Source organism: Lagenorhynchus albirostris, chromosome 19 (genome assembly GCF_949774975.1).
Source record: "Lagenorhynchus albirostris chromosome 19, mLagAlb1.1, whole genome shotgun sequence".
Lineage (NCBI taxonomy): Eukaryota > Metazoa > Chordata > Mammalia > Artiodactyla > Delphinidae > Lagenorhynchus > Lagenorhynchus albirostris.
In genome coordinates, this window is record NC_083113.1 from 19,609,112 (window position 1) to 19,681,200 (window position 72,089).

Sequence of the window (72,089 nt, forward strand, 5' to 3'; positions counted from 1 at the left end):
ATAAAACTCCATGAGATAGATGCTATTTTTTTAAACTTTTTATGTTATATTGGAGTATAGGTGATTAACAACGTTATGTTAGTTTCAGGTGTATGGTAAAGTGATTCAGTTATACATATACACGTATCTATTTTTTTTCGAATTCTTTTCCCATTTAAGTTGTTATATAATATTGAACAGAGTTCCCTGTGCTATGCAGTAAGTCCTTGTTGGTTATCCATTTAAAATATAGCAGGGTGTACATGTCAATCCCAAAGTCCCTAACTAATCATTTTTTAGCATACCTATGTCTCAAATATAATGCTAATATACACACTAATATACTATAGACATACTAATACTAACAATTATTTTCTTAGTGTATTATTTTAGTATTTAGTATATAGTGGAACTTTTTTAGCATAAGTATGTCTCATGCATATTTGAGACATTGATACTAAAAATTTATTTGTTGTTTACCTGAAATTCAAATTTCCCCAGCTTCCTGAATTTTTACTTGGGAAACCTGGCAGTGCTGACCCCGAGACTCTGCGTGCTTGAGACACCATGACCCTGCACCTCACGGCTGCTTGGACAGGGAGGAACTCTTGACCTTTTTGGCATAGCTTATGGCTGTCTGTTTAGACGCAGGATGGAGGTTATGCTGAAATTCTGTTGTCTCTCCAGGAATGCTTAAACTAGTCCATGTTGCCAATCAAAGCTCACATTGGGTTTTTGTGAGCTGGGTGGATTTCTGCTGCGTTAATTCCTATTTCTGTAGGATACGGGAAGGGGCCTGCAGAATGCCACCTGTAGCCCTGTGCCCCCAGCACCCACAGAGATCCCACAGAATCAAATGTGCTCACCTGGTACCCAGGGAGAGCTCTGTCCAGGTTGTTGAAGTCTGTGCTGGTCCCCACAGGGCTTGCCTGGCAAGGGAAGGTGGTGGCAAAGCCTCCTAGCAGGTAGCAGATTAGCAGGTGAGGGGCCTTCCTCTGTATTCCCTCCACCTCCCCCATACCCAGCACCATAGCCCCACTCACCCGCTTTCAGCACAGGCCAAGGCGTAGGGAAAAGTCCTGAGGGGTACGGGGTACACACCAGCCTTTTTTTTTTTTTTTGCGGTACGCGGGCCTCTCACTGTTGTGGCCTTTCCCGTTGCGGAGCACAGGCTCCGGACGCGCAGGCTCGCCGGCCATGGCTCACGGGCCCAGCCACTCCACGGCATGTGGGATCTTCCCAGACCGGGGCACGAACCCGCGTCCCCTGCATCGGCAGGCGGACTCTCAACCACCGCGCCACCAGGGAAGCCCCACACCAGCCTTTTAACCCATGACTGTCCCTTGTGAGTGGGATTGAGGGTGAGTGGAGAAACATCTACCTTTATTATTGGGTTGGCCAAGAGTTTCGTTCGGGTTTTTCCATAATATCTTATGGAAAAACCCGAACGAATTTTTGGCCAACCCAATATTTTGTTTCCTTCCATATGGTTTGAATTTGTTGCAAAAAGCATGTGTTATTTTTAGAATATAAACACCATTGATGATCAAGAAACGCTTTTGCCCAATGGCCAAGGGAACACTCTCCTGACACTCCAAATACATCTTCAGACATTTACCCACTCCTGGTTGGGGATGGTGGTGCAATCACGGCATAAAAACCAAATCATGACGATAAATGTGCACTCAATTCGTCTTTGCGAGGATTTGAACTCCTTCCATTGGGGTTGGAAGGAACAGAAAACGCAGCTCGGGGCGGTCCATCCACAGTGAAATGCCAGGAGAGGCTGTGGGTACATGTCTCACTCTTGTGTGCCCTTTTCTCGCACAGAACCCCTTCTTGGCAAGGGTGTCTTGGTGCCCACCAGGGATGGGCAGTGCCACATCCAGTGGGACTCCGACCCAAGTTGTGACGGCAGGTTATATACTGCTGTGTCAACAAACAGCCCTTTCCCCTCGGGGTCAGCGTGGGAAATGCTCCCTGCCCAACCCACCACAGATGGCCCAGGGCGCAAGCGCGGTCAAGGTCGGAGGTCCCCTGTCCCCTCCAGCGTCTGCCCGGCCACTGCCAGCTTTTCCCAGGCCGAGAAGGAGAGGCCATTTTGAGAACACACATCATCTTTTTGACGTAGGGCTCCAATCACAAAAAGCAGCGATGGCTACTGCAAATGTATCGATTTGTTTTTTTCTCCATAGACCCGTGTGCTGTTTGTAGGTGGAGGGGGAGAAAGCCTGCGAACAGAGTGAAATCTACTTCTTAGAAGCCTGGGTTATCAAACTCATTAATCTACATGTCAAGAGGCTAGGAATGAATAATTGTGTGTAGAATTTATCTGCCAACATGATAGCTACTTTTCAGCATTCTCCTAGGAGCTCCTCCATTGCGCCCCCTGATTATACGCTTTGTCTGGTCTGCCCGAGTCTGCCGGGTGGCGGGGATGCTGGGGGAGCCCTCACCCCCTCTGAGGACGGGGACAGGCTCTGACCAACACCATGCCAGTTGGTCTCGCTGCTCCCCCGGCCCACGCAGAGGGGCGCGGACTCATGGGTGCGCCGCAGTGGCCCTCATGGCAGAGTGGTGGCTAATTAGATGCAGATGCCAGGTCTGTCTTGCAGGGGGCCTCTCTGTCTGATTTAGTGGAAAGCTATTGCTGGAGTAGGCCTGGCTGGTGGGGGGTTCTCAGCACCATCACTGGCCTTTGCCCCTGTTAGAACTGAGTGGTTTGGGTAGAAGGTGGTCCAGGTGGGCTTCCTAGATCCTTGGGCTCTGGGGTGGAGGCTTAACCCACGGTGGATAAGTAAGGGTCAGGTACAACAGCAAAAGAGGGTCAAGGTACTCTCAGAGCTGAGTGGACAGGAGAGAACACAGCTGGCCTTAGGTTTCTTTTGGTTTTTGCTTTTTTAAATTGAACAAACTATGGTTACCAAAAGTGAAAGGGAGAAGGGGGAGGGACAGAGTAGGAGTATGGGAATAACAGATAAAAATGACTGTATGTAAAACAGATAAGTAGCAAGGACTTACTGTATAGCACGGGGATTTATACCCAATGTCTTGTAACAACCTATAATGGAATATAATCTGCAAAAAACACTCCAAAACAAAAAACCCGCCTTAAGTTTTAAGACTATATGACTGAGGCACCTGAATGTTCAAAGGGCTGGTGAGAACCAGGTATCATCCCACCCGGTGCCCCTGTCCAGCCAGCGGGCAACAGGACGCTGCAGAGGGACATCGCAGAGAAGTGCTCTCACCTCTCCCTGTCGTGGGGGGCATCAAGTCACCACTTTCCACACTGACCCCCTTGCCAGGAGCCTCCCCAGGTAACCTCTGCCTTGTCAGCTACATTTACGACGTGCTCATAATTAAATGTCCACGAAGCTCATGGCGTGCTGACCACAGAGGGGCCATAAGCAGTAAGATAAATGAGACCGAGAGATGTAATATTGCTTCACTTGTGGGCTTTGGCTGATGTTAAAGATTGTCAGGGATAATTATTAATATGTGACCTGGTTGAGTCTTTACGTGGGCAATCACAGTTTTAATAAAGTGGTAAACCCCATGGTCGCACATCCCGCATCTGACACCCTCACTTTTCACTTGAGAATTTTAGAAGAGCCCTCCTTCCCTCTGGTTCGCAGGTGATAGAATTACCCATGAATCGAAGTTTCTGCCCAAATGCAGTTGATGCAAAGCCTGGCAGTGATGGTAAGTCCACGTGTGACCTCTTCAGCGCCTCCACTTCTGATAGGAGAGGCGACAGAGAGTGAGGAGGGCGGGGTGAGGGGTCGCCTGCAGAAAGTACAGCTGGTTCATTCTCCCAAGGGACCGCTGCTCCCACCTGCTGTCTGCACCGAAGTGTTGGTGTGGCAGACACCATTGGTGCTCTGTCCAGACCCCTCTTCTCTTTTTAGCAGCTTCTGTGTGTTTTGCTGTTAGCTTCCCTGTTCACCATCACCCCTTTCAGTGCCTTTTTGGCACTGAAGTCTCCTGGCCTGTAAGGAGAGTTGGAACTGCCTGAGGGAATTCTGTCATCTCCCAGCACCTGGTGTGGCCCATAGCCACGGATGGTCAGTGTAGGAGGAAAAAGGCCCAGGTCTTTGCCTGGAAGAGGCAGAACAAACTTTAAGGCATAATTTATGTTTAGGAAGTATTGGTCTAAATAATTGAGACGTTGTTTGAAAAACTAAATTTAATGTAAAAAACTAAATGCCCATTAACAGATGAATGGATAAAGAAGATGTGATATACACGTGCGCGCGCACACACACACACACACACACACACACACACACAGGAATATTACTCAGCCATATAAAAGAAAATTTTTTCATTTGTGGCAACATAGATGGAGCTGGAGGGTATTATGCTTAGTGAAGTAAGTCAGACAGAGAAAGACGAATACTGTTGTTTTCACTTATATGTGGAATTTGAAAAATAAAACAAATGAACAAATATAGCAAAACAGAAAAAGACTAACAGGTACAGAGAACAGACTGGTGGTTGCCAGAGGGGACAGAGTTGGGGGGGATGGGCAAAATGGGTGAGGGGGATTAAGAGCTACAAACTACAAAGTAGAAAAGTAGAAAAGTTACAAGGATGTACTGTACAGCGTAGGCAATATAGCCAATATTTTATACTGACTTTACATGGAGTATAAGCTATAAAAATATTGAATTACTATGTTGTACACCTGAAGCTAATATAATATTGTAAGCCAAGTATACTTCAATTAAAAAACAAAACCCCAGGTCTTCCCTGGTGGCGCAGTGGTTGAGAGTTCGCCTGCCGATGCGGTGGACACGGGTTCGTGCCCTGGTCCGGGAAGATCCCACATGCCGCGGAGCGACTGGGCCCGTGAGCCATGGCTGCTGAGCCTGTGCGTCCGGAGCCTGTGCTTCGTAACGGGAGAGGCCACAACAGTGAGAGGCCCACGTACCGAAAAAAAGAAAGAAAGAAAAAAAAAGTATACAGCTGCATGAGCTGCTTGTAAATCTTGGAGATTAATCCTTTGTCAGTTGCTTCATTTGCAAATATTTTCTCCCATTCTGAGGATTATCTTTTGGTCTTGTTTATGGTTTCCTTTGCTGTGCAAAAGCTTTTAAGTTTCATTAGGTCCCATTTGTTTATTTTTTGTTTTTATTTCCATTTCTCTAGGAGGTGGGTCAAAAAGGATCTTGCTGTGATTTATGTCACAGCAAGATCCTTTTGTAGAGTGTTCTGCCTATGTTTTCCTCTAAGAGTTTGATAGTGTCTGGCCTTACATTTAGGTCTTTAACCCATTTTGAGTTTATTTTTGTGTATGGTGTTAGGGAGTGTTCTAATTTCATACTTTTACATGTACCTGTCCAGTTTTCCCAGCACCACTTATTGAAGAGGCTGTCTTTTCTCCACTGTATATTCTTGCCTCCTTTATCAAAGAGAAGGTGACCATATGTGCGTGGGTCTATCTCTGGGCTTTCTGTCCTGTTCCATTGATCTATCTTTCTGTTTTTGTGCCAGTACCATGCTGTCTTGATCCAAAAATGGGCAGAAGACCTAGATAGACATGTCTCCAAAGAAGATATACAGACTGCCAACAAACACATGAAAGGATGCTCAACATCACTAATCATCAGAGAAATGCAAATCAAAACTACAATGAGGTATCACCTCACACCAGTCAGAATGGCCATCATCAAAAAATCTACAAACAATAAATGCTGGAGAGGGTGTGGAGAAAAGGGAACACTCTTGCACTGCTGGTGGGAATGTGAATTGGTACAGCCACTATGGAGAACAGTATGGAGGTTCCTTAAAAAACTACGAATAGAATTACCATATGACCCAGCAATCCCACGACTGGGCATATACCCTGAGAAAACCATAATTCAAAAAGAGTCATGCACTGCAGTGTTCATTGCAGCTCTATTTACAATAGCCAGGACATGGAAGCAACCTAAGTGTCCATCGACAGATGAATGGATAAAGAAGATGTGACACGTATATACAATGGAATATTACTCAGCCATAAAAAGAAATGAAATTGAGTTATTTGTAGTGAGGTGGATGGACATAGAGTCTGTCATACAGAGGGAAGTAAGTCAGAAAGAGAAAGACAAATACCGTATGCTAACACATATATATGGAATCTAAGAAAAAAAAAAAGGTCATGAAGAACCTAGGGGTAAGACAGGAATAAAGACACAGACCTACTAGAGCATAGACTTGAGTATATGGGGAGGGGGAAGGGTAAGCTGTGACAAAGTGAGAGAGTGGCATGGACATATATACACTACCAAACGTAAAATAGATAGCTAGTGGGAAGCAGCTGCATAGCACAGGGAGATCAGCTCGGTGGTTTGTGACCACCTAGAGGGGTGGGATAGGGAGGGTGGGAGGGAGGGAGATGCAAGAGAGAAGAGATATGAGGATATATGTATATGTATAGCTGATTCACTTTGTTATAAAGCAGAAACTAACACACCATTGTAAAGCAATTATACTCCAATAAAGATGTTAAAAAAATTAAACATAAAAAAGTATACAGATATCATATTTTACAAAAAAGTCATTAAAATATTAATTACCAATTTAAAAATACTTATTAAAGCCTCTCTGAAATAACTCTTAGGCTAATGAAGAAATCAAAGCTATACTTAGGGACCAATTAGAAAATAATGGCAATGAGAATTCCATATATCAAAACTTATGATGTTTGGTCAAAGATGTACTCAAGGTAAAATACATACATAGCTTTAAATATCAACATTATTAACATAGAATAAAAATAAATTAATTAAGCATTAAAGTCAGTACATTAGAAAGACAACAGCAAAATAAACCTAGGAAGATACTGATAAAGACAAAACATGTTAGTGAATCAGAAAACAGATAGTAGATTGTCAAATCTAAGATTGAGAACTAGGTAAAGATATTTGAGTAAATATTCAAGTAAAATAGAGTGAGAAAACATATAAAACATTAGAAATAAAAAAGAAGAAATATTCATGTATTCCAAAAAGTTAAAAAAAATGGTAGAAAATATAGTATGTATTAACAGAAAATTTTGTTGGATGATTTTTTAGGAAATTTTAAATTACAAAAAATTTTTCCTTTTTAAAAAAAATTTTATTGGCATATAGTTGATGCACAATGTTATGTTAGTTTCAGGTGTACAGCAAAGTGAATCAGTTATACATATACATATATCCACTCTTTTATAGATTCTTTTCCCATATAGGTTATTACAGAATATTGATAGAGTTCCCTGTGCTATTTAGTAGGACCCTATTAGTTATCTGTTTTATTGTATATATAGTAGTGTGTATATGTCCATCCCAATCTCCCAATTATCCCTCCCCCCCCTTAAATTACAAATTTTAATTGTAGAGTTGAATAACAAAGGAAGAAAGGAAAAGAATGTTAAAACAGATAGTTGTGTAGAAAATCCACTAAACCTCCTTAGAGATAGGGGATCATTATGCTAATAATTATAGATGGAAAACTTCCCAATTCACCTTACAAGCATAATCTTATACCAAACCCAACAAAAATAGTAAGCAAACAAACAAAACCTATAGGTCAACCTTACATGTAAACATAAATGTAAAAGTAATAAAAAAGAACATTATCTATGTCTGTATCTGAACTTTATTGAGGTATAATCGATATACAAAATTTTATGCACATTTAGTATTTATCAATACATCTTGATGAGATTAGACATACACATATACCTATGATACTATCACCACAATTAAGGTACTAAACATATCCATTACCTCCAAAAATTTCCTTGTGTTCTTGTGTGTGTGTGCGTGTGTGTGTGTGTGTGTGTGTGTGTGTGTGTATGTGTGTTTGGTGGTAAGAACACTTAATATAAATTCTATCCTCTTAATATATTTTAAAGTACACAATACTGTATTGGTAACTGTAAGTACTATATTGTACAGCAGATCTCTAGAACTTATTCATTTTGCATAATTGAAATTTTATAGCCATTGAACAACACCTCCCTATTTTCCCTGCCTCCCAGCTCTGGCAACCATCATTATATTTTCTGCTTCCATGAGTTTGACCATTTTAAATACCTCATACAAGTGGAATCATACAGTATTTGTCCTCTTGTAACTGGCATATTTCACTTAGCATAATGTCCTCTAGGTTCATCCATATTGTCATAAATGGCAGGATTTCTTTTTTTTTAAGGCTGAATAATATTTCATTGTACATATATACCACATTTTCTTTATCCGTTCTTCTGTTGCTGGACATTTGGGTTGTCTCCATATCTTGGCTATTGTTAATGATGCTACAATGAACATGGGGTTACAGATACCTGTTTAAGATCTGGTGTTCAATTCTTTTGGATATATACCCAGAAGCAGGATTGCTGGATCGTATGGTAGCTCTGTTTTTAATTTTTTGAGAAATCTCTATAATGTTGTCTATAGTGGCTGTACTATTCTACATACTCATCAATATAAGGGACCCAACTGCTCTATGTCCTCACCAACATGTATCTTTTGTTTTTTTATAATGGCCATCCTAACAAATGTGAGGTGCTATCTCGTTGTGGTATTTATCTGCATTTCTCTGATGATTAGTGATGTTGAGTATCTTTTTGTATACCTGTTTGCCTTTTGTATATCTTCTTTAATGAAATATCAAGTGTTTTGCCAATATTTTACTTGGGTTATTTTTGTTTTTGTTTTGCTATTGAGTTGTAGGAGATTATTATGTATTTTGGATATTAACTTCTTACTAGACAGATGGTTTGCAAAGTTTTTATCCTATTCTGTAGGCTGCCTTTTTATTCTGTTGATTGTTTCCTTCTCGTGCAGGAGATTTTTAGTTTGATATAGTTCCACTTGTGTATTTTTGGTTTTGTTGCTTATACTTTTGATGTCAAATCCAAGAAATCATTGCCAAGACCAATGTCAAGAAGGTTTTTCCTCTTTTCTTCAAGGAGTTTTTCAGTTTCAGGTCTTATTTTTAAGTCTTTCATCCATTTGGAGTTGATTTTTGTGTATAGTGTAAGAAAGGGGTCAAATCTCATTCTTTTGCCTGTGAATATACAATTTTTCTGGCGCTATTTGTTGAAGAGAAATCCTTTCCCCATTCTATGTTCTTGGTACCTTTGTCGAAGATCAGTCAACTATATATGCGTGAGTTTATTTCTGGGTTCTCTGTTCTGTTCCATTGGTCTATATATCATCTTTATGCTAGCATCATACTGTTTTAATTACTATAGCTTTTGTAATGTATTTTGAAACCAGAAAGTGTGATGCCTCCAGCATTTTCAGGCCAATATCCATGGTGGACATAGATGCAAAATTCCTCTAAAAAATTCTAGCAAACATAATTTAACAGCACATTAAAAGGATCACACATCATGATCAAATGAGATTTATCCCTGGGATGCAGGATGGCTTAATATATGAAAATTAATGAATGAAAGAAGGGTAAAATTTATATGATCCTCTCAATAGATGCAGAAAAAGCATCTGACAAAATTCAACACCTTTTCACAATAAAAAAATCACTCAACACATTAGATATAGTAGGAATATACCTCAACGTAATAAAGGCCATATAGTACAACCCCACCACTAACATCATACTCAACAGTGAAAACTGAAAGCTTTTCCTCTGAGAGCAGGAACAGGACAAGGATTTGATTCCCACTCTTGTCACTTATACTTGACATAATACTGGATTTCCTAGCCACAGCAATTAGGCAAGAAAAGGAAAAAAAAGGCATCTAAATCAGAAAGGAAGAAAAAAATTGTCCTTGTTTGCAGATGATATGATCTTATATATAGAAAACACTAAAGACTCAACAAAAAACTGCTAGAATTAATAAGCAAATTCAGAAAAGTTGCAGGATAAAAAATCAACATACAAAAATCAGTTGCATTTCTTTTTTAAAATTTAATTTAATTAAATTAATTTTTTAAACATTTACTGGAATATAATTGCTTTACAATGGTGTGTTAGTTTCTGCTTTATAACAAAGTGAATTAGCTATACATATACATATATCCACATATCTGCTCCCCCTTGTGTCTCCCTCTCACCCTCCCTATCCCACCCCTCTAGGAGGTCACAAAGCACTGAGCTGATCTCCCTGTGCTATGCGGCTGCTTCCCACTAGCTATCTATTTTACATTTGGTAGTAAATATAAGTCCATGCCACTCTCTCACTTCATCCCAAATTATCCTTCCCCCTCCCCATGTCCTCAAGTCCATTTTCCATGTCTGCATCTTTATTCCTGTCCTTCCCCTAGGTACTTCAGAACCTTTTTTTCTTTTTTCTTTTTTTTTTAGATTTGATATATATGTGTTAGCAAATGGTATTTGTTTTTCTCCTTCTGACTTACTTCACTCTGTATGACAGACTCTAGGTCCATCCACCTCACTACAAATAACTCCTTTTCATTTCTTTTTATGGCTGAGTAATATTCCATTGTATATATGTGCCACGTCTTCTTAATCCATTCATCTGTTGATGGACACTTAGGTTGTTTCCATGTCCTGGCTATTGTAAATAGAGATGCAATGAACACTGGGGTACATGACTCTTTTTGAATTATGGTTTTCTCAGGGTATATGCCCAGTCGTGGGATTGCTGGGTCATATGGTAATTCTATTCGTAGTTTTTTAAGGAACCTCCATACTGTTCTCCATAGTGGCTGTACCAATTCACATTCCCACCAGCAGTGCAAGAGTGTTCCCTTTTCTCCACACCCTCTCCAGCATTTATTGTTCCTAAATTTTTTGATGATGGCCATTCTGACTGGTGTGAGGTGGTCAACTCATTGTAGTTTTGATTTGTATTTCTCTAATGATTAGTGATGTTGAGCATTCTTTCATGTGTTTGTCGGCAGTCTGTATATCTTCTTTGGAGAAATGTCTATTTACGTCTTCTGCCCATTTTTGGATTGGGTTGTTTGTTTTTTTGATATTGAGCTGCATGAGTTGCTTGTAAATTTTGGAGATTAATCCTTTGTCAGTTGCTTCATTTGCAAATATTTTCTCCCATTCTGAAGGTTGTCTTTTCGTCTTGTTTATGGTTTTCTTTGCTGTGCAAAAGCTTTTAAATTTCATTAAGTCCTATTTGTTTATTTTTGTTTTTATCTCCATTACTCTAGGAGGGGAGTCAAAAAGGATCTTCCTGCGATTTATATCATAGAGTGTTCTCTCTATGTTCTCCTCTAAGAGTTTGATAGTTTCTGGCCTTACATTTAGGTCTTTAACCCATTATAAGTTTATTTTTGTGTATGGTGTTAGGGAGTGTTCTAATTTCATTCTTTATACATGTAGCTGTCCAGTTTTCCCAGCACCACTTATTGAAGAGGCTGTCTTTTCTCCATTGTATATTCTTGCCTCCTTTATCAAAAGTAAGCTGACCATATGTGCGTGGGTTTATCTCTGGGTTTTCTATCCTGTTCCATTGATCTATATCTCTGTTTTTGTGCCAGTATCATACTGTCTTGATGACTGTAGCTTTGTAGTGTAGTCTGAAGTCAGGGAGCCTGATTCCTCCAGCTCCGTTTTTCTTTCTCAAGATTCCTTTGGCTATTCAGGGTCTTCTGTGTTTCCATACAAATTGTGAAAATTTTTTGTTCTAGTTCTGTGAGAAATGCCATTGGTAGTTTGATAGGAATTGCATTAAATCTGTAGATTGCTTTGGGTAGTATAGTCATTTTTACAATGTTGATTCCTCCAATCCAAGAATATGGTATATCTCCCCATCTGTTTGTATCATCTTTAATTTCTTTCATCAGTGTCTTATAGTTTTCTGCATACAGGTCTTTTGTCTGCTTAGGTAGGTTTATTCTTAGGTATTTTGTTCTTTTTGTTGCAATGGTAAATGGGAATGTTTCCTTAATTTCTCTTTCATATTTTTCATCATTAGTGTATTGGAATGCAAGAGATTTCTGCACATTAATTTTGTATACTGCTACTTTACCAAATTCATTGATTAGCTCTAGTAGTTTTCTGGTAGCACCTTTAGGATTCTGTATGTATAGTATCATGTCATCTGCAAACAGTGACAGCTTTACTTCTTCTTTTCTGATTTGGTTGTCTTTTATTTCTTTTTCTTCTCTGATTGCTGTGGCTAAAAATTCCAAAATTATGTTCAATAATATTGGTGAGAGTGGACAACCTTGTCTTGTTCCTGATCTTAGAGGAAATGTTTTCAGTATTTCACGATTGAGAATGATGTTGGCTGTGGGTTTGTCATATATGGCCTTTATTATGTTGAGGTAAGTTCCCTGTATGCCTACTTTCTGGGAGGTTTTTTTTTTTTTATCATAAATGGGTGTTGAATTTTGTGGAAAGCTTTGTCTGCATCTACTGAGATGATCATATGGTTTTTATCCTTCAGTTTGTTAATATGGTGTATCACATTGACTGATTTACATATATTGAAGAATCCATGTATTCCTGGGATAAACCCCACTTGACCATGGTGTATGATCTTTTTAATGTGCTGTTGGATTCTGTTTGCTAGTATTTTGTTGAGGATTTTTGCATCTATGTTCATCAGTGATATTGGCCTATGGTTTTCTTTCTTTGTGACACCTTTGTCTGGTTTTGCTATCATGGTGATGGTGACCTCATAGAATGAGTTTGGGAGTGTTCCTTCCTCTGCTATATTTTGGAAGTTTGTGAAGGACAGGTGTTAGGTCTTCTCTAAATGTTTGATAGAATTCACCTGTGAAGCCATCTGGTCCTGGGATTTTGTTTGCTGGAAGATTTTTAATCACAGTCTCAATTGCAGTGCTTGTGATTGGTCTGTTTATAGTTTTCTATTTCTTCCTGGTTCAGTCTCAGAGAGTTGTGCTTTTCTAAGAATTTGTCCATTTCTTCCAGGCTGTCCATTTTATTGGCATATAGTTGCTTGCAGTAATCTCTTATGATACTTTGTATTTCTGCAGTGTCAGTTGTTACTTCTCCTTTTTCATTTCTAATTCTATTGATTTGAGTCTTCTCCCTTTTTTTCTTGATGAATCTGACTCATGATTTATCAATTTTGTTTATCTTCTCAAAGAACCAGCTTTTAGTTTTATTGATCTTTGCTATCGTTTGTTTCATTTCTTTTTCATTTATTTCTAATCTGATTTTTATGATTTCTTTCCTTCTGCTAACTTTGGGGTTTTTTTGTTCTTCTTTCTCTAATTGCTTTAGGTGTAAGGTCAGGTTGTTTATTTGAGATTTTTCTTGTTTCTTGAGGTAGTATTGTATTGCTATAAACTTCCCTCTTAGAACTGCTTTGCTGTATCCCATAGGTTTTGGGTCATTGTGTTTTCATTGTCATTTGTTTCTAGGTATTTTTTGATTTCGTCTTTGATTTCTTCAGTGCTCTTGGTTTTAAGTAGTGTATTGTTTAGCCTCCATGTGTTTGTAATTTTTACAGATTTTTTTCCTGTAATTGATATCTAGTCTCATAGTGTTGTGGTCGGAAAAGATACTTGATACGATTTCAATTTTCTTAAATTTACCAAGGCTTGATTTGTGACCCAAGATATGGTCTCTGCTGGAGAATGTTCCATGAGCCCTTGAGAAGAAGGTGTATTCTGTTGTCTTTGGATGGAATGTCCTATAAATATCAGTTAAGTCCATCTTGTTTAATGTATCATTTAAAACTTGTATTTCCTTATTTATTTTCACAAAAATCAGTTGCATTTCTAGACACTAAAAGTGAACTCTCTGAAAATGAAATTAAGAAAACAATCCCACTTACAATTGCACCAAAAAGGATAAAATATTTAGAAATAAACTTAACTAAGGAGAGGAAAAACTTGTTGAAAACTATAAAATACTGATGAAAAAAATTAAAGCAGACACAAATAAATGGAAAGACATCCCATGTTCATAGATTAGAAGAAATAATATTGTTTAAATATCCATACTACCCAAAGTGATCTACAGATTCAATGCAGTCTCTATAAAAATTTCAATGGCATTTTTTACAGAAATAGAAAGACAATTCTAAAATTCACATGGAACAACAAAAGACCCCAAATAGCCAAAATGATCTTCAGAGAGAAGAACACTATTAAAAAATAATATACCTTGACCAATAAGGCTTATGCTAGTATTATAAGAATGGACCAAGTTAGGAAATATGTAATTAAAAATTTATCATATCCATAGGCCATTGGAGAAAAATATGTAATCATATGTCAAAAAGATATTTGGTAAAGTTCAACATCCAGTGTTTCTGAAAGTTATGATTAAAATAGTAATAGAAGGATAAATCATTACACTAGTAGTTCTCAACCAGGGAAAATTTTGCCGTCAAGGGGACATTTAACAACATCTGGATACATTTTTAATAGTTGTGATTTGGGGTTGGTGTTACTAGTATCTATTTGGTAGAGGTCAGGGAGGCTATTAAACATCCTACAATGCACAGGACAGCTTCCTTCCCCCACCCCATCCCTCCAAAGAATTATCCTGCTTGAAATATCAAAAGTGCCAAGTTTGAGAAATCCTGGTTTGCATGATAAAGATACTCTATCTGAAAATGACAGCCTATACTATACTCAAAATAGAAAACTTAAAAGAATTCTTGTTATGGTAACAAACAAAGTCTAAGATAGTTACACAATGAACATTATAGTCAAAGTAATAAAAAATTGTGGAATAAAGATCGGAATGGTCAAATAAAAATTATTGCTATTTTATGACAGTATTAAAAAACCTTAAGAGCATTGTCTGAAATATTCCAATACCATTTTCAATAATATGTCCAATTATAAAACACATAATAGAAATCAAAAGATGTTCTATATAAAATAAAAACAGTAATAACAGAGATAAAAGAGAAAGAAAAATATTTTATTTATATAGATGACACAAAATAGAAAATATCCGAAAAAAAAAAAGTAATTAAGAAGTGGGCCAGGCATATATGAAAGAAATAAAATTTTCCTGAGGCTTGTGTGGTAAGACTTAAGTACATTGAGATCTCCCCAAATTGGTTGTAAATAATTCTATTCTAGAAAAAATTTTAATTGGATTTTTTGGGAATTTTACGAAGTAAATCTAAAGTTAATATGGATGAATGAATATACTAGAGCAACCAATAATTTATCTATCCAATACATTAATTTATAAAGCCACAATGGACAAAAGATGATAGTGGCCCCCAAATAATAAGTTAAATCAATGGAGAGAAGCAGAGAGTTAAGAAATAAGTCTAACTGTATCAAAAATTTTTAAATGTAATTTAGGTGCCATTTTATTTAAGTCAGAGGGGACACATTAAAGAGTATGCACAGGGATTCATATTGTTAAAAGTATCCACCAAGATGATGTAACAATTATGTACCTTAAAAATGTAGCTTCGGAAAATATAAAACAAAAACAAATAGAAAAACAAAGACAAACTAACAAATCTGCAATCATAGGAGGACAAATTGCACACTTTTTAAATAAATGACTATTTTAAAAATAGAATTTAATTGGCACAATGAACAACCTGGCACTAAGAAACATCTGATACTCAATCTTTTCAAACATGTATAAACCACTCATACAAATTGACAAAATTCTTGACACAGGAAATCTCAGCAACTTCTAAAAAGTAGAGATCATATAGGCTTATTCACTGACCAAATAAGGAAATAACAACTCAAGGAGAGAGGAAATAGATCCCTATGATCATAACTATAAAAATACTTATAAAAATTCTTGTGTTAATAAGGAAATAAAAAGTGCAAGCTACAAACTATTTAGAAATAAGCAACCGATCATTAAATATTAAAACTTATGAGATGTGGCCAAGGCAGCAATCAGAGGAAAATTTATGGACTTAAATGCACACATTAGAAAATGAGGGAAATTGAAATCAAATGGACCAAACATAATATTCAGGATACTAGAAAAAGAACAAAAAAATTATCAGAACTCTAGAAAGTAGAAGAAAGTAATAAAGATAAAAACTGACATTAATAAAACAAACAAGAAAAACAAAGCCATTAGAATTGATCAATAAAATCTTCAAATGTAATAAAGAAAAAATAGAGAGTATAAATAAACAGCATCATGAATAAGATAAGGGGCAGTAACTACAGATACAGAGGGAATTAAGTTTTATAAGATACTTCCTTTATATTAATAACTTTTAAAAAGTAGATGAAATGAATTTTGTTTAAGAAAACCAAATTACCAAACTTAGCTCAAGAAGTCATAGAAAATGTAGATATGTTAATTTCTATTGAAGAAATTAGAAAGCTAGTCAAAAGTATACTCTTCTAGAGAACATCAAGCTCAGATGGCTGTTCTTTGCAGCCTTGTCAATGACAAAAGACTGGAAACAACCAAAATATACATGTACATGATAGAAGGGTTAAATAAACTATGGTAAATCATACTGAATAGCAGTGGTAAAAAAATGAAGTTGATTTATATGAATTGATATGGAAAAACAACCCAGATAAGTTGACATTTGGAAAAAGCAAGTTGCAGCATAATATGTGTCGTATCATATCAAATTCCCAAACTCTATTTTTAAAAGTAAATAATGCTGTGTATTTTTCACTGATGTGCAGGTAAGTGTATTGTGAGACAGCAGGACATCGATTAATGTTCTGGCTAATTCTGAAGCTGGATTCCCTGGGGTTCAAATTCTGATTCTGCCACCTGGGTGTCCCTGGGAAAGTTCCTCAGTCCCCGCCCCCTCCAACTTCTTGTCTCCGTTTCTTCTTTTGCATAAAATGGTAAAATAGCTGTTGCATCTACTTTGTAGGCTGTTGGGACGATTATACAAGTTAATATATGTAAAGCACTTAGAGCATTGCCTGGCATGTGGTAAGCACTCATAAGTTAGCTATTTTTACTATGAAAAAAACTCTGGGTTTCCACATATCAAGCTGATAGCAACAGTTATTTCTGATGAGAGAATGCAACTGGAGGTTGAATAAGGGTTTGGTCAAAGAGAATTTTTGCTTTGTCTGGATTGTTTGACTTTTAAAATAAGGATATATACTAATATTCTTTTGGAATTGAGATAAATGATATTTATTAAAAAATCAGTGGGGAAAGTAGAAATGATATTGGGACAACCATTTAATCATTTGGAAAAAGTAAAGGTAGAGCCTTACCATAAAGCTAGATAGTCCCAGATGTATTAGAGATTAGACCACAAAAATGAAACCAAAATAGAATAAGAATAAGGTAAATGTTGATGTAATAGTGAGGAGAGTGTCCTTAACATGACATCAAAGACAGAAAAAAACTGATACATTAGATGGCATAAAAATATAAATTGTTTCAAATAATGTCACAGGTGAAATTAAAGGGTAAATATACATATCAAAGGGATAAAGCTATTATATATAATATTAATAGATTTTATAGATTAATATGAAGTAGAAAAAAGAAGAGAATAAACAGGCAATTACCAAAATTAGAAATATAACTGGACAATAAATACAGGCAAAAATTGTTTAACCTTATTACTTTAGTAGTAATCAAAGATATGCAGCTTTGAATAGTCTTTTTTTTTTTTTAACATCTTTATTGGAGTATAATTGCTTTACAATGGTGTGTTAGTTTCTGCTTTACAACAAAATAAATCAGATATATATATATACATATGTTCCCATATCTCTTCCCTCTTAAGTCTGCCTCCCTCCCACCCTCCCTATCCCACCCCTCCAGGTGGTCACAAAGCACCGAGCTGATCTCCCCGTGCTATGCAGCTGCTTCCCACTAGCTATCTACCTTACATTTGGTAGTGTATATATGTCCATGCCTCTCTCTCGCTTTGTCACAGCTTACCCTTCCCCCTCCCCATATCCTCAAGTCCATTCTTTAGTAGGTTTGTGCCTTTATTCCTGTTTTACCCCTAGGTTCTTCATGACATTTTTTTTTTCTTAAATTCCATATATATGTGTTAGCATACGGTATTTGTCTCTCTCTTTCTGACGTACTTCACTCTGTATGACAGACTCTAGGCCTATCCACCTCATTAAAAATAGCTCAATTTAATTTCTTTTTATGACTGAGTAATATTCCATTGTATATATGTGCCACATATTCTTTATTCATTCATCTGATGATGGACACTTAGGTTGTTTCCATCTCCGGGCTATTGTAAATAGAGCTGCAATGAACATTTTGGTACATGACTCTTTTTGAATTATGGTTTTCTCAGGGTATATGCCCAGTAGTGGAATTGCTGGGTCATATGGTAGTTCTATTTGCAGTTTTTTAAGGAACTTCCATACTGTTCTCTACAGTGGCTGTATCAATTTACATTCCCACCAACAGTGCAAGAGGGTTCCCTTTTCTCCACACCATCTCCAGCATTTATTGTTTCTAGATTTTTTTTTAACATCTTTATTGGAGTATAATTGCTTTACAATGGTATGTTAGTTTCTGCTTCACAACAAAATGAATCAGTTATATATATACATATGTTCACATATCTCTTCCCGCTTGCTCTCCCTCCCTCCCACCCTCCCTATCCCACCCCTCCAGGGGGTCACAAAGCACCGAGCTGATCTCCCTGTGCTATGGGGCTGCTTCCCATTAGCTATCTACCTTACGTTTGTTAGTGTATTTATGTCCATGCCTCTCTCTCGCTTTGTCACATCTCACCCTTCCCTCTCCCCGTATCCTCAAGTCCGTTCTCCAGTAGGTCTGTGTCTTTATTCCTGTCTTACCCCTAGGTTCTTCATGACATTTTTTTCCCCTTAAATTCCATATATATGTGTTAGCATACAGTATTTGGCTTTCTCTTTCTGACTTACTTCACTCTGTATGACAGATTCTAGGTCTCTCCACCTCATTACAAATAGCTCAATTTCATTTCTTTTTATGGCTGAGTAATATTCCATTGTATATATGTGCCACATCTTCTTTATCCATTCATCCGTTGATGGACACTTAGGTTGCTTCCATGTCCTGGCTATTGTAAATAGAGCTGCAATGAACATTTTGGTACATGACTCTGTATGAATTTTGGTTTTCTCAGGGTATATGCCCAGTAGTGGGATTGCTGGGTCGTATGGTAGTTCTATTTGTAGTTTTGTAAGGAACCTCCATACTGTTCTCCATAGTGGCTGAACCAATTCACATTCCCACCAGCAGTGTAAGAGTGTTCCCTTTTCTCCACACCCTCCCAGCATTTATTGTTTCTAGATTTTTTGTTGATGGCCATTCTGACTGGTTTGAGATGATATATCATTGTAGTTTTGATTTGCATTTCTCTAATGATTAATGATGTTGAGCATTCTTTCATGTGTTTGTTGGCAGTCTGTATATCTTCTTTGGAGAAATGTCTATTTAGGTCTTCTGCCCATTTTTGGATTGGGTTGTTTGTTTTTTTGTTATTGAGCTGCATGAGCTGCTTGTAAATTTTGGAAATTAATCCTTTGTCAGTTGCTTCATTTGCAAATATTTTCTCCCATTCTGAGGGTTGTCTTTTGGTCTTGTCTATGGTTTCCTTTGCTGTGCAAAAGCTTTGAAGTTTCATTAGGTCTCATTTGTTTATTTTTATTACCATTTCTCTAGGAGGTGGGTCAAAAAGGATCTTGCTGTGATTTATGTCATAGAGTGTTCTGCCTATGTTTTCCTCTAAGAGTTTGATAGTTTCTGGCCTTACATTTAGGTCTTTAATCCATTTTGAGCTTATTTTTGTGTATGGTGTTAGGGAGTGATCTAATCTCATACTTTTACATGTACCTGCCCAGTTTTCCCAGCACCACTTATTGAAGAGGCTGTCTTTTCTCCACTGTACATTCCTGCCTCCTTTATCAAAGATAAGGTGACCATATGTGCGTGGGTTTATCTCTGGGCTTTCTATCCTGTTCCATTGATCTTTCTGTTTTTGTGCCAGTACCATACTGTCTTGATTACTGTAGCTTTGTAGTATAGTCTGAAGTCTGGGAGCCTGATTCCTCCACCTCTGTTTTTTGTTCTCAAGATTGCTTTGGCTATGCGGGGTCTTTTGTGTTTCCATATAAATTGTGAAATTTTTTGTTCTAGTTCTGTGAAAAATGCCAGTGGTAGTTTGATAGGGATTGCATTGAATCTGTAGATTGCTTTGGGTAGTAGAGTCATTTTCACAATGCTGATTCTTCCAATCCAAGAACATGGTATATCTCTCCATCTATTTGTATCATCTTTAATTTCTTTCATCAGTGTCTTATAATTTTCTGCATACAGGTCTTTTGTCTGCTTAGGTAGGTTTATTCCTAGATGTTTTATTCTTTTTGTTGCAATGGTAAATGGGAGTGTTTTCTTGATTTCACTTTCAGATTTTTCATCATTAGTGTATAGGAATGCCAGAGATTTCTGTGCATTAATTTTGTATCCTGCTACTTTACCAAATTCATTGATTAGCTCTAGTAGTTTTCTGGTAACATCTTTAGGATTCTCTATGTATAGTATCATGTCATCTGCAAAGAGTGACAGCTTTACTTCTTCTTTTCCGATTTGGATTCCTTTTATTTCCTTTTCTTCTCTGATTGCTGTGGCTGAAACTTCCAAAACTATGTTGAATAAGAGTGGTGAGAGTGGGCAACCTTGTCTTCTTCCTGATCTTAGTGGAAATTCTTTCAGTTTTTCACCATTGAGGACAATGTTGGCTGTGAGTGTGTCATATATGGCCTTTATTATGTTGAGGAAAGTTCCCTCTATGCCTACTTTCTGCAGGGTTTTTATCATAAATGGGTGTTGAATTTTATCGAAAGCTTTCTCTGCATCTATTGAGATGATCATATGGTTTTTCTCCTTCAATTTGTTAATATGGTATAGCACGTTGATTGATTTGCGTGTATTGAAGAATCCTTGGATTCCTGGAATAAACCCCACTTGACCATGGTGTATGATCCGTTTAATGTGCTGTTGGATTCTGTTTGCTAGTATTTTGTTGAGGATTTTTGCATGTATGTTCATCAGTGATATTGACCTGTAGTTTTCTTTCTTTTTGACATCCCTGTCTGGGTTTGGTATCAGGGTGATGGTGGTCTCATAGAATGTGTTTGGGAGTGTTCCTCCCTCTGCTATATTTTGGAAGTGTTCGAGAAGGATAGGTGTTAGCTCTTCTCTAAATGTTTGATAGAATTCGCCTGTGACGCCACCTGGTCCTGGGCTTTTGTTTGTTAGAGAATTTTTAATCACAGTTTCAATTTCAGTGCTTGTGATTGGTCTGATCATATTTTCTATTACTTCCTGATTCAGTCTTGGCAGGTTGTGCCTTTCTAAGAATTTGTGCATTTCTTCCAGGTTGTCCATTTTATTGGCATAGAGTTGCTTGTAGTAATCTCTCATGATCTTTTGTATTTCTGCAGTGTCAGTTGTTACTTCTCCTTTTTCATTTCTAATTCTATTGCTTTGAGTCTTCTCCCTTTTTTTCTTGATGAGTCTGGCTAATGGTTTATCAATTTTGTTTATCTTCTCAAAGAACCAGCTTTTAGTTTTATTGATCTTTGCTATCATTTCCTTCATTTCTTTTTCATTTATTTCTGATCTGATCTTTATGATTTCTTTCCTTCTGCTGACTTTGGGGTTTTTTTGTTCTTCTTTCTCTAATTGCTTTAGGTGCATGGTTAGGTTGTTTATTCGAGATGTTTCCTGTTTCTTAAGGTAGGATTGTATTGTTATAAACTTCCTTCTTAGAACTGCTTTTGCTGCATCCCATAGATTTTGGGTCGTCATGTCTCCATTGTCACTTGTTTGTAGGTATTTTTTAATTTCCTCTTTGATTTCTTCAGTGATCACTTCGTTATGAAGTAGTGTATTGTTTAGCCTCCATGTGTTTGTATTTTTTAACAGATCTTTTCCTGTAATTGATATCTAGTCTCATAGCGTTGTGGTCGGAAAAGATACTTGATACAATTTCAGTTTTCTTAAATTTACCAAGGCTTGATTTGTGACCCAAGATATGATCTATCCTGGAGAATGTTCCATGAGCACTAGAGAAAAATGTGTATTCTGTTGTTTTTGGATGGACTGTCCTATAAATATCAATTAAGTCCATCTTGTTTAATGTATCATTTAAAGCTTGTGTTTCCTTATTTATTTTCATTTTGGATGATCTGTCCATTGGTGAAAGTGGGGTGTTAAAGTCCCATACTATGAATGTGTTACTGTCGATTTCCCCTTTTATGGCTGTTAGTATTTGCCTTATGTATTGAGGTTCTCCTATGTTGGGTGCATAAAGAGTTACAATTGTTATATCTTCTTCTTGGATCGATCCCTTGATCATTATGTAGTGTCCTTCTTTGTCTCTTCTAAGAGTCTTTATTTTAAAGTCTATTTTGTCTGATATGAGAATTGCTACTGCAGCTTTCTTTTGGTTTCCATTTCCATGAAATATCTTTTTCCATCCCCTTACTTTCAGTCTGTATGTGTCTCTAGGTCTGAAGTGGGTCTCTTGTAGACAGCAAATATACGGGTCTTGTTTTTGTATCCATTCAGCCAATCTGTGTCTTTTGGTGGGAGCATTTAGTCCATTTACATTTAAGGTAATTATTGATATGTATGTTCCTATTCCCATTTTCTTAATTGTTTTGGGTTCGTTGTTGTAGGTCTTTTCCTTCTCTTGTGTTTCTTGCCTAGAGAAGTTCCTTTAGAAGTTGTTGTAGAGCTGGTTTGGTGGTGGTGAACTCTCTCAGATTTTGCTTGTCTGTAAAGGTTTTAATTTCTCCATCAAATCTGAATGAGATCCTTGCTGGGTAGAGTAATCTTGGTTGCAGGTTTTTCTCCTTCAACACTTTCAATATGTCCTGCCACTCCCTTCTGGCTTGCAGAGTTTCTGCTGAAAGATCAGCTGTTAACCTTATGGGGATTCCCTTTTGTGTTATTTGTTGCTTTTCCCTTGCTGCTTTTAATATGTTTTCTTTGTATTTAATTTTTGACAGTTTGATTAATATGTGTCTAGGCGTGTTTCTCCTTGGATTTATCCTGTATGGGACTCTCTGTGTATCCTGGACTTGATTAACTATTTCCTTTCCCATATTAGGGAAGTCTTCAACTATAATCTCTTCAAATATTTTCTCAGTCCCTTTCTTTTTCTCTTCGTCTTCTGGAACCCCTATAATTCAAATGTTGGTGCGTTTAATGTTGTCCCAGAGGTGTCTGAGACTGTCCTCAGTTCTCTTCATTCTTTTTTCTTTATTCTGCTCTGCAGTAGTTATTTCCACTATTTTATCTTCCAGGTCACTTATCCGTTCTTCTGCCTCAGTTATTCTGCTATTGATCCCATCTAGAGTATTTTTCATTTCATTTATTGTGTTGTTCATCATTGTTTGTTTCATCTTTATTTCTTCTAGGTCCTTGTTAAATGTTTCTTGCATTTTGTCTGTTCTATTTCCAAGATTTTGAATCATCTTTACTATCATTATTCTGAATTCTTTTTCAGGTAGAATGCCTACTTCCTCTTCATTTGTTAGGTCTGGTGGGTTTTTATCTTGCTCCTTCATCTGCTGTGTGTTTCTCTGTCTTCTCATTTTGCTTAACTTACTGTGTTTGGGGTCTCCTTTTTGCAGGCTGCAGGTTCGTAGTTCCCGTTGTTTTTGGTGTCTGTCCCCAGTGGCTAAGGTTGGTTCAGTGGGTTGTGTAGGCTTCCTGGTGGAGGGGACTAGCGCCTGTGTTCCGGTGGATGAGGCTGGATCTTGTCTTTCTGGTGGGCAGGTCCATGTCTGGTGGTGTGTTTTGGGGTGTCTGTGGACTTATTATGATTTTAGGCAGCCTCTATGCTAATGGGTGGGGTTGTGTTCCTGTCTTGCTAGTTGTTTGGCATAGGGTGTCCAGCACTGTAGCTTGCTGGTGGTTGAGTGAAGCTGGGTGCTGCTGCTGAGATGGAGATCTCTGGGAGATTTTCGCCGTTTGATATTATGTGGAGCTGGGAGGTCTCTTGTGGACCAGTGTCCTGAAGTTGGCTCTCCTACCTCAGAGGCACAGCACTGACTTCTGGCTGCAGCACCAAGAGCCTTTCATCCACACGGCTCAGAAGAAAAGGGGGAAAAAGTAGAAAGAAAGAATTAGTAGAAGTAGAAAGAAAGAAAGGAGGGGGGGAGGGAGGGTGGAAGGAAGGAAGGAAGGAAGGAAGGAAGGAAGGAAAAAAAGAAGAAAGAAGATAAAGTAAACTAAAATAAAATAAGATAAAATACAATAAAGTTATTAAAATAAAAAAATAATTATTAAGAGGAAAAAAAAAACGGACTAATAGAACCCTAGGACAAATGGTGGAAGCAAAGCTATACAGACAAAATCTCACACAGAAGCATACACATCCACACTCACAAAAAGAGGAAAAGGGGAAAAAATCATAAATCTTGCTCTCAAAGTCCACCTCCTCAATTTGGGATGAGTCGTTGTGTATTCATGTATTCCACAGATGCAGGGTACATCAAGTTGATTGTGGAGCTTTAATCCGCTGCTTCTGAGGCTGCTGGGAGAGATTTCCCTTTCTCTTCTTCGTTCTCACAGCTCCCAGGGGCTCAGCTTTGGATTTGGCCCCGCCTCTGTGTGTAGGTCTCCGGAGGGCGTCTGTTCTTCGCTCAGACAGGACGGGGTTAAAGGAGCCGCTGATTCGGGGGCTCTGGCTCACTCAGGCCGGGGGGGAGGGAGGGGCCTGGAGTGCGGGGCAGGCCTGCGGCGGCAGAGGCCGGCGTGACGTTGCACCAGCGTGAGGCACCGGCTGGGGTGACGTTGCACCAGCCTGAGGCGCGCGATGCGTTCTCCCGGGGCAGTTGTCCCTGGATCACGGGACCCTGGCAGTGGCGGGCTGCACAGGCTCCCTGGAAGGGGAGTGTGGATAGTGACTTGTGCTCGCACACAGGCTTCTTGGTGGCTGTAGCGGCAGCCTTAGCTTTTCATGCCTGTCTCTGGGGTCCGCGCTTTTAGCCGCGGCTCGCGCCCGCCTCTGGAGCTCCTTTAAGCAGCGCTCTTAATCCCCTCTCCTCGCGGACCAGGAAACAAAGAGGGAAGAAAAAGTCTCTTGCCTCTTCCGCAGCTCCAGACTTTTCTCCGGACTCGCTCCCGGCCAGCCGTGGCGCATTAACCCCCTGCAGGCTGTGTTCACGCCGCCAACCCCAGTCATCTCCCAGCGCTCCGACCGAAGCCTGAGCCTCAGCTCCAGGCCCCGCCCGCCCCTGCGGGTGAGCAGACAAGCCTCTCGGACTGGTGAGTGCCGGTCGACACCGATCCTCTGCGTGGGAATCTCTCTGTTTTGCCCCCTGCACCGCTGTTACTGTGCTCTCCTCCGCGGCTCCGCAGCTTTCCCCCTCCGCCACTCGCAGTCTCTGCCCGAGAAGGGGCTGCCTAGTGTATGGAAACCTATCCTCCTTCACAGCTCCCTCCCACTGGTGCAGGTCCCGTCCCTATCCTTTTGTCTCTGTTTATTCTTTTTTCTTTTTCCCTACCCAGGTACGTGGGGGGGTTTCTTGCCTTTTGGGAGTTCTGAGGTCTTCTGCCAGCGTTCAGTAGGTGTTCTGTAGGAGTTGTTCCACGTGTAGATGTATTTCTGGTGTATCGGTGGGGAGGAAGGTGATCTCCGCGTCTTAACTCTTCTGCCATCTTCCTGGAAGTCTCACATTGTAGTTTTTCTGAATAGTCTTAACTTACTGTCAGAAATTTAGAAAAAATATTATAAATGCTGAAGGAAGTTTGATGAATATGATTTTATTCCATATTAGATGAGATATATTTTATGCAAGATAGTTTTGCCATAAACATTAAATGTCTTAAAAATGTGTATATTCTGATTGATTTTCTAGAAATTCAAGTGGAATAATCACAGATGTGTACACAGATCCATGTATAATGATGTCCATTGTGGTGTTATTTAAATTAGCAAAAAATTGAAAACTACTTAAATATCCAATAATAAATTGTTAAACATCTCCTCTTCATTTAGTTGTTATTGTGGGTTTTTATGTTGTTCCTTCATCTGAAACATATTTCTCTGCCATCTCATTTCGTCTAACTTTCTGTGTTTGTGTTCTCCTTTCTGCTGGCTGGAGCACTGTAGCTCCTCTTGCTTCTGGTATCTGCCGTCTGGTGGGTGAGGCTGGTTCCGAGGCTTGTTCAGGATTCCTGGTGGGAGGGATTGGGTGCCTGACCACTGGTGGGTGGACCTGGGTCTTGTCCATCTGGTGGGCAGGGCTGTGTCAAGTGGTGTGTGTATAGGTGGCTGTGAGTTCAGTATGGCTTCAAGCACCCTGTCTGCTGATGAGTGGGACTGTGTTCCTATCCGGCTGGTTGTTTGGCCTGGGGCTTTCCAGCACTGGAGCCTGTAGGTTGTTGGGTAGGGCTGGGCCTTGATGCCAAAATGACGACCTTTGGGGGAGCTCACACTGATCAATATTCTCTGGGGCCTCTGCCACCAGTGTCGTTGCCCTCCCAGTGAGCCACAACTGACCCCACTTCCTCAGGAGACCCTCCAAAACTCACAGGTAGGTCTAGTCCCGGCTCCTATGGAGTTGTTACTGCTTTGTGTTGGGTCCCAGTGTATGTGAAAACTTGTGTGCGCCCTGCAAGAGTGGAGTCTCTGTTTCCCTCAGCCCTGTGGAGATCCTGCCTTCAAGCCCCACTGGCCTTCAAAGCCAAATGCTTTGGGGATTCCTCTTCCTGACACCAGACTCTCAGGCTGGGGAGCCTGACGTGGGGCTCAGGACTCTCCCTCTTGTGGGAGAACCTCTGCAATATAATTATTTTCCAGTTTGTGGGTCGCCCATCCGGCGGGTATGGGATTTGATTATGTCGTGAAAGTGCCCCTCCTGCTGCCTCATTGTGGCTTCTTTGTTGTCTTTGAATGTAAACTATCTTTTTGGTAGGTTCCAGTCTTTTTTTATGGATGGTTGTTGAGGAGTTAGTTGTGATTTTGGTGTCTTTATGAGAGGAGGTGAGCTCAGGTTCTTCTACTCAGCCCTCTTTTCTGGAATCGAGGGGCTGCTTTTACTTTGGATGTTTGCTGCCTCTTCCCTTAGTGTGTGCTGACCATTATCCCCTTGATATGGGGTGTGCAGGTACAGCGCCCTTGGCCTCTCCTGGGACACTGGGGGCAGGGCTTGGCGCTTGCTCACGGATTTCCTAGGGGCAGGTGCTATCTGTGTCCTCCCAGGACAGCAGGATCAGGGCCTGGGCTCTGCTCGTGGGTCTGGTAGTGCCGGCCCATGCCCGCCTCTGGAGCCCATGATGGTGGTGGTGACTTGCGCCTGCCCTGGGAGCTCTTGTAGGCGGTGTCCTGTTCCCTGGGAGCACTCACAGGAGAAGAAGCTCTTATGGTAGTCCTGCCCCTCTCCTCATGTGTCCCTGAATATGGAGCCTTGGCTCCCTGGCAGGCCCAGGCTTCTTCCACGTACACCCTTAGTTGCCACAGCCCAGCCTCTTCAGGCTGTTTCCCCACAGCCAGCCCTGGTCTTCTCCCTGGGTCCATCCTCTGAAGCCGGAGCTTCAGCACTCAGCCCCCACCCACACTGACAGAGGAGTGTCTCAGGCTGGGGAGTGCAAGGAAGCAGTGCTGACCCTCTGTGCAGGTCCCTCTCCATTTTGCCTTCCACAAACAGGTTGCTGTGCACTCTCCTAGGCTCAGAAGCTCCCCCTCCATCAGTCTGATCTCCCTGCCAGTGAGGAGACTTCCCTGGGTGCAGGAGCCTCTCCTTCACAGCTCGCTCCCTGGGGCACAGGCTCTATCTTTATTCCTTCTTTTTCTTTTTCCTTTAGTCCTACCTGGTTACATGGAGGTTTTCAGGAGTCTGAATACCCTTCTGTAAGTATTCAGTAGCTGTTCTGTGTGAATCGTTCCACCTGTAGATGTATTTTTAATGTTTCTGTGGGAGAAGGTGAGCTCCACTTCCTACTCCTCCAGCATCTTGATCCAATAAATTGTTAAATAAATCATGGTGCATAAAGTATGGAATATTATTCAGCCATTAAAAAGAATGCTGTTGAAGACTATTTACTTGTATGGAAATATGTTATGAATATATGGAAGAACTGCAAAACGTCAATAAATATAAAGGCTTAATTTCATAAAAAGATAGGAAACCCTGCTGTATGTGAATACATATAAAGTTATCTCTAACTTTATCTCTATTTATCTCTAAATAGTGTATGTGTGAGTAAATAAACCTAGATAGAAAAGCACTACAAATTTAAAATTTATTATCTCTGGGCAGTGATGACATTTATCATTCTCTCTGTGCTTTATACTTATTTACTTTATTTTGTTAAACATCACAAAAGTACACGAACACATTCTTGTAAAAATGAGCATACTACAGATAAAGCTGAAATCCCTCAGACCAACGCTCAGTCCTCCCCTGTATCTCCCTCACAGGGACTCACCATTACCAGCACCTGTCCCTCTACAACTTTTCCTACACATTTTACATACATGTTTCTCTCCAATATTTTGGCAGTTAAAGCATTAAAAAATTTTGTTTGTATTTACTCTGAAAATATTGATTAGATTTTATTTTTGTCTCTAGATTTAATTGAGATCTTCTCCCTACTATTTCTTTCCCTACTTCTTCTCCCACTGTCCCCTGCCACCTCCTGTATGTTATCTGTTGAAGTTTTATTCCCCATTTGTTGTATAATTTTCTTTCGATTATTTAGACTCAACTATAAATTTTACCAAATTCTTTGTGCACTATTTTTATCTTCCAATAGTCTTGAGTCTTACTTTATTTTATCTTGCTTCAATACATCTCCTTGTAATTCTTCCAGGAAGGATTTGTGTGTGGTAAACTTCGAGTCGTTGAATGATTTAAAATGCTTGACTGATATTTTGGCTGGATATAGAAATGTAAATTCAATATAATTATTTTCTCAGAAATTTTATAATGTTGCTCTTCAGTATTCTGAATTGCTGAAAAGAAATCAGTTGCCAGTGTGATCCTTGTTGTTTTTTGTTTTGTTTTTGATCCTTTTTCTTTTACAGGTAGCATTTTTTTTTTTTTTCTGGGAGACTTTAGGGCTTTTACTTGGCTCTCTGAATTTCACAGATGTAATTTTAATTACAGTTTTTTCTTTTATTCTGCTTAGTATTTATGGACCATTTCAATTTTTCTTCAGGAGATTTTTCACATGTTATTTCTCTGCCTTTTTCTTCCATTCCATTCTCTCTGTTTCGCCTCTGGAATTAGGAAGATCTCAGGACTTCTGGATCTACCTTCAAAGTCTATCTCTCACCATCCCTCCCTTCCTTCCTCCCTTTCTCCCTCCACCACTTCCTTCCTTCCTTTTTTGCTATCTTTTTGTCCTGTGTTTTATTCTGGGGAATCAGTATTTCAGTGCATTAATTTGCTTTTCACGTGTGTCTATTCTCTATTTAACCTGTTGTTGAGTTTCTTCTTTTAAATTTTAACTGTTATGTTTTTCTTCACAAGATCTCAAGTTGATTGTTTGAAATAGCCATTTTCATGGTTACTCTGAAGATATAGTATTTTGTTAATACTACATTTAAAGTTGGTTTCTACTTGTCTGTTGACTCAATTTACACTCATTATTTTTCTGTTTATTGAATTTGGTGCCCCTCATTGTTTGGCTAGGTTTCCTCAAATGTTTGGTAGTTTTTGGCTGCATCATTGTCTCATAATTAGGATCGTTAGTTAATTTTTTCATACTTTTTAGACTTACAGTTTAATGAATTTTGACAAGTGTAGACAGTGTGTGAATACCACCATGATCTACATATACATTATTTCTTTTAACCCAAAATTCCCTTGGGCTCCTTTTCAGTCATTCTGCTCCCCTTACCCTGAGAACTACCGATTTATTTTCCATCCGTAGAGTCTTGCCTTTCCAGAATGTGACATAAAATGAATCATACAATATGTATCCTTTCAAGTCTGGCTTCATTCACTCAGCACAAGGCTTTTGGGCTTCATCCATGTTGTTGCAATATGTCCATTGCTTCTTCCTTTGTATTGCTAAGTAGGATTCCATTGTATAGATGTGCTACTGGTTGATGAACAGTTGGGTGGTTTCTAAATGCTGGTGATCATGAAAAATTACATACAAGTTTTTTTGTGTGTGTAGACCTATGTCTTCATTTCTCTTGGGTGAATACCTTGAAGTAGGTATTCTAGGTATGGCTAGGTCATATGGTAATTATATGCTGAACTTTACAAGAAACTGTCAAAATGTTTTCCAAGTGGCTATGACTTAAGAATGTTGAGATAATCGTAGATTCATATGCAGTTGTAAGAAATAAAAGAGAGACATCACATGTACTCCTTACCTAGTTTCTCCGATAGTAACATCTGGTAAAACTACAGTGTAATATAACAACCAAGATATTGACATTGAGCTACTCAAAAGATACATAACAGTTCTACACTGTAAGGATCCCTTACCCTGCTCCCCCACATGCCCACAGCTGGCTGGCTGGCTGTAGCCCCGACAATCAAGAATCTGTTCTCCATTTCTATAATTTTGCTATTTAAGAATGTTATATAAATGGAACTATATACCTAGTAGGTAACCCTTTGGGATTGACCTTTTTTCACTCAGCTTAATTCCCTAGAGATGTATCAGAGGTGTTGCATGTAACCAATACTCATTCCTTTTTTTCTGTTGGGTAGTATTCTAGGGTATGAATGTACCACAGTTTGCTTAACCATTTATTTATTGAAGGGCATCTGGGCTGTTTCCTGTGTTGGCTATTACAAATAAATCTGCTATAAACATTTATGTACAGGTTTTTATGTGAACATAAATTTTCTTTCTTTGGGATAAATACCTATGAGTACAGTTGTTTGGGATAAATACCTATGAGTACAGTTGTCACATGGTAGTTGCATATTTAGTTCTTTAAGTGGCTTACCTTTGGTATTCAGAGTGGTATCCAGAGTGGCTTACCTTTTGGTATTCCCAACAGCAATGTATGAGTGACCCAGTTTCTGTGCATCCTCACTTGCATTTGGTATTGCCACTATTTTTTATTTTGTCCACCTTGATAGGTGTGTAGTAATATGTCACTGTGCTTTTAATTTACATTTCCCTAAAGGCTAATGATGTTGACTGAATTTTCGTGTGCTTATTTGACAGCTATGTGTACTCTTCAGTGAAATGCTGCTATGTCTTTTGCTCATTTTCTAATTCAATTATTTGTATTTTTACTGTTGAGTTTTGAGAGTTCTTTCTATATACTAGAAACTAGTATTTTGTTGGATATATGGTTTGAAAGTATTTTCTCCCTATCTATAGCATATCTTTTCATCCTCTTCACATGGGCTTTTGCAGAGCAAAAATTTTAAATTTTTCTGAAGTCCAATATGTAAATTTTTCCTTTTATGATCATGCTTTTGGTGTCAAGTCAAAGAATGCTTGCCTAGCCATAGATCCTCCAAATTTTCTCCTATATTTTTTCTGAAAGTTTTATCTTTTATGTTTAAGTCCATAATGTATTTTGAGTCTTTTTTTTTTAAGATGTGAAGGGCTTGGTTTTTGCCTATGAATTTTTACTTGCTCCAGCACCACTGAATGTGGTGTTAAACATCATTTGTGTGTATTTGTGTGGGTCTGTTATTAGGTTCTCTGTTGTGTTCTATCTGTGTGTCTATCCCCTCCATCAGTAACACACTGTCCTGATTGCTGTAGCTCTATAGTAGCTTTGTTATCAGGCAGAGTAATTCCTTATTTAGTCTTTTATTTGTTATCTTTATTCTTTTGCAAGATTGTTTTAGTCATTCTAAGTTTTATGCCTTTCCATATAAGTTTTAGAATTTATTTTTTCCATATAAATTGATAGAAAGTGCATTAAAACTATAAATCAGTTTGGAGGGAATTGATATCTTTGCTATCTTGAGTCTTATAATCCATGAATGTGGTATGTCTTTACACGTATTTAGGTCTTTGATTTCATTACTAGCGTTTTGTAATTTTCAGCATTTGGATCATGGATATCTTTTGTAAATTTATACCTAAATGTATCATTTTCCTTGGAGTGATTTTATGTGGTATTGCATTTTAAATTTTGGTCTCTACATGTTAATTGTTGATATATAGAAATGCAATTGATTTTTGTGTAGATCTTTTATCCTGTGACCTTACTAAACTCACTTATTTGTTCTTGGAATGCTTTTGTAAAACCCTTTCTCTGTAGATAAGCATATCATTTTCAAATAAGGATGGTTTATTTCTTCCTTTCCAATCTGTATGCCTTTTGTTTCTTTTCATTTCCTTTTGCGGTGGCTAGAACTCCCAGGAATATATTGAATAAATGTGGAGAGAGTGACATTCTTGCCTTGTTCTTGATATTAGAGAGAAAGCACTCAGTCTTTTGCCATTAAGTTTGATGTTAGCTACAGTGTTTTTGTAGATGGTATTTATCAAGTTGAGATATTTCCCCTCTAGTCCTAACTTGCTGAGAGTTTTTATCCTAAACGGGTATTATATTTTGTCAAATGTTTTTCTTTGATTGATATGATCACACAGTTTTTCTTCTTTAGCTTATTGATATGGTTGATTACACTGACTGATTTTTGAATGGTGAACCAGCTTTACATATCTGGAACAGATTTCATTTTGTCATGGTGGGTAATTATTTTAATACATTGCTAGATTTGATTTGCTAATATTTTGTTGAGCATTTTTGTGTCTAAGTTTGTTAGTCTGTAATTTTCTCTTTCTTTCTTTTCTTTTTTTTTTTTTTACTATTTTGTCTGGTTTTTGGTAGAAGGGTAATACTGGCCTTGTAAAATGAGTTTGGAAGTGTTTCCTCTTATTCTTTTTTTCTGGAGTAGATTGTATGGAATTTGTGTCTTCCTTCTTTCCTTCCTTTTTCATTATTTGATTTCTAGTTTGATTCTGATATGGTCAGAAAACATACTTTGTATAACATAAATTGTTTTATATTTGTTGAGGTTTGTTTTATGGTCCCATTATTTGGTTTATGGTGAATATTCCATGAGCCCTTTGAAAAAATGTATACGCCGCTGTTGTTGTGTGGAGTATTTTATATACAGTAAGTCCGCTACATACAAACCTTCAAGTTGTAAACTTTCAAAGATGCAAACGTGTGTTCGCATGTCCAGCCACGTAAGTTAGTTCACATATCTTGCGTACTTTGTCATGTGTGTGCATCCTCTACAGTGGTTGTGCTTTTGTGTACTTTATAGTAATGTATAGGGTACGGTAGTACAGTATCTTTATTTCAAGCCCAGGGTGTTCCGATGCAAGCGTAAAAGCAGCAGTGATGTAGCTTGTACTGCTAAGACGCGCAAAGCGATAACGATGGAAACAAAAGTGAAAATGATTGAGAGAGTGGAGTGAGGCGAAAAGATGGTAGACGTCGCTTGTTCTTATAACGTGAATTGTTCAGCCATCGGCATGATTCTAAAGAACAGGACAAGATCGTGGAACATGTGAAGTCTGCTGTGCCAATGATGTCGACAGTAATATCCAAGAAGTGTGGGAAATGATGGAGGAGATGGAGAAACTTCTCAGTGTGTGGATGCAGGATCAGCATCAGCATTGAGTCCCGCTCAGCTTAATGCTGATGCAAGAGAAAGCTAAAAGCTTTTATGAAGACTTGAAGAAGAAACATGGTGAAGAATCAGAGGGTGCATCCTTTAATGCCAGCCATGGCTGGTTTCATTGGTTCAAGGCTAGATTCAACCTTTACAACATAAAAGTAAGTGGTGAGGCAGCAAGTGCAGATACGGTATCTGCCTGAGAATTTCCTGAAATGCTTTGAGAAATTATTGATGAAGGCACGTATTTACCCGAGCCGCTTTTTAAAGTGGATGAGACAGGTCTGTACTGGAAGCGGATGCCAGACCAAAGTTACATCAGTAAGGAGGAATAATTGATGCCAGAGTATAAAGCAGCAAAGGATAGGCTAACTCTGCTGTTTGGTGGCAGTGCTTCTGGCAATATGAAGCCAAAGGCTCTATTTGTTTATCATTCAGAGAACCCAAGAGCCCTTAAAAACATAGCCAAGGGCTCTCTTCCTGTTGTGTGGAAGAGTAACCCCAAAGCCTAGGTTACACAGGCCACTTATCAGGACTGGTTTTTCCACCAGTTTATCGCAGTGGTAGAGAAATATTGCTTGGAGAAGTATGTCCCATTCAACATTCTTTTGCTGCTCAGCAGTGCTCTGAGCCACCCCCCATTCATGGGCGACTTTCATTCCAACATCAAAGTAGTACATCTGCTACTTTCAAGAAATATTATTTACATCACATTTTTTTGTCAGGCAGTAAAGGCAAGTGGTGAATCAGGAACAACCTTGTGACAATTTTGGAAGAACTATAACATCTACAAGGCCATAAAAAACATTGACTTTGCTTGTTGTGAGGTTATGGCCATCACCATGAATGGGGTTTGGAAGAAACTTTGCCTGTGGTTTGTTCATGATTTTCATGGATTTGAGGTGGATGAGGAGTCCAAAGAGGTCTTCAGCAACTTAGTGACCCTCAGTGAGAAGCTGGATCTGCAAGATCTGCAAGAAGATCTGCAAGAAGACGACTTCATTGAATTCCTTGCTGTGCAACACGAGGAGCTTACTAATGAAGACCTGATGGAACAGGAGGCCCAGAGGAAGGATGAAGAGAGACAAGAAGAAGAAGAAGTAACTAAAGAACCGAAGAGATTCATGATGCAGGAAATGGCAAGGGGATGTTCTTTATCTGAGGAGGCACTGTTAGTTTTTGAGGCACAGGACTCGAACATTGAATGGTACATGAAGACTGCAGCAGCCGTTCAGAATGCAACCCAGTGCTACAGTGTCATCTATGATGAGAAAAAAAGAGCTACTACCCAGACATCACTGGATCATTTTCTCAAGAGGGTAGATAGAATTGAACCTATCAAGGAACCAGAACCTGTGCCATCAACGTCAGGCATGAGTGAAATTGCAGCTTGCCCTCCATCCCCTATTGCTGATGATCCTTCAGCTCTACCAATTCCCACCTCCTCTCCCTCCTCCAGTCAATAACTCTTCTTGCCTGTTCACTGGACGCCAGCCCCTGGATGCCAGCTGTTGTACTGTATTGCTGTACTTTTCAAGGTACTGTACTGTAAGATTAAATATGTTTCCTTTATTTTTTGTGTTTTTTTTTTTTTTTCGGTACGCGGGCCTCTCACTGTTGTGGCCTCCCCCGTTGTGGAGCACAGGCTCCGGACGCGCAGGCTCAGTGGCCATGGCTCATGGGCCTAGCCGCTTCGCGGCATGTGGGATCTTCCAGGACCGGGGCACGAACCCGTGTCCCCTGCATGAGCAGGCGGACTCTCAACCACTGTGCCACCAGGGAAGCCCTGTGTTTGTTTTTTATGTATTATTTGTGTGAAAGGTATCATAAACCTATTACAGTACAGTACTATATAGCCAATTGTGTTAGTTGGGTACCTAGGCTAACTTTGTTGGACTTACAAACAAATTGGACTTACGAACATCCTCTCGGAATGGAACTCGTTTGAATGTAGCAGACTTACTGTATGTAAGAAAGAACTTGTTGGTTTACTTTGTTGTTCAGATGTTTTCTATCCTTGCTAATTTTTTGTCTGGTAGTTTATCAGTTGCCAAAGACATATTGAAGTCCCCAACTATAATTGTGTATTTATTTATTTCTCTTTTCTCTTAAGCCCTATCAATTTTTGTTTCATGTATTTGAAATCTTGTTGTCTGTGCACAAATTTGGGATTATTTTGTCCTCCTGGTGAATTGATCCTTTTGTCACTGTGTAATGTCCCTCTTTGTCTATAGTAATTTTCTTGTCACTGAAGTCTACTTCACTGGATATTAATATAGCCACTCCCACTTTTTAGAAATTAATATACTATCATGGTATATTTTTACTATCCTCTTATTTTTTTAACATACTTATGCCTTTGTATTTGAAGTGAGTTGCTTGTAAACAGCATATATTTGGGTTATTATTTTTATCCACTCTCTGATTTTATTTGATATATTTAAGTCATTTACATTTAAGGTGTGTTAGGGCTTAAGTGTGCCATTTTCTTTTATATTGTTTTCTATTTTTTTCCTCTGTTTCTCCATTCTTTCCTGTCTATGGGTCACTTGAAGATTTTAAAAGATTTAATCTTGATTTAGTTATAGTGGTTTTTTTTTAATTGAAGTATAGTTGATTTACAATGTTGTGTTAGTTTCAGGTGTACAGCAAAGTGATTCAGTTATACATACATATAGATCCATTTTTTTTTTCAGATTCGTTTCCCTTATAGGTCATTACAAAACACTGAGTATAGTTCTATGTGCTATACAGTAGGTTCTTGTTGGTGATCTATTTATAGTGCTTTTGAGTTATCATTTTGTATAGTTTCCTTAGTTGTTACAGTGGATATCACAATATCAATATGTGATTTATCATAGTCTACTAATATCAACATTTTACCATTTTGAGTAATGTGTGGAAACTTTACTTATATTTCAGTCCTCCCTTTTGAAAAATATCCCCAGCTTTAAATATTTTCTTGGATAGCAGATGATGTTATAGTATTTGCTTCAATCATCACATGTGATTTAGAAAACTCATGAGGAGGAGGATAGTCTATTGTATTTATGCATATTTCTACTCTTTCCCTTATTCTTTTTTCCTTCTCAATCTTTCATGATATCTCCTTTTATTTTTTTCCTTTCTATTTGAAGAACTTCATTTAATCATTCTTTATGGGTAGGTCTGCTAGTGATAAATTCTTTTAGTTTTTCCTTTGTCTGAGGATTTTTTGTTTGCTTGTTTCCCTTCATTCCCAAAGGATAGTTTTGCTGGATACAGAATTCTCATTTGAGAATTCTTTTCTTTCAGCTGCTTCCTTCTGGACTCCATGGTTTTAGATGAGAAATCTGGTCATTTGATTTGGTATTCTCCTTAGGTAATGTGCTGTTTTTCTCTTGCTGCTTTTAAGATTTTCCTTTGTCTTTAGTTTTCAGAAATTTAATTACAATGTGTCTTAGCATGGATCTTTTTTGAGGGGGAGCGTTTATCTTATTTAAAGTTTACTCACTTTTTGGAATCTGTGGGTTTATATACTTTACCAAATCTGGGAAATTTTCAGCCATATTTCTTTGAATACTCTTTCAGCCCTACTCTCTTTCTCCTCTTCCAGTTATACAAATCTTGCATCTTTTGCTTTTGTCCACACATAGTTGAATCTCTGTTCATTTTTTTCAATCTCTTTTCTGCCTGTTGTTCAGATTGGGCAAATTCTCTTGGTCTGTCCTCGAGTTTATTGATTTTATTCTCTGTCATTTCCATTCAATATTGAGCCTATCCAGCAAATTTTAAAATTCCATTATTAACTTTTTCATTTCTATAATTTCCATTTAGTTCTTTTTAATAAGTTATATTTCTTTACTGAGATTTTTTTCTAATGGATGCTTTTGGATTATTATATCCTAAACATTTTAGCAGGCAGTCACCTTGTTTAGGCTTGGCATGCAGGCTCTGGCCAACTTTTGTGGGCTACAGTTTCAATGTCAGTCTGATTTTTAGAGCCTATATGGTGTTATTTTGCTCTGCTTGATTTATCTCCTCCCATAGGGGCTCCCATGGGTCTCCACTGGTGCTCTTTGAATGAGAAGAAGCTTCCCCAGGCTGGACCATCTGGTAAATCTTGCTGGGAGAGGATCTTCCCCAGAGACAAAGAATACTTCCCAGGATGGGTGCTGTGTGGCAGGTTGCCCCCTGCCTGTGGGGGATGGAAAATGTATCCTGGGCCATGTGATGGTTGTGGCAGGGTCCCTTTTGCCAGAGGTCTTCTGGCTTCATGGTATCTCTGAGTGAGGAAGGGGACCCTCAGGCGCCATGTGGAAGGAGATTACTTGTTGGTCTAGTACGGCTGTTATGGTGTGATCCCCCTCTCCAGCGCTTCTGGCTGCATGGTGTCTCTGGGTGGGGGCAGAAGTCTCAGGCCTGGTGCTTCAGTTAATTTTTCATCTTTTTCTGTAGCTTGCCCCCATGTATTGTGTGTATGAGAAGCGGCTGGCCCATTCTACTGAGTGAAGGCTCTGGTTACCCAGGCACAGTCCTGCTTCTCTGGAGGAGGTAGTCAAGAACATTGCCTCTCCTGCAGGCTAGTGTCTATCCAGAGTGATGCTTGACATATTGGCCATGGGAAGGAAGTGGTTAAGGGTGACCCGCTTGACCTCTCTTAGTGCAGTTCTCAACCAATGCTCTGTAGGTGCTCCAGGGGTGCCCACCACCCCACCCCCGACCCAGCCCCAAGCTTGACACATCCCTGTCACCCTTGCACCATTTGCTGTGGTTCTTTTCTAAGCATGTATTTTCCTTATCAGATTCTATCCTTTTTTTACATTTCAGGGAATTCTCATGCCTTCTGATCTACCAAGAATATCCCTTCCTGTATCCAGTGCAGTTTAGAAGGATGGAGATATATATATATATATATATATATATATATATATATATATATATAATTTTTTTTTCCTAAGTATTTTGAGAATAGAAGTTTAGCTCATCAACTTCAGCCAATCTCTTTGTGGTCTATGTTTTTCAAATTTTCTAAAATAAACGTGTATTACTTTTATAATTAGTAAAACTATGATTAAAACTTTTTTCCCCCACATCTGTGTGTTGGACATTGTGCTGGGGTAAGTGCTCAGAGGCCTCCGTTCGGGGAGATTACAGGGAAGTAAAAATGTGTGTTTTCTGGAGAAGGGTTTCTGGGAAGTGGAAAGGCTATCCACCCTCCTGGTTGTGCTCAGCCAGGACCCCCAGCTGCAGATCTGTGTCTAGCTACCACAAGGATGCTTTCAACTGTGGAAGGTTGCTCCGAGTTCTTGTAGGAGGGGCTGATCCTTCCCTTTCTTCAAATTGCCAATGTGTGCAAAATGCTAACACCAAACATTCAAGTGACGTATGGATCAGAACAGAATCCTAGCTTGATGACATAAATTAAAGTAATTATATGCATTAGCATGATAAAAAATATGCAAACAAATGTTTATTAAATGCAACCATATATCAACTCCAAAGGCTTTGGCGTTGTTTATGTCCTTGCGCCTACAGCATTTTGTCAAAGGTGGCCTGTCAGGCTGAACTTAATTGACACTAATAGCAGTGGAGAGAGGAGCCAGCCCAGAATATCACTTGGGCCTGCAGACACTGGAGGTTTGGGGATTTGCTATCAGGCCTCCCTGAGAAAGTCCCCGGGAACAGGAAGTACAGGTCGCCTTGATGAATGTGCCCACAAAAGGGTCTGGAGGCCTTTTCTTCAACTGAGACAGGCTGGGACCTGGGACCCTGAGCTGCAGTGCTGCAGTGCTTGCACCTGGACAAACCTCTCCTTGAGCAACAAAATACAAAGAAACTATAAGGGACTAAAAATAACTGCGTGCATGTTGGGGCAAATTCTGGGCAACAAGATACAAAAAGAACAGAAAACCCCAACTGTCACTTCTGAAGAGCCAGCAGTAAAAACAGGGTGGGAGCAAAAGCAGGGTGCTGAGCGTGCCCCCTGCACTCAGCACCACCAAAGGGGTGGGCAGAACACCTATGCCGCCCCTCTGGCCCGACCCCTGGACACATCCCCACCCTCACTCCATATAAGGTACCAGCTCGCCCCACCTTGGGGAGCAAGTGAACAAGGGAACTTGTTACTTGTTTTCGCTCCCCCCTGCTGCAGCAGGGGCCCCAGTAAAGCCTTGCCTGAATTTCTTGTCTGGCCTCTAATCAATTTCTATTGGTTGGGGAAGGCCAAGAACCCTGGTCAGTATCACAATCAGTGCCTGGTACAATACCTGCCCCTGCGAGGGAAACTTTTTTCTGCTCCGTTGTGTGTATCTTTCCAGCTGTTGGAGACTCTGGCAGGCACAAGCGCTTGCCTGTTCTGGAGTCTCCCGAGATGGGAAACAGGCTCCTAATAGGGAGGCTGCGGTACGTTTGTGTTGGGTTCTTGCTGGGGAACCTGGCAGGCTGCTCTGATGAGGCATCTTATTTTTGCCAGAAAGCATGGGAATCATACCCACAAGCACAGTCACAGGAAGAGCCAAAGTTCCTTAGCTGTGACGCTCAGGCACATGGGAACCTTTGTTTTGGCCTTGAGGGCTGATGTATCACAGGTGTGCTAATGGGCGAGGCCCCTGCCTGTTGTGTAGAGGGCCAGCAATTATTACCGTTGTTTACTATACCCGGAGTGGTTGTTTAGAAGGATCCGGGTACAATTGAATAAACTGTTTTCCTGTCCATCCATCCAGCATATGTTGCGTGTAATACCAGGTGGAGAGTGAAAAATGTCAGGCGTGGTCGAGAAGAAGGAGGAAGAGTGGGAGAGCTGGGCCAGGGCTTTATTATTTTTTAATTAATTTATTTTTTTAACATCTTTATTGGAGTATAACTGCTTTACAATGGTGTGTCAGTTTCTGCTTTATAACAAAGTGAATCAGCTATATGTATACACATATCCCCATATCCCCTCCCTCTTGCGTCTCCCTCCCACCCTCCCTGTCCCACCCCTCTAGGTAGTCACAGAGCACGGAGCTGATCTCCCTGTTCTGTGTGTGGGCCAGGGCTTTAGATTGGAGCCCACAGTCGCCCGCCCTCACGCTGTTTTTCTTGTTTGTTTGGCTTTTTTTTTTTTTTTTTTTTTTTACCTCCACCTTATGCTTTGAGTTCTAGGCAAACCATGGCCCCAGTCAGGAGGATTTGGCGTGGCTCTGGTTGTTGACAGGCTGGGCTGTCATTCAGTCTCATCCGTTCTTTGTGATCCCAGTTTACCTCCTGGACGAAAGGGAGCCCTTCTTGTCCCTGAGTGCCAGCCGGCTTCAGAGATTGGCTTGGCAGCAATGCTGACTTCACGGTGGTCGCCAATGCTTGTCCACCTGCCTTTCAAAGGAAATAAGATGCTAAGAGAGTAAGGTTTCTTCTCCCAGGATCCACACGGGTCCCTTCCTTTCATGAAGGAAGTAGAAAGTGGAGAGGCTGGAGTTTTTGTGGCCAGCGCCAGTACTGAGGGGAGCCAGGAAGAGATGGTCTGGAGACTGCATGGCTGCGGCCTGGGTAGTGGGGAGAGCCCGGGGCACCTCAGGACCAGCCCCTGCAAACCCTCACCTCTCCTTCCAGGAAAAAGGGAGCCTGCGTAATTTATTTCTGTGGGGTGGTTTATGCTGGGAGGGAGAGAACAGATGTTAAGAAAACAAAGGAAGACACACCACTTTTGTGTCTGAGCCAATGGTGATCAATTCTGTATACTTTACTGCCTCGTCCGTGTTTTGGGGATGGATATTTCAAGCCATTTCAATCAAAAGTGGTGCCACTCTAGGCTCTAAACAAAGGCCTAGATTTATTTTTTTTCTGGCAGCACAATCCTCAAAGATTACACTTGCTGCAACATTTTTAGCCACGTCAACATTCCTTAGGAAATACAAATATGGGCATTATTTCATGGAGATGGCACTGGGTAATATAATAAAATGGATTTATTTCATCTTAATTTATTTAAAATGTGCATAGACAGAACTGGGATAAAATCCATGAGATGAAATATCTCGTTTGCATGAATATATTGAAAAATTCAGCTACCTTCTAAGCCAAAAAAAGAGGCAAATTTTTTTCATCCTCAGAATAATAAGAAGAATAGGTGCTCTTTTTAAAACAAGAAAATATAACCTTGACAGAGGGAAGTGATTCACGTCCCACAGTCCCTGTGAAGGTGTGAGGGATGAGAGGAGACGGCAGACAGTGCTCTGGGTTGAGGAATCGGGAGAGAGACGGGATTGTGGTTTTTCATGAAGGGGCTGGACTGGGTTGAGACCAGGAGTGCAGGGTGGGTAGCGGGCTTTCCTGATATGTTGGTTGTCAGAGATGCAGCGCCAGCCCAGCTGTTCCCACCTCTGGACTCCAAGTCTCCAAAGCGCCTAATGGAGAACGTTGCAGGGCCTGAGGCTGGCGGGTGTCCATCCTGTTGGGGATGCAGCACAACCTGCTCCTCACCACGCACCACCCAGGGCTTCTGTGTCCAGGATGCACTGTGGATACTGCACTTGTCCATGAGGTTAAAAGTCCAAGGGCCTGGGGTGCAGTCTGGGCCCCAGCGTAGCAGCTCTGTGAACGGGAAACCATTTACACCTTCTGACCTTTACCTGGGGCAGTATAATGTAGAGGCTGAGTCAGATGGCTTGGGTTCAAATGTGAACTCTACCACCTATGAGCTTTGTGACCTTGGGCAAGTTTCTTAACCTCTCTGGGCTCCAGCGTCCTCTTTTGTAAAATGAACTTGATAGTAGAACATACCACAAATGATGCCATGAGGTTTATGTGTGAGATGATCATACATAGAATATGTCTGACTTATAATTAGCATCCAATGACTGTTAGTTATAAAGTTTTCTTATCAATAGAATGAAATTAATCTTTTAATCTCAAAGGGTAGTTTAGTAGCTACTATTATTATTTGATATTGATCATATTGTTGTTTAATGTTAATAACTGTTTTCAATTTATTTCTTCCGTGTCTATGAATTTTTAAAAAATTAATTAATTTTTGGCTGCGCTGGTTGGGTCTTTGTTGCCATGTGCGTGCTTTTCTCTAGTTGCGGCAAGCGGAGGCTACTCTTTGTTGCTGAGCGTGGGCTTTTCATTGCAGTGGCTTCTCTTTGTTGTGGAGCACAGGCTCTAGGTGCAAGAGCTTCAGTAGTTGTGGCACACGGGCTCAGTAGTTGTGGCTCGCAGGCTTAGTTGCTCCCTGGCATGTGGGATCTTCCCAGACCAGGGCTTGAACCCATGTCCCTTGCATTGGCAGGTGGATTCTTAACCACTGAGCCACCAGGGAAGTCCCTCTATGAACTTCTTGAGGGAGGAGATGACAGATACTTGCTGAAGGTGTTGTACTGTTATAATTTGATATTGATCATATTGTTGTTTAATGTTAATAACTGTTTTCAATTTATTTCTTCTGTGTCCATAAACTTCTTGAGGGAGGAGAGGACAAATGCTTGCTGAAGGTGTTGGTTAACGCCTGGGGGATGCATTCTTTTAGGTTTTCAGTACCTGGGCAGCTTCAGTGGGGCTGAGGGGAGGCCTGAGGACCACTTCTTCCATTGGCTGGGACAGGCCAGTGGCTGATGGCTGGTTATTCCTGGGAATCCTGAGCCTGGGTTTGCTGTCTTTACCCTCCACCCCCGAGCATTTACTAGTGCACGGACTGAACCGCCGAGGCGTGGGGATGGCTACCTTCTGATAGATTACATGGTGAATCACAAGTCTCAAATCTTCTCTTCGAAGATTTTTCCATTCCTGTTTTTCTTATTTTCTACCCTAGGCTGAGAGGAAATCCAGGAGCAACACCCTCAGCTTTTAAAAATTAAGATCATAGATAGTGGGCCCTCTTTGGACCCACATGTGAGCCAAGGCATTTGGTAAAGAAAAATCAATGAAGGGATTTGCACCGTTTAGTGTTGGTTGAGGGATGGTTGCAGGATGGGATGATTCGGTTTCTCAAAGAGTCCACAGCCTGGGGGGTCAGAGAGCCTGTGGCCTGAGGCTCTCCTGGCACCCACCTCCTCCTTCTGCTCGTGGGCAAAACTCGCCGTGCCCGGGAGCTGCTGCACATCCCGTCTGCTAGGATAGTGTCAGCGCAGGTACCCAAGCCGCCCAGGGTGGGCATGAGCACTGCTAGCACAGGGACCCTCCAGATGCAAACCGTTCAGGGTCAGGGGTGAAGCCAGGGGGTTTCCTGGAGAGCATCCCTTCCCCATCACCCACCGTTTACTTTAATGCTGTTCAGGGGGATGCAGCAGCTGATCTTGGAGACCCTCACAGGTGAGCCCGAGGCCAGGACACAGAGATAAGCCGGGCATCTCAGCCGGGCCCGCATTGCCCTCTAAAACCGTCCAGGTCAATTCTATCAAGTCTGGAGCCTTGAGTCCCTGGGGACTGCCTGCCAGTGAGCGGGCTCTTTCTGATCTAAGAGGAAAAGTTTGAGGCCTGGTCTAGGCTGCTAAGGAACCACAGAGAAAGCTACCACCATCCTCACTCTCCCGCAAGCACTGAAGCAAATCCAGGTGGGATTAAACAGGCTGTCCCCCTGATAGGAAGCCGGGGTCCCTCTTCCCTGGGCAGCAGCCCCCGTTAGGCTTGCAGAGTCATCGCGAGCACACATATGGGGAAACCCAGGCCTACAGAGGGTACAGCTTTGCCCAAGACCCCACAGCTAATGAGAGGCAGAGCCTCCCGTCTGCCAGGGGTGGGGGGTGGGGGGACCAGCCACACCAAGAACAAAGACTAGGCTTTTCTTTTTTCTTTTACCATGGAAAAGTTTCTTACAGTTTTAAGAATTATCATGCCATTCCAATATACAGTAGGTACAGACAAATACTGTTTGCTTCTACTTACACCAGGTACCTAGAACAGTCAAATTCATAGAGTCAGAAAGTACATTGGCAGATGCCAGGGGCAGGAGGGTGGACGGGTGGGGAGGGGAAATGGGGAGTTAGTGTTTAATGCAGACAGAGTTTCAGTTTAGGAAGGTAAAGAATTCAGGGGATGGGTGACGATGAGTTGCACAGCAATGTGAATGTACTTAGTGCTGCTGAAGTGCACAGTTAAATATGGTTAAAATAGTAGGCTTTATATTATGTGACTTATACCACAATAAAAAAATTAAAAAAAAAGAATTACCATGCCAAATAAAGTTTGATCTTAGATCATTCTGTTTTCCCTGGCTCAGGACTTGTGCTTTGAGGAGGGGAATCCACTCTTGCTAGAGTCGAGAATCAACTCTGTGCCCCCTCCCCCACAAGCAGACTCAGAAAGGGACAGAAATCCCTTTATTTGTCTAGCTGCCCCACCTCCAACCCCCCACACCGCCTCTGCCTCAGCTGTCTCAGCACAGAGGTCACAGCCAAGAGGCAGAGAAAATAAAAAAAGCTTGAACGTGGATCTTGGCCCTTCTTAGGGCCCAGGTAATTTGGAAAAGGTCTAGGGGTGCTTCTGACAGTGAGTGCTGTTAATTTTTGGCTGGGGAAACTGTAGCCTTCATGCAGGTGTACCTCACTGTGGACCGTTTGGTCCTGTCTGGCCCACTTGGGTGGGATTCCAGGCCCTTCTGCTTGCCCAGGAGCACGAGGCTCCAGCTCACTTCCCAGGAGTGGGTCTTGATGGCTGGCCTTTGTAGCAAAGGCATGGCCAGCGGGGAGGGGCTGACAGTGGGAGGGGGCTGGAGCAAATCGTGGGCCTTCAGGATCAATGTTGGCTGGGAAGGGACCCCAGGAAGGACACCTGAGCCACCTGCTGATACCAGGGAAGATTCCCATGATGGCGGCTCCATTGCAGGTGGACCTGACCCTGGCTCACCCAACACGTCCCTTTCCTTATTGTTTCCCAGGTGTGGTGTCACCTACAGGGCTCCAAGCAGGTGACTGGTTGTCTGGTTCTGTTCGTTAAGTGAACTTGACTAATACAATGAGGCTCTGATCACCTGTGTCAGTGCCCCAGGCAAACCTTCCATTAATGTCTGTGATGATGCTTTCCTATCGTGGTGAGACCTGACGGGGGCTGGAGGCCAGGTGAGGCGTCCGATGTGGGGGTGATCTATGGAACAGCAGGCCCAGCCAGCTCACAGCGCCCGGGGTTCCGGGTGGGAATTCCATGCAGGGGCAACCGGGTTGCTGGGGGTTGGTCACTGCTAATGGCAAGCCTGCTGCTTTGACCTCAGGGTGGGGTGAGGAGGTGGGGTGCTCTCTGAATATCAGAAACCACAGCATTTTCTGTTCTAATCAGAGCAGTCTTGTGTGCACTGAGCCAGAGTATAGACTGGGTGACCATATAATTTATTGTCCAAACCAGGGCACTTTTGAGAGTAAAGGGAGATGTGATAAAATTTTGAGAGTGGAAGGGGTGTGTATTGATTACTAAATGGAGACCGTTCCTATCAAACTGGGACAAAATGTTGCCTTGGGAATAGATGCTTTTGACATAGCTCAATCTTTAATTTGCTCACTCCTGCTGCCTAGATCTTGGGAATTTTTAGATTCTGGTGCTTGCATGAGCGTGGAGAGCCTTGAAGGATATGTGGGTCTGCAGGGTATTCAAATGGTCTCTGTCTGGACTGGCCGATGGCTTGTTCTGGGATCCAGCTGGGGATCCCGTCATGTTGGCTGTGTCCACCTGGGTGGAAAGTGAGTTGGGGATGAATGCTGGGTAATCCTGATTTGCTTCCCTTTGACTTGCCACCTCCAGGGTGGGGGTCTCTGTGCCAACCCTGCAGCCCATGGGGTGTGGGGTTAGGCTCCCCTAGGTTTTTATCCTAGCTCTGCCACTTGGTGACACGGACCAAGTTACTTAATTTACCTGAGCCTCAGTTTTCCCAGCCATTAAATGGGAATACTAATGGATGTGGGGGATTAGTGTGGTAACCGTGACACGTGCATGTGTTTGGCACATGATACTCATTTACGGTGTAGGGTAGTGTCTAGTGTCTAATCTCTAGTAGAAGCTGCTTCATTTTGGTACTCAAAGAAAATGTAAACTATGAGTATTTATTTTACTTTATATTTAATTTAAAAATGTTGGGTAGTTAAAAATATGCATGGTGCATTACACATGTAGTAACACATATAGAATTAACCAAAGATGTGAATAAATTATTCATGTACTGGAGTGCATGGCCAGATTTTTTACTGACACGTCTGTGTGATCAGTAAATTTTGGGTTCCTCCTTCACGATTAGGACAAGACCCCCCATTCTGATAAAAGTGTCCAAAGTAACAGAAGTTGAGACACTCATGAAACTTGAGGAAGCTATTTTATTTTGTTCATTCATTCATTCACTCAATACATATTTATTGAGCACCTACCATGTTCCAAGGACTTGGGATACACCAGTGAATGAAATAATAAATTATACAGTATATTGGAAGGTGTAAGTGCTATTTAAAAGAAGCAGGGTGAGGGGGCCTGGCAGCTGGGGTGGGGTGGTGTGCAATTTAAAACTGGGTGATCAGCCTGAGCCTTGTTGAAAGGAATGACATTTGAGCAAAGATCTGAAGGAGGTGAAGGGCTGATGTCCATCTCACCACGGAGCTGTCTTGCTTCATTTTGCAGGTTCAGATGTACCTTTCCCCCTGAAATCTCTGGAATTTCTGTAAGTCAGAGCAGACTTTCACCAGCATGTCAATACTACTAGACTCCCGACATGTGCTAGCAGCAAGAAACAGGATTTAACTCATTAGCATGGGATCTTTTTTCTAGTTAAACAACAACAAAACCCTGTGATCTGGTTTTCTTTTCTTTTTTTTTTTCCTCACTCTTCCCAGACATATTTTAAAGTGCTAGTCGGGGCTCTACCTTTACAGTGAAATAACTAATGGGACCCGTTGGGGCCCTCCAAATTGAGGTTTGAAGGTGCCAAAACAATCTAATTAGGAAAGAGAAGGTTGCTTGTTGAGCTTGGCATTCAAGCCATGGGAGAAGAATTTTAAGGAAGAGCTCAGCCAGGTTATCATGGGCATGACAATGGGTTCCTGTCCCATTACAGAGTATGTATCACCGGAGAGCAGTACTGGCTTCTCCCAGACTCAGATCCGCTTCCTCTGCAGTACAATGCTAGACAAACCCTGATAGGTCCTGCTCTGTAGGCTTCTGTTTCTGTGTTGTTTCTGTTTTTGGCTTTGTTTGGTTTGGGTTGAGTTTTTGGCTCCATATGGACAATCTCCTTCAGGGTAATTCACTGATCTGTTTTTCTCAGCGTTGGATTTGGACGGGGAGCAGAGCCTCGAGCGTTGCTGATGGATGCTGGGTTCCGTGTTTGGAAGCCGGCGGCGTGCAGTGTGGCGTCCACCCTCATGAGGTGGCTTGTTGGCAAAGAGAGGAGAGGGTTGACTTGAGTTTATGCGAGCAGTTTTGAGGAGTTCTGGTTTTCCTCCCGTACATCTGTTCCAGAGGCGGCGAAGGTCTGGTGGTGTGGCCCTTAGGGAAGGGCTTTGAACGTGACAGCTGTAATGGCCATGCCGACTGTTGGAAGAAACGGAGGCTCTGCGCAAGTTTACTCTGGACAGTGAAGAGCTTAGACTTCATCTAGAAAGCTCGCGTTTATGTTCTCATTCTAGCCCTTCTGAGTTCTTTTGCCTGTGAAATGGGCTTCTAAAACCTGCTGCTTTCTGAGGTTCCTGTGGAAATCAAATAGGATGGAGGCTTTATAAAATGCAAGTTGTTATTATTCATCTGTTTCTCTAGCGGCCGTGTTTGCCTCTATGCCTCACTTACCATCTGAGGTCTTGTCCATCCCGCTCAAACTGCCTGGGCTGCCTGGAGGTGCCCTAGGACCTTGCTTCCTCTTTCATCAAGAAGATAGAAGCGGTTGGTCAGAAATGCCCTCAGCATTTCACCTCCAACGCTCTACAAATCTACCTGCTTAGGTTAGCCCCTCCTTTTCCTCTGTCCTCTTCCCCTTCTTTGTAAACTTCTTCTCAAGGACTGTGCTTGTTCACATTCATGCAGCCCCCCTTCCCTGCATTTCTTATCTCCCCTTCTTGACTGAGTGGTCCAGGTTGGTTTCTCAATAGGCTGTAATAGCTCCCATACATATATATTTGTATATACATATATATGTATATTTTTTGGCCAAGCTACCCAGCTTGTGGGATCTTCGTTCCCTGATCAGAGATTGAACCCAGGCCCTGGCAGTGAAAGCGCTGAGTTCTAACCACTGGACTGCCAGGGGATTCCCAGCTCCCATATTTTTGAAAGTGTCCTTCTTGACCTCATATCTCCCCTGGTCATTTCCTTATTTTTTAAATCCCCTTAAAAGGGGTAGGAGCTTAGAAAAGCTCACATAGAATTGTCTACACGTATCTTTACTTCCATTTTCTTTTTTTTAACTCCTAGGGACTCACTTCTGTTCCTGTCCCTCCCGGTGGCTGCCACGTTGCCACACTTGGGTGTTTTTTCCTAGTTTCATCTCTGTCTGTCTCTCTCTCTGCATCAGCACAGTTGGCCTCTCTTGTCCACTTTGTCCCACTGTGTGGCACCCACATTCCCTCTCTCACTAAGGTTCCTTTTCACCTCTGTATCTTCCGGCCTCCCGTGCTGGGGCATCTTCTTTTACCCAGCCACTAAATGTTGGCCTTTTTCAGGAATTTAATACTGGATCCTCTTCTCTTCTATACTGTGGTCCCAGCTGATCTCATGTGTATCTTTGGTTTAAAATTTTTTTTTTATGTATAAACTGATGTACATATTTTTATCTCTAGCTAAGATCTCCCATCTGAGTTCTGGACTCTCATCTCCAAATGTTTCCCTGGAAACGCTCTTCAGACTCATGGGCTTCTCAGGGTAACATGTCCAATACTTAAACTCTTAATCTTTATCCCCAAACACTTTCCCCCAGTCTTCCCCACCTCAGAAAGCAGCACCTATATCCACCCACTGCTCAATCCCTAAACCTCGTTGCTATTTTTTGTTTTGTGTTTCAATTCATTTACTGAGGTGTAATTTCCAAAGCATAAAATTAACCGTTTAAACAGTTTGGTGACACTCAGTGCATTTTCAGGGCTGTGCAGCCACCACTGCTATGCAGCACCGAGACATTTGCACACAGCAAATTCCTCCCCATTCCTCCCCATTCCCAGCCCCAGCAACTGCCGACCAGAGTTTTGTCCCTGTGGATTTACCTATTCTGGACGTTTGATATAAATGGAAACACAATGTGTGATTTGTTTATGTCTGGCTTCTTTTACTGAGTATAATGTTTTGAGGTTCATACATGTCGAGTGTATCAGTCCTTCAGTCTGTTTTATGGCTGAATAATATTCCTTTGGGTGTGTATGTCACAATTTGTTTATCCATTCATCTGTTCCCGATGGACATTTGGGTTGTTTTTCACCTTTTGCGTAATGTGAATAGTGCTATTATGACCACACGTGTCCATATGTTTATATGAGTACATGTTTTCAGTTATTTTGGGTATATACCTAGGAGTGAAATTGCTGGGTCACAAGATAATTCTATGTTTACGTTTTCTGTACAGTGGCTGCACCATTTCATATTCCCAGCAGCGAAGTACAAGGGTTTCAATTTCTCCACATCCTCATCAACAATCGTTATTATTATTTTTTCAATTAAATTTTGAAAATTATAGCCATCTTTGTGGGTTTGAAGTCATTATGGTTTTTTTTTTTTTTGGTACGCGGGCCTCCCACCGCCGTGGCCTCTCCTGTTGCGGAGCACAGGCTCCGGATGCGCAGGCTCAGCGGCCATGGCTCACGGGCCCAGCCGCTCCGCGGCATGTGGGATCTTCCCGGACTGGGGCTCGATCCCGTGTCCCCTGCATCGGCAGGCGGACTCTCAACCACTGTGCCACCAGGGAAGCCCTATTGTTGAGTTTTAAGAGTACTTAATATATTTTGCATAACAGTCCTTTATCAGATGTGTCTTTTGCCAGATATTTTCTCCCACTCTGTGACTTGTCTTCTCATTCTTTTGACTGCCTCTTGCACAGAGTAGAAATTTTTAATTTTAAATCAGTCCACCTTAACAGTTATTTCTTTCACGGGTCGTGCCTTTGGTGTTGTATCTAAAAGGTCATTTTGCCATCGCAAGGTCGTCTGGGTTTTCTCCTCATAGTGATCTCTTCCAGATATCAATTTTTAAATAAATAAAGCAGTCCCACACCTGCTTTAGACCCTTTGGAGCCTTCCTGCTGCCTGCCTTCACACATCCCTGCCTTTTCCTCTAGCCACACACGCTGTCATCTGTATCTTAGCCGCGATGCCCTTCCTCCAATTCCTCCAACACAAGGCTTTCCCGTCTTGGGGACTTGGAATGTCTTCTCCTCTGCCTGGGGAGCTTTTTTCTTGCAAGTGCCTGGGGAGCCTCATCCTTCTGGTCTTGGCTTACCTGTCACCTTCTCAGAGCCAGCTTTCCCCCAACCCCTCTGTAGGCCTCCCTACCCCAAAGTTTATCTCAGAACCTCAGTGTTTCTTTCACAGTTTTAAGAAACCTTCTGGATGCTGACCACCTGCCGGGCACTCTCTGCGCGCTGGGTTTTTAGTGGCTTACGAGACAGTTAAGTTTCCTGTCCTCGCGTTGCTGGCAATCTAGCTCAAGAGACAGTAGTAAAAACGCGTGAACAAAACTTTAGTAAGTTACGTGAAGGAAGTAAACAGGGTAAACGTGTCATCTCATGGCAGGGAGGGAGAGCGGGTGAGTTTCGATAGGTGCGGGGTGGGCCCCTGAGGAGGTGATATCTGAGCTGAGAACGGAAGTGTGAACAGCCAGCTGAACAGAGGCCGGGAGAAGGGCCTCCCTCAGGGGGGAAGGCACAGAAAGCAGAGAGGTGCTGGGCTGTGTCCCAAAGGCAGCTGAGCCCTGGGGCTGTGGCCCAGTGAGGGTGGTAGAGGATGCGGATGGAGAGGTGGGCAGGGCTAGCCTGCGGTCTGGAGCTGGTCCTGTGTTTTCTTGGGGGCCTTGTCTGGTTTTGCATAGGATGCTCACCTACTTTCGCCGCCTCTGTTGCACCCAGCTCCTAGGGAGTGCCTGCCCCAGAGTAGGTGCTGGATAAACATTTATGAACACGGAATAAATATTGTTATCAATGAAATTAACTAGCACTCCACTCCCCTTCCTGTTTACATTACCTGCGTCCTTATTGAGCCCTTTCTCTTCTGGCCATGCCAAAGGGAGACGTGGGCTCAGCCCTGGCTGAATTACTACCAAGTTGGGTTTGGAGCAGTCTGCATTTCATCAAGGAGTCGTTATGCGTCTCCACTTCTTCCAGGGGACTGCTGGCTCTACAACAAAACCTTCCCCCCTTTAGTTTTCGTTAAGAACCCTCAGGATCTTCTAGAAGCTCACTAACCGATTCCTACAAGCCCGAATATTATGTCTGAATCAGAACAGCCGAGGCCCTTCTTTGTGCAGGAAGGTGGGCGCTTCCCCAGTTTTGTCAGCTGCTAGCGGCTGGGAGTGGGGTGAACGCTATACAGGGTGCATTTGTGTGCGCCTGAGGTGAGGCTGTGTGGTTTCTACGTGCAGGGGGATGTCTAGACGCTCCATCTTTTCTGCATTTGATGTGGAATCTTTGTAGGGCATCCAGGAGAAGCTCGAATCCAAACCAGCTTCAGCAAAGGAGACCCTTGCCAGGGAAGTCTGTTTCGTAATGAGATCTTTATGTCGGCGGGATCTTTATTAACTCAGGGCCAACCGGGTTTTTTTTTGCACATGAAATTAATTTACTGGCTGTAGTGCTCAGATGTCGTTTGGCTCCAGCTGCTACTTGTATGTACTGGCTTCTTTTGGAAAAGCCTTATTATTTTTAAGAACCGGTGTCTCATGATCTGTCCATGGCGTTTGACTGAATCGATTCCCTTGGTTTCCTGGGGGTGAGGGGCGGTGCCGTGTCCACCTTGGAGCCTGTGTCTGTGTGTGTCTGCGTGTACTTGCGTGCTGAGCAATGCCATGCAGGTGTAAACCTGAACTCGAGAAAGCCTGGGAGGCTGCGTGTGGTGGACGGGTGGCACATGAGGGAAGACAAGATGCTTGGGAAAATACACCTCAGCTTTCTATGCAGTTAGAATCACCCAGATCAAACAACAGCTCAGCATAGAGTTAACGGGGCGTGCTTGGAGCCAACTGCCTAGGTTTGAACCCCAGCTCTGCCACTTCCCCTGTGCACCTGTGCACACCTGTGTGTGGTGCTGTGCACATTACTTTATTTCTCTGCACCTTGAATTTTCTCACCTGCAAAATGGGAGGAGCAGAAGAGTCTCACAGAGTTGTGGGCAGATTAAATGAGTCAGTACCTATCCAGCACTTGAAACAGAGCCTGGCACAGGGTAGGCACCCCATAAATCAGCTCATGTGGTCATTATGACCTCTCCTGGATACTTTCTCTTCCGATGGGCTATTTACAGTCTTTTGTAAGAAAGCCTTTCTCCACCCTCTTTTACCGTTTGATCTAACTGGGCTTCATTTGGGTATTTATTTATGTTCCATCTTGCTCCCAAACAAGTCACCACAGGGTCCTGGGGGCTGTGCTCTCCAGACTCTGGCTGAGTTCCCCCCTCCTCCCCCCCCACCCCATCTGACACCTCACCCCTACTTCCCGTTTTGGAGCCGGCCTCGTCCAAGTGCACCCACTCCTGCCTGCCTTCCCTCCTCCACAGAAGCCCCCAGACTCCCGCTGGGTGTTCTCTCTGTTCCTGCTTTGCTCCCAGGTTATCCCCTGAAGGCAGAAGTGGCAGCATCTAAGTACTCCCAGACGCCCCGGCCACACAGGGGCTTCACCCAGGTGCTGGGTCTATGTCTGTTAAACCCAAAGGAAAGGGTCTCCTTGTAATGTTCATTGAATGCGGGGGGGTGGGGACAATCTGTTTGGAAAAGGAGTTTCACTCCACCAGTTTCTCTAAATGCCCTTCTAGCAAATTTATTCACTTTTTAAACATTCCTATGTGTTACATGAGCTTGGACAAAAGTGACCCGTCATATAATCACCACGACCATGAGATACTGAACCATGGTGTTTGGTTTTCCTGAATGTCCTATCGATGGAATCGCACAGGATGTGGTCTTTTGTGTCTGACTTTCACTCAGCATTACACAGTTCAGATCCTCCTGTGTTCATGTGTGTCTCAAGAGTGTGTTCCTTTTTATTACTAAGTAGTGGTCCATTGTTTCAGTTTGTTTATCCATTCACTAGTTGAAGGACTTTTGGGTTGTTTCCAAGGTTTCGGAGATTGTGACAAATTCACTCTAAACATTGGATTTAGGTTTTTGTGGGAACATTGTTCACTTCTTTTTTTTTTTTTTTTTTTTTGCGGTGCGTGGGCCTCTCACTGTTGTGGCCTCTCCCATTGCGGAGCACAGGCTCCGGACGCGCAGGCTTAGCGGCCACGGCTCATGGGCCCAGCCGCTCCGCGGCATGTGGGATCTTCCCGGACTGGGGCACGAACCCGCGTCCCCTGCATCGGCAGGCGGACTCTCAACCACTGCGCCACCAGGGAAGCCCCATCGTTCACTTCTTTAGGGTTATAATTTATCAGAAACTGCCAAGCTGTTTTCCAAAGTGTCTGTACCATTTTGAATGAACACTGTATGAGCATTCCATTCGCTCTGCATCCTTACCAGCCCTTAGTATGGTCACTTTTTTGTTGTTGTTGTTAGTATTTTAGCTAATCTACTAGGTGTTCAGAGGTACAAAATTAGTTGGTAATTAGACTGTAATTTGATGTCATCAGTCTGAAATGCAATCACCTAGTAAGACATAAAGCAGGTATCTCTGGATGTTATCAACCAAAGGGGGGAAAAAAAAAGCATCTGCTAGGGATCTCACTGTGGTTTTAATTTGCATTTTCCCTGATGGCTAATGGTGGTGAGCACTTTTTCTGTGTGCTTATTTGCTATTTGTCTATCTTCTTTGGTTAAATGTTTGCTAAAAGTTCTGCCCATTTTTTATTGTGTTGTTTGTTTTCCTACTCTTAAGAATTTTTAATATAATCTGGATTGGAGTCCTTTGTTGGACATGCAACTTGGAAATATTTTTCTACCAGTCTGTGGTTTGTATTTTCATTCTCTTAACAGTGTCCCTTGCAGAACAGAAGTTTTTAATTTTGATGAAGTCCAATTTATCATTCTTTTCTTTCATGGATTGTGCTTTTGGTGTCATCCCAGCAGTTTTTAATTTTATTTTAATTCTCTTCAGATTATGGGCAGTGTTCGGGTGTGGCTTTCAGGCAGCGCCTGTGCAGGGCGTGGGCTCCTGATATGCCCCACTTCCTGCTCTCTCTGTCCCTCTCCAGTTCCCTTTTGGTCATGTGGTCAGCAGCTAGAACTTCTATCAGGGGGAACACTGGTCCACACATGTCATCTCTCAGAAGCCCCAGTGGGAAGTGTCTTTAGAAGGAAGTCACTGAGGCTATCTCTCTGTGCTCCCAGGGTGGGCCTGGTCCCCTAGCTAGATTCCCATTTTCTATGGTGTCTTCATTTCCAGAAGCTTCATGGCTTTTCATGGCCCTGGTCTTGGCTGGGGCCACTACAGCCCACCCCGTGGGTTTCTCTAACTCTGATACCAGAAAACAAGCTGAGATGCTGTCCCTTATCCTCCAAAAGGATTTGGGACTTAATGCAAATGGATCAGAGAGTGGGATCCTTGACAGAGCTGCAAAATCCCAGGAAACTGACCCTGCACTCACCTCCGTATCGCCTGATGGAGAAGGTGGGCTCCAGGTGCTGTGGTCTCTACTCCCAGAAATGGGACTTTTAAGTGTCCAGTTCAGAGACCTTCTCATTTGTCCTCTGCCCTGAGTGTGCTCTGTTGCACTGGCTCCCCCAAAAGACATGGCACTCGGCCATAAGTGGGGTCTCTCCAGCTTTGCTGGAGTGGATCTAGAAGTCACATGTGAAGTTCAAGCCTGGCGTTCGTGTATCAGTGCTCAGGAAGTCCGGCCTTAGCCAGAGCGATCTGGAGTCCTGAGGCTGGGCTGGGCAGCATATCTCTCCCACCCAAGTGAAGTGGTCACTGCCACTGGCTTTGCTGCTACTGTAACAATCATGTTCAAATGTCAGCCGGTTCTTCCAAGATTCGGCATGAGTCAGAACCCTGCCGCTAATATTGATGACTTGCCCGAAGTGGCAGATGCCAGTATCTGGAATTTGGCCATAGTGTTGCAACACAAAGAAGCCTCTTCCTTTGAGGCGTCTGGCCCCCCTGGGACTCTTTTACATGATTCTTGGGGAGAGGGGTTTGCTTCAGACCTTGGAGCATCCTTACCTCATGTTGAGGCATTTTTCCCTGTCCAAGTCTCCCAAACAATACAGCGACCTGTAGTGGTCGGTGACCTTCTGCTGCCGTAATTCCCTCCTTTGGGCATTGAAATTGATTTTCTTCCTTGTGGCATGTAAAGATTTAAAGCGTGCCCCTTGCTCCTTGTCCCAGGAGGGTTCCTACCTCGGCAGCTGAGTCAGGAGGGGACCAGGCGAGCGCTGGCCACCCGTGTTGGGGGAGGGGTCCCTGAAGGATCTGCGGGCTCCCCAGCCCTGTCTGTCTGTCCCTGTGCATGGGAGCTGAGCGAGGTTCTGCACGGTGAGAGCAGGGCAGCCTTTGCAGAGGCTTCCTTGCCAAACTGGATTTTAATAAAGGAGAACCAGTGGCCCCCTCATCTTTCAGTGGTTGCTTCTTGGAAATTCTGTATTTGTGTCAGTCCCCAGGGAACCCTCTGTGGCCTCCTGCACCCAAAGCTCTCTGGGGGTGAGGAGAGTGGAAAGCACATTGAATTCTGCGTCGGTGGAACCTCCGGCTGCCCCTAGTCTCAAATCCACACCAGCATCCCATTCAGGACACCGCTGCGCAAACCTCCCCCATGCCTGCTGCTGAGGACGCCCCTCCCCCTCCTTGCCTGGCTCACCGGCCCCATCTTTTCTCCCTCAGGACCTGGTCCAGGACCAGTGGAAATCCCAGTTGTTGGAGGACAGGGTGGAGGTAATTTAGAGGTGGTGGGCTCACCTCAGCCCCTGTGCTTTTCCGAAAGAGCCAAAGAGGGCAGCCCTGACCCGTTTTCCCTTTCTTATTCTTTTTTTTTTTTAACATCTTTATTGGAGTATAATTGTCCCTTTCTTATTCTTGACCTCTACCACTTGCCCTGTCTGCCATCCAAAGGGCAAATCACATCCTGTAACTCCCTTGCTTAAAACAGCTCCTTCTTTTCTTGAGCATAAAGACCAAACACCTTAAAGTCCTTTATCAGTTGGATCCGGGTCAGGATGAACGTCTCGGGGCCACGTTTGTGCCCTACAGACACACGCCCACTTGCCAGTCCCAGACAGTGCTGCCTCCCGGCTCTGGCTCTGATTGACTTGCTCATCCTTTTAGTTTCAGCCATACGGGTAGGCGGCTGCACTTGGTGGATCTGACCCCACTCCCCCACCCCTCCGGGTCAGGTACTGCTCCCCAGAGCTCAGGGGTCAAGCCCAGGCATCTCCTGCAAGCCTCTTAAATGCTGTGCTGAGGAGAGGCAGGGAAATAGGGGCCACAGTCCTGCCCTCTGGGGTCTCCATGCTGGAGACAGGACACAGGCAATGAACAAGCAAATGGTAAATAGGATAGCACAAGGCTGGGCAGGACAAATATATGATACCGCTTATATGTGGAATTTAAGGAAAAAAAGGATGCAGATGAACTTATCTACAAAACAGAAATGGAGTTACCGATGTAGAAAACAAACTTATGGTTACCAGGGGGCAAGGAGTGGGGAGGGATAAACTGGAAGATTGGGATTGACATATACCCACTGCTATATATAAAATAGATAACTAATAAGAACCTACTGTGTAGCACAGGGAACTCTACTTGATATTTTGTAATAATCTATAAGAGAAAAGAATCTGAAAAAGAATTTATATATATATATCTGAATCACTCTGCCGTACACCGGAAACTAGCACCATATTGTAAATCAACATTGTAAATTAAAAAAATTAAAAAAAAAAAGACTGGGAGACCTGAGTGGGGGAAGCAGGCGAGGCCCTCTGAGAGGTGACAGCCCCACCCCTTGAAGGTCTGGAAGGCTTGTGATCCAGGCAGGGAAAAGAGCAGGTTCAAAGGCTCAGAGTTGGGCAAAGACTTGATGCGTCTGAAGGTACCCAGGAGCAGAGGCAAGCCTGGTGCACTGGACACAGAGGGGATGGTTTCCAACACCATCTAGGCTCTGAGTACCAAAATGATTTTCAGCAATAATTCAGAAATGAAACAAATAATACAAATATTGACCAGAAAATAAATACAGACAGTGAAGGCATTTTCTTTCATTGAACTTTGTATGTATAATCATGCCAGAAAAAAATTACAGTACGAAAAAGAAAAATACGTAATAGACTAATACTATTAAATTGCATTAATGTGGAAAAACATTCCTAGATACTGGTCTGCAGTAGCGGTGAATAATAACATTATGGTTTCTCATTTTAAGTCCTGACTCCTGCACATTTGCCGATGACTTTGCCAACCTTTTCATATATTCATGTTCAGGATTCGCTGCAGCCAGATTGGTCAGTCTGTCTTCGCACATACTTGGCTGAAGGAAACTTCTTTATTAATTTTAATTTCAAAGAGTTTTTTTTTCACATGAAACAACAGATATACAAATAGTTATGAAAAGTCTTAAATATGAGGCTACTTTTGGCATAGATTTATAGAAATTTCATTTCAAATGTCTTCCCTAGTTGAAAAATCACTGAAGTGTCATCACCAGAAAGTTGGTCACAAATTTCTATTTTATTCAGTAAAAACTTTCCAAGTTTTTCTTCTTTTACAAAAATCAGAAAGATGGTTAAATGAGAGTGACATGACGTTATTGGAGCCACTGCTTTAGAACTGAGTTTCCGGTTCTCGGTGTAGAAGGGTCAAGGCCTTCAAACTTTGTTCCTTCAATATTTTCTGGCACTTTTAGAGCAGTATCTTTTGTCATTTTTCCTGGCATTCTTTAAAATTTGATCCTTTTTCTATTTAATTATACTTATCCTTGTATTTGTTGGCTGCAGTTAATGGGCTTCTCTACAATCTCTGGGCATAGACCTTCAAGGGACAGTCTCTTAAAATAGAAGTATAGGACTTCCCTGGTGGCGCAGTGGTTAAGAATCTGCCTGTCAATGAAGGGGACACGGGTTCAAGCCCTGGACCGGGAAGATCCCACATGCTGCGGAGCAACTAAGCCCGTGCGCCACAACTACTGAGCCCTCGTGCCACAACTACTGAAGCCCACGCACCTAGAGCCCGTGATCCGCAACAAGAGAAGCCACCTCCATGAGAAGCCTGTGCACCGCAACGAAGAGTAGCCCCCACTCACCACAACTAGCGAAAGCCCGCGCACAGCAGCAAAGACCCAACGCAGCCAAAAATAAATAAATAAAGTGTAGTTGATTTACAACATTGTGTTAGTTTCAAGTGTACAGCAAAGTGATTCACTTATACACATATAGGTATATATATATATACACACATGCATGTATATATTCCTTTTCAGTTTCTTTTCCATTATAGGTCATTACAAGATATTGAATGTAGTTCTCTGTGCTATACCGTTGGTCCTTGTTGTTTATCTATTTTATATATAGTAGTGTGTTTATGTTAATCTCAAACTCCTAATTTATCCCTCCCCCCTCCCATTCAAGGAACAGTTTTAAAGTTTGATGTATCACTGTACATTGTTCAAGGCAGGTTTTGGCTGGTGTCAAATATTTTTGTGACCGATTAACCTCACCTATAAATTCACACTAGGGTAAAAATTGCTAAATTGATCCATCTTTTAAGAGTTTATTTTCTTGATTCTCTTTTAGTTTAAAAAACAATTAACAGTGGAAAATAATGAATTTCAATCTTAAAGACACTCTTTAATTTCAGTTTATGAAACAAGGTAATGCCACGTAGTTTCCACTCTGTTTTAAGCTTTAAACACAAATGAACTTGCAAATGATCCCTTAGGATGACAGCACTGACGTCATATAAGTGCTGTTTCTCTGAATCACGAGGGTATCACTGTTTATTTTGAATCTGTCGTTTAAGTGCAGGATGTATATGTAGTTTCACAGGGATTGGACAGACAGGGTCTGTGCCCAAAGTGAGCTTGAACTCTTATGAGCTGCTAGTCACTTACTCCTAAAACAAATGCATATAGTTGAGTTCGTGTGTCTCCATATAGGGAGGGACCTCCATGTAACCGGGAGTTATTTGAATTAATTTCCATGTAGAAATCAATGTGTATTAAAATGTTCGAATGATAAATATGTGTTCATTTGAAGCTTGCATATATGTTATTAAAACTCAAAGTAATGGTAGCAGTTGATTAGAGCCTAGACCAACAAAAGATTTTGGGGGATAGGAGTATTTTATCACCGACATTGTTTAGAGCTGCTGGTACATGGTGATAAAAATGTGCATAGACAATGCACTCTGTTTCTGCTTGTGTCTGGAGCAGCCAGTTTTCCACTGGCAGGACGGCCAGTGCTGCTTGGATAGCAGTGAGTAAGGGCAGGGGAGGGAGAAATGGGGTTGAACGGGCTGGCAAAAGCCAAGTACTCAGGGGTCTTGCAGGCCACAGTGATGGAGTGTGGCTTTCATGTTAAGTGCAGTGTGCTCTCACAGTACCAGATAGACATCCCTACCCTAGAACATGAACAAGTAACCAGGAAATTACAAAATAGTGGGATGTCTTTTTCATCAGACCATAATCTCCTTCAGCACAATATATTTCATGCATCTTTGTAGACCCAGCATTTTTCTCAGTGCTTATGAGAGGCTGAATATGCAGATAAGCCAGGCCAGATGTAAAAATTGAACTCTGACCCACAATCTGCAACATCCATCCCAGGAAACCAACCCATTATCTATAGTAACCAGTCTAGGAAGTCAAAGTATTATCCTTAGTAACCAGTTCAGGAAGCCAAACAGTAACCCCTGTAACCTTTGTTCCCAAATGCTCAGGACTTGATTAATAACTGACAGTGTACTTCATTTTTGCCCCAGCTTCCAATCTAGGACCAATTTTAGAAAGCCAGATATGCCCCCCTCCCACCCCCAGCCAATTACCAAGGATGCACTCTTTCTACTTAGCCAGCCTACAGCTTCCCTGTGTCAACAGGGGGTACCTGAAGGCTTTTCTTTTTTCTACCATAAAGCTTTACCCCTCCTCTGCTTGCCTTTGAGTCTTTGACTCCCTTGCTAGGGCAAGCTCTGAATAAACAGCCTTTCTTGTTCTGGTTTGGGTGGTCTTCATTCATTTTCACACTTGACTCATACAATAAACAAGTGGATGAATGAATTACGACTCTGCCATCCAGCAGCTGAACAAAGTCAAGGCAGAGATAAAGCTGAGGTGGGAAAGATGAACAGCAACACGGAAGACTGACAACAGAAACTCTGCAGGCAAGCAGACTAGACACAGAGACCCAGCTGGATGCCGGTCCCTTTATCCACATGGGATCCTGCTATGCAAAGTCAATCTTAACCTGCATTTTGCACTCACTATATTGTAAGCATCTTTCCACTTAATACTATATTCTTCAGGGATACAATTTTAAATGGGTGCATAGTATTCCATGACGGATTCTAATGTTAAACATAAAATTCCTGAGTCGAAGTGTGCACTAAATTTTTAAGTTCTTCTTACGTGTTTCCAAACTGTTCCCTTAAAGGTTACAGAAATTTGCCCTTGTATTCAGTGTATATGGAGAGTGTCCAGTCCCTACCTTTTTATTAGCACTGTGTTTTCTAAGTCCTTTCCAATCTTTATCTATTTAAAGCCCAAACTGGTTATTTGGTATTGATTTGCATGTCTTTGGTAACTAATGCGCTAAACATCCTTTAAATATAGTCATTGATCATGTTATTTCTTTTTAGATAAACTTCTTGTTCACATCTGTCTTTTTCTGGGTCAGTTTTAAAATCATAGTTCTGTCATGTATTTTATTATCTGATAGGACATACCCTTATAATTCCCATTTTTTCAAAATTTTTAGGAACATTTTACTTTTATGAAGATTTTGATTGAAATTGCATTATATTTATAAATCAATTGAAAAAGTACTATCTTTACAATATTGTCAAAACATGGCTTATGTCACCATGTATTCAGAATTTTTTGTTTTACTCATAGGGACCCTTCATCTTTATTGTTTTTTGAAAAAAATTTCTATTTCTAGGGATTTATTTATTTATTTTTTTGGGCCACACTGTGGGATCTTAGTTCCCCAACAAGGGATTGAACCCAGGCCATGGCGGTGAGTGTGCCCTAACCACTGGGCTGCCACGGAACTCCCCATGTTTACTGTTTAGTTTATTCCTATGTATTCAGATTTTATATTGCTATTGTGGATGATATTATTCTGTATCATTAGTTTTTACTGATCATACAGATAAATAGAAAAGAGTATTTATTTTTTTTGCGGTACGCGGGCCTCTCACTGTTGTGGCCTCTCCCGTTGCGGAGCACAGGCTCCGGACGCGCAGGCTCAGCGGCCATGGCTCACGGGCCCAGCCGCTCCGCGGCATGTGGGATCTTCCCGGACCGGGGCACGAACCCGTGTCCCCTGCATCGGCAGACGGACTCTCAACCACTGCGCCACCAGGGAAGCCCAGAAAAGTGTATTTTAAAAATGATATATTTACCCTGTAACTGGCCACCGGATTGAACTCTCTTAGTTGTTCTAATTTTTATTTTCAATTGGTTCTCTTGGGTTTTCCAGGTCAACAAACATAATACAAAAGACCGAAAAAGTGCCTTTGCCTTTCCAATAGTCATACATTTTGAATCTTGTCTTTGTCGTATTGAATTGCCTAGAACAGGCGGAATGCTGTTAATGGTGATAAGAAGCATCCTTGTCCCGTTGCTAACTTGAGTGAAAATGATGCTAGTTTTCCACTGTCATGTGTGATACTGTCTGTAGTTAGAGGTAGATATTTTGTATCATTCTAAGATTGGATGCTTGCTTTCCAAATTTATTGAGCTTTCATCAGGAAGATATTTGGATTCATACCATGTCTTTCAAGTTCCATCAAGATGACTGCATGGTTTTTCCTCTTTGACTTTCCAACGAGTTGAATTATAGTTAATAAACATTTTTAATGTTGAGGCATCTTTGCATTTTGGCAAGAAAACCTTCTTGAGCTTGTTGGATTTGAATTGCAGTATTTTAGTTAGGATGTTTGCTTCTGTGTTTATAAATGAGATTGGTTCATAGATTTTTACTTTTTGTTCCATCTTTAGCAAGTTTTGGTATCAACATCATGCTTGCTTTGAACAATGAACTGGGAGAATTCCTAAGTTTCTCTTTCCTCTGAAGCAACTTAAATGGCTTCATGTTTGGAAGAAATTTCCCTTAAAACTTAATTCAAGACCTTGTTTTTGGACTCAGTTCTTTGACATTTTTTTCCAGTTCTTCTAAGTTTATCCTTCCTCCCCTTTTCTTACAAAAAATTTTTTTTCAATATTTCTTTCATTGACAGTTTTGGTAATCAATATATTTTCAAGAAATTTATAAATCTTATTGAGATTTTAAAAACCACTGATGTGAAATTGAGGGACATTCTACAAATTACCTGACTAGAACACCTCTAAGCGGTCAAGGTCACGACAAAGAAAGACAGACTGAGAACCGCCACACGCCAGAGGGACCAAGGAAATGTGATAACTGATGCCATGTGCTATCTTGAGTAGGATTCTTGTACAGAAAAAGAACACAAGTGAAAAAGTGGGTGAAATCCAAATAAAGTCTGGATTTTGTTAAAAAATTATTGGTATGGAGTTGTCACAGCGCCACCCCCATAGCAATGATTATTTTCCTTTTCTACTCTTAAAATTGTTTGTTCTTTTAAAACTTTTTTCTTGCTCAAACCTGGCAGGGATTTGTTTGTTTTCAGGAACTCATTCTTGAATTTATTTAGTAATTTAATTTAAAAAATTAAATTGTCAGTTATTTTTAATTTTTGCTAACCTTTTGTTATTACTTCCAACTTACATAAAAGTTACAAAAATAGTTCAGGGGACTCTCACATATTCTTTATAAGTTGTTTAAGTCTGTCCCATTTATTTTCTGTGTTCCTTTTACACATACTAATTAGTATGCATGCACTAATATTCAGTGTATACATGAGTATTTATAATAATATTTTTTCTAAATCATTTGAGAATAGGTTGGAGACATCATTCTTTTTTATACTTAAATACTTCAATGTTATTTCCTAAGAATGAGGCCTTTTAAAAAAACATAACCATAGCACCAGAAACATCGATAGCGTACTATTATCTAACCCACAATCCATATTCAAATTTTTCAGTCGTCCCAATACTGTCTTTTATGGCTGTTGGTTTTTTTCTTTTCAGGATGGAGATGAATCCAGGATCAAGTATTGTATTTAGCTGTCAAGTCTCTTTAGCCTTCTTTAATCTGGAACTCAGCCTTTAACTGTGTTTCTTGATCTTGACATTTTAAAAGAGCACAGGCCAGTTATTTCACAAAATGCCTCTCTTTGGGGTTTGTTTCATGATTCCTCTTGTATGGGTGAGGGGTATGCACTTTTGGCAGGAATGCCCCACGAGTGACGTTGTGCCCTTCTCAGTGCATCTTATCGTGAGTCACATGCTGTTGTTGTTCCAATACTGGTGATGTTAACTTTGATCACTTGATTAGATGATGTTTATCTGGTTTCTCCATTGTAAAGTTGCCATTTCCCCCTTTGTGGGGAGAGACTTTCATACTATGTAAACATTCACTTCCTCATCAAATTTTTACCTCCTAGTTTTAGTACGTGCTGATGGTTTTCTAACCCCATCATTCAGTCTATATTATCAATTGGTGTTCTACTGTAAGGAAGAGTTTTTTCTCCCCACCTTCTTAATTTAAAATTAACTAATTAACTAATATCATATAGACTCATGGACTCAATTTATTCAGTGGGTTATAATCCTGTGCTGTCATTATATAAACACATATTTTGATGTTCAAATTGCCTCAGGTTTGGCAATTGGGAATCTCTTCAATCTGGTTCTTGTCCTCATGACTCTTTGAGTACTTCTTTACTTTCTGACACAGAAAGATGTTTCAGGCTCATCCTGTACTTTCTGTGCCCTGGCTCTAGACTCAGTTATTTCTCCAAGGCGACTTACCTAAAACAAACTGTAAGCAAATACTGATCCTTAGTTGGTGGTGATTCTAGTTGGTTTCCTTTTTGCAATGGTATTGAGTTGGAATTTTGAACTTTCCTTCTGTGAGTTCTAGGCTTGAGCAAATGAATACATACACTGAGGACAATGGGAACCGAGTTTCTCATTCTTGGGGAGATATGAAAAGGAGGAGATTAGAAATGTACCCTATTGTGCTGGATTGAGATGGAAGGTAGCAGATGAACTCATGATTTTTAATATCTATCTGTATATCATCTATCTATCTATCTATCCATCTATAGATCCAGAAATAAATACTGATGCCTAGGTAACGTGTATGTGTGTGTGTGTGTGTGTGTGTGTGTGTGTGTATGCATGCCTCTATTGCCCAGCTCTGTCTGCTGAGAGGAACTACAAGCAATGACATGCCAGTAGCAATGAGCCTATCTAGTACTAAGATCTTGATTTTTAATTATTAATCTCAATTAAATTTTTAAAAAGTTTATCCTTCTTTTTTGCATGTTGTAGGGGAATTTTGTAAAAGCATTTTAAAAGCTGCATTCTGTAGAGCAGCATTATCCAATAGAACTTTTTGCAATGAAAGAAATGTTATGTATCTGCACTGTTTAATATGGGATCCACTGGACACACAAAATGTGGTTAGCAAGACTAAAGACATGATTCTTCATTTTATTTAATTTTAATTTGTTAAAATTTGAATTTAAATAGCCACTTGTGTTTCATGGCTACCATATTAAATTTTTGGGTGTAAGATTTGAAAGATGTATGTATATATATACATATATAATGTAGATGTGTATATATATATATATATATATCTTATTTGAAGCACACATATATATGTATGTGTATATATTCAAGTTTATTAATATTCAAATCCATTTTCAAATATCATATTGGATCTATATAATTTTACATGACATATATTTTCAAGTTTATTAGTAATATTGGTCAAATCCTCTCTATTTTCTTTGTGTATCTGGCAAGGATAGAGAGAAAAATGTTCACATTGACCATTTTGCTTCAATCTCTACCTTGTTACATATTAATACTAGCATCCCTGATTTATTTTTGTTTGTGTTTGCATGGTAAGTCTTTGCCCATCGCTTTATTTGGCATGTAGAAAGAACTTAGTATTTATTTGTTCAATGAATAAATGTGTGAATGAATTTTTTAAACTTTCTGGGACATATTATTATAGGTGTGCTCCTTTATAAGAGCACAAAGCTGGATTTTGTTTTTGACCCATACTTTTCTTTCTTTCTTTTCTTTTAATAGAGAAATTTAACTCATTTACATTTTACGCTTATTTCCTTTTAGGCCTTTTTTTCTCTTTATGTGAAATTAAAGCGTTTCCTGTGTAGTTCTTTCCGGGTGAAGATTGCTGTGGTCCTTTTACCCTGAAGACCTTCCATATTCATGCAGCCTAAGGAAGACGTTTTCTTTTTAATTATTGCTTTTCCACTCTATTTCCTTTTGAACTACTTTTATATCCAGTTTGAACTACTTTTATATCCAGTTTAAGGGCCCTCTTTTTCTTCTTTCTTTTTCATTTTTCATCTGTTGACCTTTTTTGAGTCCTTGTAATATTTTTTGAGCTGGTCTTTTAATTCTCCATTTAAAAACGTGTCCATCGTATTTCTCACCCCAAAAGCAGTCTTTTCAGATTTTTCCTTTTAATACTGCCTCCCATACTTTCATAGTTGAAATGTTCTCTAGGAAGAATACCTTGAGAATCTTTACCCTTTTCTCCTGTTTCTTGCACTAACTGTGCCATGTAATGTGACATTTGCTCTAATTGCTCCGATGTATGTTTGTATCTGAATGGCTAAATATTTCCATATGGCTCATGATTTCTCTGTTTTCTCTCCCATACGGGGCAGTCAGAGTGTTTTTGAGTAGGGGGTTTTGAGAGAGCTTAAGGGCTCCTGTTTAAATCTTTCAGGCCCAGGTAAAAGGGAGGAGGGAAAAGTTTAGATTTACCGTGGTTTTCCTTTGCCAAATTAGCTTCAGTGAGCCACAGCCAGAGGTCCCCGGGCAGCGGGCTTCTCCTCTCTGTTGAAGAGTGTTCATTTCCTTTTGGTTGTGGCAGCACTGAGTTAGGAGAATGATGCCCTCCTTCTCTATTAGCCAGGATGACAGAGGTTGTTTAATGGTCTCAGCCTTCCAAACGTGTGTGTGCTCATACTGTCTTCATAATATATGAGAGAAACTAGGTTTAAAGACTGTAGCAGAGAGTTCCCTGGGAGGGAGGGTAGCTCTACCCAGCGAATTAGACACCACCATCTCCCCTATCTGGACACCAACTTGTCCCACCTACCCAGAGTAGCTCCACTGCATGGATCAGCATCAAACCAACTCAACCAAAAGGTGTTCTCTTTTGTTCCATTTGTTCTTATTTGTATCTGAAGTTCAAGTTTGGAAAACTCCAGGATTTCAGAGTACCAAGGTGAAAGCATGAAGTTTGGTTTGTTTGCAAACATAGACTTTAGAATTTTTGTTTTTATCAATTGCTACCACATTGAAAAGCACATATTCACAGGCTCAAATGTCCCATTCGCTGGGTAATTTTCTTTTTAAAAATTTTTCTTTTATACTGCAGTGTAACTGATTTACAATGTTGTGTTAGTTTCAAGTGTACACCAAAGTGAGTCAGTTATACATATACATATAGTATCTATTCTTTTTCAGATTCTTTTCCCATATAGGTTATTGCAGAGTACTGAGTAGAGCTCCCTGTGCTATATTGTAGATCCTGTTGATTATCTATTTTATATGTAACAGTAGTGAGTATATGTTAATCCCAAACTTTTAATTTATCCTTCCCCCCACCTTTCCCATTTGGTAGCCATAATTTTGTTTTCTATGTCTGTGAGTCTGTTTCTGTTTTATAAATAAGTTCATTTGTATTACTTTTTTAGATTCCACATATAAGTGGTATCATGATATTTGTCTTTCTCTGTCTGACTTAATTCACTTAATATGATAATCTCTAGGTTCATCCATGTTGCTGCAAGTGGCATTATTTCATTCTTTTCTATGGCTGAGTAGTATTCCGTTGTATATATGTACCACATCTTCTTTATCCATTTTTCTGTCAATGGACATTTAGGTTTCTTCCACACCTTGGCTATTGTAAATGGTGCTGCAATGAACATTGGGGTGCATGTGTCTTTTTGAAGTATGGTTTTTCTCTGGATATATGCCAATGGGAATTTCCTATGAAGCTATTTTCATACGAAGCTTCAGAAAAAAAACAATTAATGATGGGGACAATTTTAAAATTAATTTTTCCTTGTAATTGAAGACACAGTGACAGAATGCAGAAAAAAGTATTTTGAATTCAATACAAACGCTGAAGCCACTTTCAGTTTCTTATATGACCTCTGCAAGTTACAGGAAATGGCAGAGAAAACATGAAAATGCCATTGTATAAATTTACATTGAAAATTAAATTCAGACTGAAGAGTTAAATCTTTTTAGAAAAATTGTTTCATGGGAATCATCAGCTCTAGATGTACTAAAATTTGTATTTTGAAATGATTTATCAGAAATTTATACCAATGCTGTCACAGCCTGTAAAATATTCTTAGGAGCTCCAGTAACAGTTACATCACCAGAAAGATCATTCTCAAATTAAAAATGATCAAATATTATTTGCAATCTTGCATTTGCCAAGGTTGATTTTGATATCGCTTTCACTTGTATCAGCTGAAGATGAAACTGCTAAAAGTATAAATTTTGATAACCTAATAAAAGAATTTTCAGAAATTTGCAGAAAAGAGAGCCAGAAATCTTGTCATCAATCAAAATATCATATTAATAAAGTATTATTTATTGTATTATATAAAATTATGACACAAATTTTTTTTTCAATTTGTAAGTCATGTTGTTACTCATGTACTTGTAGTATACCTATTACATCTTATAAGTAACAGAATTTTTTAAAGGAAAAAGACTTGTATTTTAGTATCTCATGGTATTATATAAGGCAATAAAGGATGCCTATCATATTACAAGTGATGTTAAGTTTGATTGCTTGGTTAAGGTGCTGTCTGCCAGGTTCTCTGCTATAAAATTGCTGCTTTCCCCTTTGTAATTAATTCTTGCAGGGCTTTTCTGTTTCTTACCATTCTTTTGCCTGCTGATTTTACCATCCATTGCCAATCCTTACCTGCAGCAATCATTACTGTGGATCAAAATTCCAAAGGCATTCTTCACAGAAATAGAAGAAACAATCCTAAAATTTGTGTGGAACCACAAAAGACCTCAAATAGCCAAAGCAATCTTGAGAGAAAAGAACAAAGCTGGAGGTATCATGCTTCCTGATTTCAAATTATACTACAAAGCCATAGTAATAAAAACAGTATGGTACTGGCACAAAAACAGACAGATAAACCAATGGGACAGAATAGAGAGCACATAATAAAATTTTGGCATATAGGGTCAACTTATATTTGGCAAGGGAGCCAAGAATACCCAATGAGGAAAGGACGGTTTCTTCAACAAATGGTATTAGGAAAGCTGGATATTCACGTGCAGAACAATGAAATTGGACCTTTATCTCACACCACTCCCCAAAATTAACTTGAAATGGATCAAAGACTTAAACACAAGATTTGATACTATAAAATTCCAAGAAGAAAATGTAGGGAAGAAGTTCATTGAAATTGGTCTTGGCAATGATTTTTTGGACATAACTCCAAAAGCATAAACAATAAAAGCAAAAATCAACAAATGGGACTACATTAAACTCAAATCTTCTTCACAGGAAAAAAAAAACAAGTTATAGAATGAAAAGACAGCCTACAGAATGGGAGAAATGTAAAATAAAATTTATTTTATTTTAATTTTTGGCTGCATTGGGTCTTTGTTGCTATGTGCAGGCTTTCTCTAGTTGCGGCGAGCGGAGGCTACTCTTCGTTGTGGTGCACGGACTTCTCATTGCGGTGGCTTCTCTTGTTGTGGAGCACGGGCTCTAGGCACGTGGGCTTCAGTAGTTGTAGCGTGTGAGCTCAGTAGTTGTGGCTCATGGGCTCTAGAGCGCAGGCTCAGTAGTTGTGGTGCATGGGCTTAGTTGCTCCGTGGCATGTGGGATCTTCCCGGATCAGGGATCGAACCTGTGTCCTCTGCATTGGCAGGCAGATTCTTAACCATTGTGCAACCAGGGAAGTCCGAGAATGGGAGAAAATTTTTGCAAGCCATATATTGGATAAGGGGTTAATATCCAAAATATAAAAAGAACTCAGACAACTTTAAAAAAAATCAAATTAAAAATGGGCAGAACTAAATAGACATTTTTCCAAAGAGTCCATCAAAATGGCCAATAGGCCTATAAAACGATACCCAACATCACTAATCATCAGGTAAATGCAAATCAAAACCACAATGAGCTATCACCTTACACCTGTTAGAACAACTACTATCAGGAAGACAAGAGACACCAGGTGTTGGCAAGGATGTGGTGAAAGGGAACGCTTATACACAGTTGGTATGAATATAAATTGGTTTAATGACCATGGAAACAATATGGAGGTTCCTCATAAAATTAAAAATAGATCTACCATTTGATACAGCAATTCCACTTCTGGGTAGATACGCTAAGGAAGTGAAAGCAGGATTTTGATGAGATATATACACTCCCATGTTTATTGCAGTAGCATTTACAATAGCAAAAATATGGAAACAACCCAAATACCCATCAGCAGAGGAATGGATAAAGAAGATGTGATATGTATACATATATATATACACACACATGTATATATAATGGAATATTATTCATCCACGAGAAAGGAGAATATCATGCCATTTGCAAAAACGTGGATGGACCTTGAGCATATTATGCAAAGTGAAATAAGTCAGACAGAGAAAGAAAGGTGCTATATGATATTACTTATATGTGGAATCTAAAAAACCCCAAACCTGTAAAAAAATGAGAGTAAAATAGTGGTTATCAGGGGGAGGGGGATGAGGGGAAAGGATTGGTAGTGTTTAAGGGTACAAATTTGTAATGAGTAGTAAGTAAGCCACAGAGATCTAATGCACAGTATAATGAATATAGATAATAATATTGTACTATAATTATATAATGTGATAAATACCACTACAATGGCAGTCGTATTACAGTGTATAAATATATCAAAGTAACACCCTATACATTTTAAATTTACACAATGTTACACGTCAACTTTATTCAATAATAAAAAATAACAACCTCAAAATAAAAGCACCTGTATTAAAGGTGTTTATGAGAGGGGTACTTATAGGATACATTGAGTAGAAAGTTATTTCAGGGAATGGATGTTAGAGCTCTTTAGTAACGCTTTTAGGGAAGAGTATATAAACACTTGTAACAACAAAGTTCATAAATGTGATACCCACTTGGTATGAAATAAAGTGTGTTTTTAAGTGAAAAGAAATTATTACCATGATGTTTGCTTAATGGTGACTTTCTTTTTTTTTTTTTGTGGTACGCGGGCCTCTCACCGTTGTGGCCTCTCCCGTTGCGGAGCACAGGCTACGGACGTGCAGGCTCAGCAGCCATGGCTCACGGGCCCAGCTGCTCCACAGCATGTGGGATCTTCCCGGACCGGGGCAAGAACCCGTGTCCCCTGCATCGGCAGGCAGACTCTCAACCACTGCACCACCAGGGAAGCCCAATGGTGACTTTCTATGTCCGTTATTCCATCTATACTTGTGAATGAAAATTCTGTAGTAAGGAAAAGCTGTCCGCTTTCCCCATTTACTTATTTATTCAGTTATTTACAGATATCAGCATGGGTTTATGGATATGTTTTATTCTAAGGATTACATTATGTTACTATTATTTATTTTCTTGCTTAAGTTGTCCTGCTTCTCTTTTATGTTGCATCTTCAGGGTGAATTTAGAGAACTCTTTAAAACTCTGGAACCAGAAGATTAAACAAGCATGTGTCTCACGATATGCCCATGTCACGTGCAATATGTTCTTGCAGTGACTGTGATGATCTGTGAAGGGCCTCCTGGCCACCAGAATCCCAGGGTGTGTGTATGGACACACACAGTTTCTCATTATGGAAATGGACGCTCTTCTTTTTAACCCTGCCACCGTGATTGGTGAACCACTTTCTGGAGCATCTTCTTTCTGGCCTGAATGGAATGGAGGGCTTCCCAGGGATGGCTTGGGGCTCAGAGGTCTGGAAGGGAGCTGGGACCGTGCACTGCTTCTCTGTTTCACGGACTCTACCTTGAACACCAACGTGTGTCCAGTTTTAGGGGGTCTCTGATTTTGGCCTAGCCAGCCCACCTCTTACCATGACTGTAAGTAGAGAACAGATGATGTGGTGCCAGCACCATTTTCCTAAGAAATAAACCTGTTTTGCCAGGAAAGAAATCTACTTTACTAAGCCTAGTCCTTGACTGAGGAAAAAATGTAAATATCCCAAATGTTTTGAAATTATAAGAAAAATATACATGGGCTTCCCTGGTGGCACAGTGGTTATGAATCCGCCTGCCAATACAGCAGACACAGGTTTGAGCCCTGGTCCGGGATCCACAGATCAACTAAGCCTGTGAGCCACAA